General features: G+C 34.4%; 8 protein-coding genes and 1 non-coding gene across 14 annotated transcripts; 3 read left to right on the plus strand and 6 right to left on the minus strand.

The window, feature by feature from the left end:
* The first annotated feature begins 7,070 nt into the window (after positions 1–7,070).
* LOC108822824 (protein PHR1-LIKE 3) lies at positions 7,071–8,707 on the plus strand. 2 transcript variants are annotated; one of them, XM_018596004.2, is made up of 6 exons: positions 7,071–7,377; positions 7,454–7,530; positions 7,623–7,677; positions 7,762–7,840; positions 7,924–7,993; positions 8,196–8,707. In XM_018596004.2, exons 1-6 carry the CDS (start codon positions 7,191–7,193, stop codon positions 8,586–8,588), a joined length of 861 nt encoding a protein of 286 aa, XP_018451506.1. In that variant the 5' UTR covers positions 7,071–7,190; the 3' UTR covers positions 8,589–8,707. The 2 variants fall into 2 exon arrangements, with proteins under 2 accessions (XP_018451506.1, XP_018451505.1); XM_018596003.2 differs by having other exon boundaries at positions 7,073–7,377; positions 8,187–8,707.
* Positions 8,708–15,474: 6,767 nt separating this feature from the next.
* LOC108822826 (uncharacterized) lies at positions 15,475–16,392 on the minus strand. Its single transcript, XM_056992623.1, has 3 exons — positions 16,214–16,392; positions 15,864–15,966; positions 15,475–15,769 (listed from the first exon to the last, which is right to left on the minus strand). Exons 1-3 carry the CDS (start codon positions 16,218–16,220, stop codon positions 15,673–15,675), a joined length of 207 nt encoding a protein of 68 aa, XP_056848603.1. The 5' UTR covers positions 16,221–16,392; the 3' UTR covers positions 15,475–15,672.
* Positions 16,393–17,241: 849 nt separating this feature from the next.
* LOC130494680 (receptor-like cytoplasmic kinase 1) lies at positions 17,242–21,011 on the minus strand. Of its 5 annotated transcripts, XM_056992150.1 has the most exons (7): positions 20,584–21,006; positions 19,690–19,742; positions 19,462–19,521; positions 18,620–19,380; positions 18,305–18,540; positions 18,078–18,204; positions 17,246–17,991 (listed from the first exon to the last, which is right to left on the minus strand). In XM_056992150.1, exons 4-7 carry the CDS (start codon positions 18,702–18,704, stop codon positions 17,645–17,647), a joined length of 795 nt encoding a protein of 264 aa, XP_056848130.1. In that variant the 5' UTR covers positions 18,705–19,380; positions 19,462–19,521; positions 19,690–19,742; positions 20,584–21,006; the 3' UTR covers positions 17,246–17,644. The 5 variants fall into 5 exon arrangements, with proteins under 5 accessions (XP_056848127.1, XP_056848129.1, XP_056848126.1 ...); XM_056992147.1 differs by having other exon boundaries at positions 17,242–17,991; positions 18,305–19,380; positions 20,588–21,011; XM_056992149.1 differs by having other exon boundaries at positions 17,242–17,991; positions 18,305–19,139; positions 20,584–21,011.
* A 9,081-nt stretch (positions 21,012–30,092) lies between these two features.
* On the plus strand, positions 30,093–30,199 carry LOC130499332 (small nucleolar RNA R71). Its single transcript, XR_008938210.1, has one exon. It is a non-coding gene; the product is annotated as a small nucleolar RNA R71 (small nucleolar RNA).
* Positions 30,200–33,927: 3,728 nt separating this feature from the next.
* LOC108837810 (aspartic proteinase Asp1-like) lies at positions 33,928–36,116 on the minus strand. Its single transcript, XM_056992191.1, has 9 exons — positions 35,848–36,116; positions 35,593–35,710; positions 35,286–35,512; positions 34,956–35,192; positions 34,741–34,879; positions 34,455–34,652; positions 34,301–34,373; positions 34,137–34,224; positions 33,928–34,048 (listed from the first exon to the last, which is right to left on the minus strand). Exons 1-9 carry the CDS (start codon positions 36,045–36,047, stop codon positions 33,928–33,930), a joined length of 1,401 nt encoding a protein of 466 aa, XP_056848171.1. The 5' UTR covers positions 36,048–36,116.
* A 4,395-nt stretch (positions 36,117–40,511) lies between these two features.
* Positions 40,512–42,739, plus strand: LOC130499057 (uncharacterized). Its single transcript, XM_056992956.1, has 2 exons — positions 40,512–42,180; positions 42,255–42,739. Exons 1-2 carry the CDS (start codon positions 40,512–40,514, stop codon positions 42,737–42,739), a joined length of 2,154 nt encoding a protein of 717 aa, XP_056848936.1.
* A 428-nt stretch (positions 42,740–43,167) lies between these two features.
* On the minus strand, positions 43,168–43,705 carry LOC108825602 (uncharacterized protein At4g04775-like). Its single transcript, XM_018598927.2, has 2 exons — positions 43,550–43,705; positions 43,168–43,470 (listed from the first exon to the last, which is right to left on the minus strand). Exons 1-2 carry the CDS (start codon positions 43,703–43,705, stop codon positions 43,168–43,170), a joined length of 459 nt encoding a protein of 152 aa, XP_018454429.2.
* A 2,423-nt stretch (positions 43,706–46,128) lies between these two features.
* LOC130499058 (uncharacterized) lies at positions 46,129–47,536 on the minus strand. The gene is made up of 3 exons (XM_056992957.1): positions 46,841–47,536; positions 46,297–46,757; positions 46,129–46,156 (listed from the first exon to the last, which is right to left on the minus strand). The coding sequence occupies exons 1-3, from the start codon at positions 47,534–47,536 to the stop codon at positions 46,129–46,131; spliced, it is 1,185 nt and encodes a 394-aa protein (XP_056848937.1).
* Positions 47,537–52,624: 5,088 nt separating this feature from the next.
* LOC108822722 (purple acid phosphatase 23) lies at positions 52,625–55,476 on the minus strand. Its single transcript, XM_056991638.1, has 8 exons — positions 55,002–55,476; positions 54,477–54,668; positions 54,062–54,398; positions 53,784–54,001; positions 53,515–53,705; positions 53,146–53,427; positions 52,956–53,083; positions 52,625–52,867 (listed from the first exon to the last, which is right to left on the minus strand). The coding sequence occupies exons 1-8, from the start codon at positions 55,285–55,287 to the stop codon at positions 52,765–52,767; spliced, it is 1,737 nt and encodes a 578-aa protein (XP_056847618.1). The 5' UTR covers positions 55,288–55,476; the 3' UTR covers positions 52,625–52,764.
* Between the last annotated feature and the right edge of the window lie 15,272 nt (positions 55,477–70,748).

A 70,748-nucleotide genomic window follows, 5' to 3' on the forward strand; every position in this document is an offset into this window, starting at 1 on the left:
GGCCATTCATCCGGATGGTCAGGCCGTTTGATCCATGTGTGGATGGTTGTATCTATTACTCTTTTCCTGTCAATATATCTCTTCTCTATCATATTCTGAAGTGATCTATGGGTTCAAACTCATGGACACGCCACCAACCCTTGGTTAGATCAGAGTAATCTCTCCATGGCCTTGGTTGGGCATGTGTGGTCCGATCTCACAGTTCCTAAGGGAGTTATTGGGATTTGGCGTCTAATATCTCTTAATGGGGATTTATAATGAATTATCAAAGTGAAAGAATGGATTTATAACATTGATTTAGAGGTGGTCCCTTATGGCCGGTTTGGCTGTTCATGGCCGCAATCTATATGATTGAGGCCGGTTCTGGGAAATCCAATTGGACCATTCTCTTAGTCATGAATTATCATGAATTATCATGAATTTTATTTAGTTTTTGGACAAGTATCAGAAAGGGTAACTTTTGGCCAGATTAGACTAAGTGTCCAAACCATGCTTAGGTTGTGATTGCTAGGATATCGGATTGTGATTCTTATGCATATGTGTTGTGGGTTTTGATTTCAGGTCCTGACAGGGATCGTGGTAAGGCTAAGGAGTCATGAAAACTTTGGCTGTGTGGGATGTGTGATGTAGTGACTTGTTGGATACATTGGATTTATAATAGCCTATTGTGCAACTGATTGATTTGAATACATTGTATGGATCACATTTGACATATATATAAAATATGATGTTTGCCTTAAGCTTCCGCATTGTTTTTATTATTGCATGAACCTCACTTGCTTGAAAACTGACTAAGTAAAGATTAGACCTTATCCGGCTGAATTACACTTAGACTCTTAGGTAAGGCCGCAAACTAGTTGGATCAAGGGATCCAGGTTTGGGTCTTACAGTTGTGAATATAAAAGAAAATAATTAGATTTAGAATTTTAGGCAATCAAGATTATAATGATATATGAGTTAATGTGTATGAATAACAATTCTAGAACTCTTCTAATGTAAAGATATCCAGCTTCTGTTGTGAGTCTACTAAGTTATCCGAGTCAATTGTTCCAGCTCTCGCTCGTGAACATGGATCGAGTCTCGATAGATACTATTTTCTAAGTATCGATCGATACTACCTCATACTGGTTTATAGTCCTATCAATAAGTTCACCATATTCCTACTCAGCAGGATTAGTTCAAGACGTGATCCTACTCTCGTAGTTTTCAACAATCATAAATTCAGAGTTCTAGTTAGCTACTCTATAACACAATCAGTAAGTACAATTATGATGAAGAATATCTATATATTCATCCTACCAGTTCTATAGTTTTGACTAATCCATCAAAACCCTAATAAACCCTAACACTACAAGAAAACACGAATGTAACGACGACCGTTTTCCTCGGTAATTCGTCGTAAAAGAGTGCTTACGACGGATTACCGAGGAAACCCGTTTCGTCGTTAACCATTCATCGTAACGCATATTTTGTCGCCAATTCGTCGTAAGATTACGAGGGACCCATTTTGTCGTAAATGTTCGTCGTAAAGAAGACGTAGATTTTCACGTAAAGTAGACGCTATTTTTCCACGTAAAGAACACGTTATATTCCTCCTAAAATACACGTAAATATTCCTCGTAAAAAACACGTAAATTTCCTTGTAAACTCGACGTATATATTCCCCGTAAACTCGACTATTCCTCGTAAACTCGACGTAAATATTCGTCGTAAATTACACGTAAAGGACCCCACGTAAATTCGACGTAAACATTTTCTCGTAAATACATCGTACAATTTCCACGTTAAAATGTCGTGAATTAGCTACGAATTTGCTTCATTTTGTATAACCGAAATTATTTTTAAATTTATTTCAAAAATATTAATTTAAATAATTAATTAATGCGAAAGTATTTTATATAAATAATAAAAGTTTGGAATTTATATTATAAAAAAAAAACTAAAATCGTCTCCCAGTAAAGGTCTTCGCTCCTCCTCTGTACTGTTTCCTCTTCTTCCTGTGTACGGGAAGGCTCGGGAATAGGATCAATATTATAAAATAAAAATATTGACATTGTTTACCAAAAATATTTTAAAACTTAAGAAACTGTAAGATTTAGAGGTGGGCATTTGGACATTCATTCGGGTCCGGTTCGGGTCTATTCGAGTTTCTGGTTTTTGGGGTTAAAAATTGCAATCCCACTCGGATATTTATAAATTTCGATTCAAATTTCGATTCAAATCTTGGCAGGTTCAGTTCAGGTTTGAAAAACCCGTTTAAATTATTTTTATAATTTATATATATTTTCAATTTTTCAAAATCTAAAAATAAAGTAATATATGACATATATATTTGAATAATGAATGCCAAAATTCATAAACTTAACATATAGATTGGTATAACAAAAATCACTTTTAACTGTCTAATTTATGGAAATCATCTAAAATCTCGTTAAAAATCAAATCACCTTAAACTATAAATTGAACACATCCCCATAAACTGATTTGGTATGAATATTTGGATATAAAGTTAATAAATATTTCAAGTATTTTGGTGTTTTGAGTATTGTTAAGCTATTTTAGATATTTACTTTTGGAAAATTTCAAAATATCTTTTATATTCCGGATACTTTTTTATATACTAAATCTAAAAATAATTAATACATTTGAGTATATAAATCTATTTTGGATACATTCGGATATGCAAATTTTTTTTGGTCGAGTTTGGTTTCGGTTCTCAAAATACCAAAATTTTGAATCTAATTGGATATTTAAATAATTTGTTTCGGGTTTGATAATACTTTTTGGATCAGATTTAATTTGATTCTTTAGATTAGTGTTTTTTGCGCAACCCTAGTAATATTCATAAAATAGTATAAATTTAAATTTAAATATTTTTTTTATCTTTAATCTAATAAAATTAATATGTAAAAATATGTCTTTATGTGCGTGCAAAACACTAGTTAGTTGATTAACTTTGCGTGAATTTCTGTAGATTAAACATAGTTTCCAAGTTGTTCAAAAAAGAAAAAAATTAGTCTCCAAATAAGGTTACGGAAAGCAATTACTCTTAAAAGAAACAGAAAAGGAAATAATGATTGTTTTCTTTAAATCTACAAAAAAAAGAATATATCGGAATCCACACAGTAATAACGCTAGGTTATCTCCAGCAGTTGACACATCAGATTTTAAAATGCATATGAGACTGCCATGTCATTAAATGAAAAAAGTTGAAAAACCAATCAAAACATTTCGATTCTCCACGTCGTTTGTGTTGTGCTTTACCTTTTCACCTTCATTTATTTCACCATCACGAAGTAGAGAGAGATATCAACGAAGGAACTCGACATCGGAGGTTTGATCAAAAAAAAAAACTCGACATCGGAGCAAGTAGTTGTGTTGGCGGCGGATTCAAACACTATCACAGGTTAGACGAGTCGACTAGACCGATGAATCGATGAATCAATGATCAACCCATTCTTATTCGAAGCTCCAACCGTAGCTTAGATTCTTCTTCGTCTATCTTTTCGGGAGGTTTTGGTAATGAATCTGCGACAAGGCCGAGTCCGGAAATGTTTGAGCAGACGGATGTGATATATGGCGGCAGCTGTGGATGGTGTTGATTTGATGGAGGTATCAAGTCATGATCCGCGAGAGAGTGCGGATATGCTCCGGTCATCGACGCAGATTCCTATTAAAACCAAACGTAGCCGGAGGTGCATTGATTATATGCATGAAGAAAGGGATACAAGTAATTATTGACTCTCTTCCTCACACACTCTTGATGATGCAACAAAACTGAAATTAAAACTCTTCGAATCTTCCATCTTTCATCGGAAATGCATAAACGCCAAGATATAAGATTTGTTGATTTTGAAAGAATTTGTGCAGAGATAGATGATACAAAGGAGGGAGATATGACTACAGCTCGGTAATCTCATATGGTTTCAAGAAGATATATAGCTACTCAGATGTGTCCGAAATAGGTGAGTCCTAATAATAATCACGTTAACTATTTATTTCAAACATTGCTTATTTCGGTGATTGAGCCTCTCTGCAGAAAATCTTGGTAGATGATAGGTGAGAGAAGTAAAAATGGAAAAGGAGCAACGATGATCAAGTGTCCAAAGAAACGTGTCATGTCTTTTAAAGTTATCAAGATAGTGCTAGCTGAGGTTGAAGATAACTTTGGTATGTTCTACTTCTTTTTTCTTGGGATATCTCAGAACAGCCTTGAATTTTTCATTTTTTTTCTTTGTGTGAATGTTTGTATATGGTAAAGAGACAAAGAAGAAGAAGAAGAAAGAAAATGTTGACCCTAACAAACCCAAGCTAACGTGACTCATGTGTATTATAAGCTTTCAGTTTATAGAAGTTTCACAGCAAAGATACAAAGAAAGCTTTGACAGAGGAACGTCCTCGGACGAGCAACTTGGCAATCACTGTTCTAATCTCAGTGAACTGGAAGGTCTGTACAATTTTATATAATCATCTGCTTTTAATAACTGCTACTGCTTGAATTCTTCTTGATTATGAAAATGTGGGAATTAAAGCTGATCATGAAGTTGTTTACTTTTCTTTTTTTTGTAGGGACATAAGATTAAGGCATCTATTTTTATATGCTTTACATCTTCTGGTAGATCAGGAAGGTTCATAACTTTCTTTTCTTTAGAAATGTTTTTCATGTTTGTGCTATTTATAGCTGTCTAATTAATTCTGTTTATTGATCTCCCTGCAGGTTGATTGGAGGGACTTGTTATATCAAAATTCTAAGGAGGATTTTTTTTTTGTAAAGTTAGTGACATGTTTGATGAAAAAGAACTGGTGTGTAAAGTTAGTGATGCATATGTGGTCAAGATCATTTAGCTAAAGGATTTGATAAAATGAGAGGTATACTCTTTTTCCTTTATCAATCCAATGTCGAATGAGTGTATTATTTTGTTCTCACAGATATGTCGTTATGGACAAGTTCATGTATTGTTAAAATTACATTTTACATTGTTAAGATTATATGGTATCCCCACATATTTTCATGCTCATACATGTCACAGATGAATATTTTTATGAACAAACTCTGCTAAAAAAAACTCTAATATCATGCATTAAAGAAAAAATAATAATAATATATATATATATATATATATATACTAGGTAAAGAACCCGTGCGATATCGTACGGGAACTCATTTTATATAAAAAAATAAGCCAGATTTTATAAAAGAAGTTTTTTTATAAAATTTGTTTACAATTGCTATCAAGAAAATATATGTATTACAAAAGTATCCTGCTTATAATTTTAATTTTTATTGATATTACTAAAAATATATATTTTGTTATACAGATTTGGTTGTAACAGAATTACATGTCCATACTAAATAACATATATGTATTATTATCTGTTTTGTTAAATTATTTTGAGATTTTGAATACAACAGGGTATTTGAAATTAATTAAAAACACACATTTTAATCTAATCAGTTATTAAATTAGTAAGGTAACTTATACAACAAGTTAGATATTCATGATTTTTTTGAAACCACGTAAGATGTATGTAGTCGAAAACATAATTATATTTTAGTTTTAGGAGATCTTATTTGTTAACATATTCTTTTTTTGCATATCATAAACATATATTTCTTTTTTTTTCATTATTTGTACATTTTATAGAAAAAATCTTTCCAAAAAATTACATGCTTACAAATTAAGAAGCAAGTAATGGTATAATATATACAAATTGTAAGAATATTCAATTGTTTGCCTCTCCCAAATATCATCACGGAAGCATCATGGACTTGAAATGTCAATGATAGTATAATGATTTTATATGGTTAATATTCATAGGATTCAATTACTTTAAAAGAAATAAGAATAAAATCCTTCAAAAATTTATATGCTTCAGCTTTAATTTCTCCATCGTATAATGAGTAATAAAAATTATATTTATCTATGAATTCATTTTCCCAATAAAATCCTCAAATTTGAATATAATTTAATTTTAAAAGTTTATGCTCCAACTCCAATTTCTCCAGATTCATAATTTTTTTTCATTTTTATTATTTTTCTCTTTGTAGCAAGATTTATGTCTTATTCAGATGGCATCAAATTGTACAAGATATATTAGAATAGATATATTATATACTATTTAGTTAGGAACAAACAATGTGTTGAATAAGAATGACCTTCTTCCATTGATCTTTTCATTTTTTCCATCATTTTTTATCTATCCCAAAACATATTAAAATAAATAAATAAGATTTTCTATTTTTACTCACAAACAACCATCATTGTATCTACCGACCGAATTAGTGACCATCGAGTTTGATTGTTTCAAACATACAGGAAATGTATATCAGTTGATTTACTATATACGAAAGTAAATATAATCGTATAGCATATTAGCAAGAAAACGTTTTTAACGATTGGGACAGACATATTGGGACAGACATAAGCAACATACACAACTTTTCATATCAATTTTCATAACTATTAGAAGCACCTTTTGGTGTTGAATATTTAATATCTAACTGTTGCATCTTTTCACAATTCAGTTAAGTCAGTTACACTTTAACTGTTTTAATTATTTTTTAAATATATATAGTCACCTTTTTCAAATTTTAGATAGTTATTTTAAAAAAATACATTTACAATATAATTTGAATAGATACAACCTTTCAGTTTAAATGTAACTCACACCTTTTGGAATTATTCAGGATTAGTTATTTTTAAAAAGATACATTTATAATATAGTTTGAATAGACATAACCTTTCAACTTAAATGAAATTCACACCTTTTGGAATTAATTAGGATTCCTATTATTAGTAGATTACAAAAAATACTCCTTACACAAAACAACAAATTTACAAGTATATAAAGATTCTTAAGATATAAAATAAATAAAAATTACTAAAAGTTTGAAATACAAAACAAACTCTATTGAAATCTACTCATCACAATTTTCACAGAAAAATGTTAATAACAATGAATTTAAACAAATGATAGTTATCAAACTAAAACATTTTAATAAAAATTAACATAAAAAAAAACCCGCAGCGTAGCGCGGGTATTGACCTAGTGTAAGTCCAAAGCAATTAGCTCGTCTCATCGCTGTCTCGGAACCAGCCTGACCCGTATAGAAACCGAATACCCACCCATCTCGGCACACTGCTAGAAATCAGCATCACATTCCCCGGGGAAAACAAAAGAAAATAAAAATGTACTCTGCGATTCGGTCGTCGCTTCCGCTAGATGGCAGCATGGGAATAGAGTATTCCGACGGAACTAACCTTCCCGTCGACGCCTGCTTGGTCCTAACTACTGACCCCAAACCCCGCCTTCGCTGGACTTCAGAGCTCCATGAGCGATTCGTCGACGCCGTCACCCAGCTCGGCGGTCCCGACAGTGAGTATCCCATCGCTATTTTGTTCTTTGCTTTTAAGATTTGATTGCAAGATCTGTTTCATTCTTTTGGTTACAGAAGCAACGCCCAAAACGATAATGAGGACGATGGGGGTGAAGGGTCTCACTCTCTACCACCTCAAATCTCATCTTCAGGTTTTAATAAATATATCTCTATTATTATTATTATTTGTTTTATTTCTTGTAACAAACAAAAGCTCAGTTCTTTAACTGTTTTGGTCGGATAGAAATTCCGCCAGGGAAGGCAGTCATGCAAAGAATCAACTGAAAACTCTAAGGATGGTATTCATCTTATCCTCCCATTTAGATCCTACCCTTCTTAATATTATGGAAAATGGTTAGTCATCAGTTCACTTGTCTATGCAGTTTCTTGTGTTGCGGAGAGTCAGGACACGGGTTCATCTTCAACGTCATCCTTAAGATTGGCTGCCCAGGAACAGAACGAGTACGATTACATGTGATCCTCTCTTAGTCCCCAAAGTGGCTGTGTATGAACATTCCTTGTTATTTTTTTGCTTGGTGAGGCAGGAGCTATCAGGTTACTGAAGCTTTGCGTGCCCAGATGGAAGTTCAAAGAAGACTACACGAGCAGCTAGAGGTTAGCTTTCTTATTCCAATTCACTATAAAAAAAAATCAAATAGATTTTCATTAATGAGAGTCTCTCTCTACTTCCAACCAAACCCTAGAGACACCCCTATGACCTATCAGAACGATACTACTACTTAGGAAATCTTTTGATAGACAGTTCAACATTGAACCATGGCTCCGCGTTTGATTGGGGGTTCATTAGTATGCGCAGGTGCAACGGCGACTACAGCTCAGGATCGAGGCACAGGGGAAGTATCTGCAATCAATTCTAGAGAAAGCTTGCAAGGCTATAGAGGATCAAGCTGTTGCGTTCGCTGGGCTAGACGCAGCTAGAGAAGAGCTTTCAGAGCTAGCCATAAAGGTCTCCAGTGGGTGCCAAGGCACATTCGACACCACCAAAATGACGGTTCCATCCTTATCTGAGCTTGCTGTAGCGATAGAGCACAAGAACAACTGTTCAGCAGAGAGTTCAAGCACTGTGGGAAGCCCGGTTTCAGCTTCTTTGATGAAGAAGAGGTATAGGGGTGTGCTTGGAAACGGAGAAAGACTTGTTATGGGCCATGAAGCTGGGTGGGTTATGCCTAGTAGTAGTAGCCTTGGGTGAAGGTAGAGAGGAGGCCAGATTTTAGATAATTTGCTTTGTTCTTGTAATTTAAACTTGAAAAACTGTCAGCTAATGTATAAATTTGTTGAAGCTCTAGTGTCTCCTTTAGTTTTGCTGCATTATTTTGCTTCATCTTTCTGTTTATCTTATATAATAATTTAGACTATGGCATTTAGTTAGGGAGTTCATCTGATACGTACGACGCCGTACACCCACCTATCTTGTATCAGTACAGGAGAAGGGCCCGGAAGGAATGAGAGCAGAAGTCTTACAGGCCCACGAGGAGTGTACGCTGTGGGTCTTTCGTAGGAGAATAATGAATAACGGTCTTGCTGACTCACCGACAGGCCATGTGCATCCGTTAGTCACAGAGGTTACATGACGGCGTCAGCAACAACCTTGGAGGAGAATAAAGGAGAGTGAGGGAAGCGTAGCATCTTTTTATCAAGTATTTTGTCCAGTAGTTCTTAAAGGAGAGGAGAGACTCCAAAGAAAAAACTCATTGTATTTGCAACTTTATCTATAAAACTTGGGATTTATCTTGAATCGAGTCTTTTTTACAAGTTTGCTACATCTAAAGTGTATCAAATTGGTATCAGAGCCCTCGATCTTCGGAAAATGCCACCAAAGAAAGCTGATATGGAGGTCACCTTGGAGCAGTTTCAACACCAGACGGATCGGATCTCGCAGATGGAGAAAGATCTGACTCGTATGGCACCGTTGGAACAATCCGTCGCGGTGATCCAAAAGCAACTAGCCGCCATGTACGCTAGTTGGGAGTTGGAGCAACAGGAGAAGAGCGAAGCCAAACTCAGAGCAAGGGAGCTTGAGAAAGGCAAAGCTCATCAAACCGAAGGCTCTGCTTCCGTTTCGATGACTGGAGGAAAAGCCGACTTTGACGAGAGGCGAGGATCGTTGACGATGACACCGTCACCGTTCCACGTTTACGATGATGGCTTTTACGGTCACGGCTCTCCAGGCCATGGACCCGTTCCGTACGAAGAGCAGCGCCTTTGGAGGCACCCACAGCTGACTCGCCGTTTGGAGCTACCGACGTTCGATGGTACGGAGGCCGAGAACTGGGTGTTACGTGTGGAGGAGTACTTTGATTTGGGAGAGCTGACGGAGGTGGACAAGCTCCGCGCGGTTCGTGTGTGTTTCACCGGTGAGGCGTTGATGTGGTACCGGTGGGAACGCGGACGCAACCCATTTCGAAACTGGGGTCACCTGAAGTATCGCGTACTTCAACAGTATGCGATGGTGAACGACCGATCACCGGGGGAGCGTTTGTTGCGACTCCAACAAGGAGGAACGGTTCAAGAGTTTAATCGGGATTTTGTGGGGTTGGCGTCTAACGTCGCGGATATACCGAATCACGTCTTGGAGATGGCGTATTCTAGCGGGTTACGTTCAAAACTCCGTGCGGGTATGATGATGTTCGATCCTCAAAACCTTGATCAGATGATGAGAATGGCGAGAAAGGTTGAGATCTGGCACGAGGAAGACGACGAGTTGGAGGCTCGGCCCACTAAAGCCCATTCCGGGTCAAGCCCAAACACGTCGAAGGCTCCTAACAAGACTCAGATTCAGGCCCATACCCAGAACCGGCCCAAAAACCAAACAAACCCAACGGTGACGACTCCTACTGGACAGGGGAATCGAGCCACAAACAACCACGGCCGATTGAAACCTCCATTCCGGAGACTTACACCGGCGGAGGTGGAGCGGTGGAAGGCTGAAGGGCTTTGCTTCAAGTGTGATGAGAAATTCCATCCCAATCACCCTTGTGCACAAGCTCAAGTAACGGTGTTGGTGCTTTACCCTAATGGAGTCGAGGAGGAGTTGCTGGATGAACCATGTGAGATAGCGGAAGCTGACGGCGGGGCTGAAGCTATAGTAGCGGAGGTCTCAATCAATTCCGTCGTCGGAATTGCATCACATAGAACCATCAAACTCAAGGGGAAGATCGATACGAAGGAGGTGGTGGTGCTCATTGACAGCGGCGCAACACACAATTTCTTGTCGGAGCGCTTGATACAGGAGATGGGGTTACAAGCGAGCTCCACCGAGAGATTTGGGGTGCTGGTCGCCGGGGGAGTAAAAGTAAGTGGACAAGGAGTACATCGTGAAGTGGTGTTACAACTACCAACTTGCACTATTCAGTCGAGCTTCTTGCCGTTGGAACTGGGTATCGCCGACGTGATTCTCGGGGTTCAGTGGCTCGATACGTTGGGGGAGACGCTAGTGAACTGGAAAACGCAAACGATGAAGTTTTGCGTGGGCAAAGAGTGGGTGACGATTCAGGGTGACTTGAGTTTACACTCTACACAAGTCTCTCTGAAGTCGTTATGGAAGACGATGAGCAACGAGGATGAGGGAATGCTTGTGGAGTTTGGTAACTTCCAACATGATGGAGTGGCCTTGCCGGTCACTACTCCAGGAGGATGGGACGAGGTTCTGACTCAGTACTCGTCGGTGTTCGAGGAACCCACTGGCTTACCTCCGTCTCGCGGGAAGGAACACAGTATCACATTGGAGGACGGAGCAAAACCAGTGAGCGTGCGGCCTTTCCGATACCCGCAGATTCAAAAGGAGGAGATTGAGAAACAGATTTCTACCATGTTAGCAACGGGTATTATTCAAGACAGCAACAGCCCATTCTCTAGTCCGGTGCTGCTCGTTAAGAAGAAAGATGGAAGCTGGAGATTCTGTGTCGACTACAGGGCTCTGAATCGCGTGACTGTGGCTGACAAGTACCCCATTCCCATGATCGATCAGCTCCTCGATGAGTTACACGGTGCAAAGGTCTTCTCTAAACTTGACTTGCGTTCCGGTTATCATCAGATTTTGGTCAAGCCAGAGGATGTTCCCAAGACTGCATTTCGCACCCATGACGGTCACTACGAGTTCCTCGTCATGCCGTTTGGGCTGTCCAACGCACCCGCTACCTTCCAATCCCTAATGAACCAGGTGTTTCGTCCATACCTACGCCGCTTTGTCTTGGTTTTCTTTGACGATATCCTTGTGTACAGTCGGACCCCCGAGGAGCACAAGGAGCATCTGTCACTGGTGTTGGGAATTTTGCACGAGAACCAGCTCTTTGCAAACCGAAAGAAGTGTCAGTTTGGTAGTGGCAGGGTGGAGTATTTGGGCCACATTATTTCGGGAGAAGGAGTGGCTGTCGATGGTGAGAAGATTAAAGCAATGCTGCAATGGCCAGTACCTAAGAACGTCAAGGAACTACGGGGATTCTTGGGTCTCACTGGGTACTACCGCAGGTACGTACGGGATTATGGCAGTATTGCACGACCACTGACAGTTCAGTTGCGAAAGGATCAGTTTGATTGGGGTGAAGAAGCAACAGCAGCTTTTCAGAAGCTACAGAAGGCGATGACCACAGTGCCCGTTCTTGCAATGCCAAATTTTGAGCTGACATTTGTGGTCGAAGCAGACGCTTCTGGAATTGGATTGGGGGCTGTCTTAATGCAAAATCAACAACCTCTTGCATTTTTCAGTCAAGCCCTCACGGAGAGACAGAAGCTGAAGTCTGTTTATGAGAGGGAGTTGATGGCTATCGTTTTTGCGATCCAGAAGTGGCGCCACTACTTGTTGGGTAGGAAATTTGTAGTCCGTACCGATCAGAAGAGTTTGAAGTATCTGATGGAGCAAAGGGAGGTCAATTTTGAATACCAAAAGTGGCTCACTAAACTTTTGGGGTTTAATTTTGACATTGTGTACAAACCAGGACTGGAGAATCGTGCTGCAGACGCATTGTCCCGAGTTTGTGGGGTGGCGGAGTTGTTTGCAGTCTCTACTACTACGGTCCTGCAGTTGGAGGATCTCGCGAGTGAAGTAGACAAAGATACCGAGCTCCAGAGAATCATGTCTGAGTGGAAGGAGGACCCTACTAAACATCCTGATTTCTCGGTGGTTCAAGGACGTCTTTTGAGGAAGGGAAAGTTGGTGATTCCTAAAACTTCAGCCTTAATTGGTGTCATTATGACGGAGTATCATTCGGGGAAAATGGGAGGACACGGAGGAGTGGTGAAGACTCAGAAACGAATTGGGGAGCTGTTCTTTTGGGAAGGGATGATGACCGATATCAGACGCTTTGTGGCTTCGTGTTCGATCTGTCAACGCCAGAAGTACTCTACTTTGGCTCCTGGTGGGCTGCTTCAACCGCTACCAGTGCCAGAACAAGTGTGGGAGGACATCTCCATGGATTTTGTGGAGGGACTTCCTCGCTCTCAAGGGAAGAATTCAGTGATGGTGGTCGTTGATAGACTGACAAAGTTCAGTCACTTTGTGGCTTTAAGTCACCCCTTCTCTGCAACTGATGTCGCCATGGTTTTCATACACGAGGTGGTACGTTTACATGGGTTTCCTCGTACCATTGTATCTGATAGGGACAAGGTCTTTACGAGTTCCTTTTGGAAGGAGTTGTTTCGACTGTCAGGTACGCGCCTCTGCTTCAGCACCGCTTATCACCCCCAATCCGACGGTCAGACTGAAGTGACAAACCGAGGAATGGAAACTTACCTGCGCTGTTTTGCTAGTGATAAACCAAAGACGTGGCTCCAGTACCTGTCGTGGGCTGAGTTCAGCTATAATTCGGCGTTCCACTCTTCTCTGCAAATGTCACCGTTCAGAGCTCTCTATGGTCGTGATCCGCCTACTTGGGTGAAGTTCGAGAATGGCTCTACGACTAACGCTGAGCTGGAAGTGCAGCTGCGTGAACGTGATGCAGCGTTGCACTTGCTCAAGGAGCACCTCCATAGAGCCCAACAGCTCATGAAGGAGAAGGCAGATAAGCATCGTCGTGAGGTGGAGTTTGCGGTGGGAGATTGGGTGTATGTTAAGCTCCGACCTTATCGACAGAGGACCCTGGCAAGGAGATTGAATGAGAAGTTGGCAGCAAGGTTCTATGGCCCGTTTGAGATTGAAGCTCGAGTTGGGAACGTGGCGTATAAGCTGAAGCTACCAGAGTACTCTAAAATTCACCCTACGTTCCACATTTCCCAACTCAAGAAGGCCATTGGAGAAACTACTGAGACGTTGCCATTACCAACACAGCTAAGTCAGGAAGGTGAGTTGCTGGTAGAACCCGAGGAAGTACGAGCTGTGAGGGTTAACAGTGTCTCGGGTCAGAAGGAAGTGTTGATTAAGTGGGAAGGACTACCAAGCCATGAGTGTACGTGGGAGTGGTCATCTGCTATGGCTAAGCGGTTCCCTAACTTTGACCTTGAGGACAAGGTCAATCTTCAAGGGGAAGGTATTGATACGTACGACGCCGTACACCCACCTATCTTGTATCAGTACAGGAGAAGGGTCCGGAAGGAATGAGAGCAGAAGTCTTACAGGCCCACGAGGAGTGTACGCTGTGGGTCTTTCGTAGGAGAATAATGAATAACGGTCTTGCTGACTCACCGACAGGCCATGTGCATCCGTTAGTCACAGAGGTTACATGACGGCGTCAGCAACAACCTTGGAGGAGAATAAAGGAGAGTGAGGGAAGCGTAGCATCTTTTTATCAAGTATTTTGTCCAGTAGTTCTTAAAGGAGAGGAGAGACTCCAAAGAAAAACTCATTGTATTTGCAACTTTATCTATAAAACTTGGGATTTATCTTGAATCGAGTCTTTTTTACAAGTTTGCTACATCTAAAGTGTATCATCATCTTTGGTTTGGATGATGCAGAACAAGTAAGAGAAAGCAATTTTGACCAAGTAGATGATAAATACAGTATGTCCTATGTTAAGTTCTTGAACCAAATACTATTACTCTAGCCTACCTTTTTCCCAGTTACTCGGGCTTGATGCCATATTTGTTTAGTATTGAAAGTTTTGCTTGACATCCACGGCTTCTACTCTGCTCTCTTATTGTATAAATGCAAAACCTGCTCAATATGGTTCAGAGTGACATTCTATGATGCTTAAGAATTGCATCCACTGCAGTCTTTTTGTTGTGTGTGACAAAATGGCATCCACGTCTATCCACAGTACCATTTTTCTGTAGGTAGAGCTATCTATGCATCTCCCACATGTTTGCAAGGGTTAGGTATGAAACTCTGCAACTTGTAAGTTTTTAGTTTCGGTAGATACAGTAATGAAGAAAACGAAAACCTTAAAGAATGATTGAATACCAGCTTGGGAAGAGGTTTTGGAGTTTCCATTACAAGTTCCAAAGCTTACTCTTCGGGAAATAGAGGTACTTGACTATATGACATTTCAGAGAATGACGATTTTGGAATATCTTGGACTCGTGAGGCTTGTGCGTTTTGTAAGTATGTTTTTCAGTTTTGAGCACTTGTTCCCGATATATCTAAGTAACCATGTTCTGGCCTAATCAAACATGGTGACACTTGAGATAAGATATGAATCTCCGAATTGTGGATCTATAAGAAACTTAGCTACATGAGAGACGAGAAGAGAAAAGGGAGTTGGAGAGGATGAGAGAAGACTGTGTGAAAAGAACACATAGAAACGACACAACACTGTATTTATCGTTGTCTGATTGCTCCAAAAGCAACAGAGTTCAAATGAAGATTTTCAAAATCCTAAAAACAAGAGATGGCAAGTGAAATATGTACCTATCTAAGTTAAGGTAGAGCAATTGAGCAAACACACATCGATTTCTCCAGTAAACAAAAAGTACACCACAAGCATCACACTGCAATTCTGACAGGATGAGTAAAACCTAAACAAGTGCTACTATGTCCCCGGAAGAGACAGTATAACTGCAAGAATATACTTCTTAACAGATCAAAGAAAGACCAGATAAGATTTCACCACAAAACTGCAGATACAATTCAGTGACACCATATTGCGATTCAGATAAAAGACAAGCTCAGGTCTAACAAGAAGTACAATGTCCCAAAAAGATATATGTTAAATTTGTAATTATACTTTATAACCAATCATATAAAGATCAAATAAGGTACCACAGTTGCAATTTTCAACACGAAAGACAGTATAGTTCGGATTCAGACGAGAGCAAAGCTCAAGTCTAAGTTAACCCACATTTTGAGAGAAATAAAGAAAAATGTAATAAGTCTACAAATAAGCCCAAAGGAGAAACGAAAAGGATCATTTCTTAGCAGTTCCTTTGCTTCCACCAGAAGCTGCAGCGGCTGCAGCTTGAGCAGCCTTCTTTGCTGCCTTCTCTTGCAATGCTTTTCCATCTCTAAATCATTAAAAAAAAAAAACAGATCAAATCATATAAACATTCGAGCAAACCAAAAAAAAAACTAATTAAATCAAAAACGACGTGTTCGTACCTTTCACGGCGTTGCTCAGGCGTCAACCCGTCGTCAGCATTCTTTCCCTTTCCTCCAGCACGAGCTGCAGCTCTTTCACGGTCACGCTCTCTCTGACTTCCACGTGCTGTTTCGCATCAAAGCTTGAATCAAAGAAAACAAAAAAAAAAGAGTTTTGGATTTATAATTATCAGAATCGTGTGAGATCTAACTAAGCAAGATTCGATAAGCAATTCACAGGATCTAATCAAAAGGATAATTTTGACAAGGAATCCGTGTACAAAAAAAAACCCTAAATTCATAGATCGAACACACAGGACCTATAAACACGACAATTAAAAAGCGAATCAAGGAAGAGAATCAAAGGATATGAGTCATTGTTGTGAATTCGCGTAAGGACGAGGCGATCCGACGGTCAATGCAGAAGAAACGCAACGAATGGGTTAAAAACGCTTTCACGAAAGAATTTGGAATTTATTAAGAGGGGAGGGAGTCTCTTTTGTGTCAGGTTGACTTCCTCGTGCGCCTCCCCTTTTCCATATTCTCTAATTTTTCGATTTTTTAGTTAACTTGAATTTTTTTTAACTGAGGCTTTCGTTACTTCGTAAATTAAGAAATAAAAAAAACCATAGAATAACACAAATTTGTTTTTGTCATAAATATATCAAAATAACAAAAATGTTTCATTATAAATATATATTTATATTTTTAGGATTAACTAATTTAAACTTATGATTTATAGGAGTTGAAGATTTGGGATTAATGTTTAAAATTTTATAAAACTAAAAATTAAAAATTAAATTATTTTAAATAAAAAATTGAAAAAATATTTTCAAGAAGTATTTTCGATTTACAAAAAGAAAATTTGGAAAAAGTAAAAAAAAAAATTGAAAAACAATTTCAAAAGGAAAAATTATAAAGCTTTTGAATTTGAAAACATATAATCTTAAACTATAATAAAGTTTTTTTTTTACTTTTTTATTTTTATTTTTATTTTTATATCTATGATATTAGCATTTTAGTTAGGGGTGGGCAAAAAACTCAAACCGAACCGAACTGAACCAACCAAACCGAAGTTAAACTGAACCAAACCAAACCGTGCTCTTTATGTAACCCAGTTGGTTCATGTTTTACTTAACCCGAACGGTTTAGTTTGGTTTGAGTTTAAACCGAACCAAACCGAACTAAACCGATAATCCAATATATATATAGTAAAAATATATATGATATTTATATATATATATGTATTAACATATTGTAAATTTTAGTTAAAGTTTCATTTTTCATTTTTTCATAACTTTCATATCTTTAAAAAATTATAAATACGATTCAAATAATACTATTATATATAAAATCATGTAGCATAAGTTTTTATATTCTCACTCTATCGTTTATGAGTTGATTATTTTTTTAATAAAAGTATAAAACTAATGCCTTCATGTTTTATAACCAACCCGAACTACATCAAACCAAACTAGACCATAATAATGTAAACCGAACTAAATCTAACCAAACCGAACTGAACCGAACCGAATTAAACCCAAACCGAACCCAAACCAAAGCTACTTTGGTTTTAATTGGTTTGAGTTTTATAAAACCCAAATTATCCAAACCAAACCGAACCCGAAACTAAACCGAAATGTCCACCCCTAATTTTAGTCATTTTCTTCCTTAGGATTTTTTTTTTAACCATTCTTTTTTAGGATTTTTTTTGTGACAAAAACTTGAAAATAATATACAGTATTTAGGAGAATTGCACATTAAAAAGAAGAAAAACTAAAAGTTTAAAACCCTATGTGGCTTTAGTTACAAGGATCTAGTATACCATCATGTCCTACCGTCTGAGTTGAGTTAGTCAAAGAACGAGTGTTGTTGGACTGATTGACGAGCCAGACATGTCGTCTGGTCTGGATAGTATTAGTTAGATTAGCCATGTCAGGCGCTTGATTAGAGAGATCGAAATCACCAATCTTGGCAACATCATCATCAAAGAGAAGCACGTTGCTGGATTTGATGTCTCGGTGGTTAACCTGAGGGTTGACCTTCTCGTGCAAGTACTTGAGTCCTCTGGCTGCACCAACAGCGATTTTGACTCTCTGTTGCCACGTCATAACAGGACCTCGCAGCGCTCCTTTCACACCTTTTCGGCCTGCACCACCAAAAAAGGTACCATAGTTTCAATATCTTCAACTCTCTCCAGTGAGACTAATCCATCATATAACGTGAATCACTCACCATGAAGGACATCATGAAGAGATCCGTTAGGAGCATACTCATAAGCAAGAACACGAAAAGGGCCATCAACAATATAACCCACAAGTGCAATACCATTCTCGTGTCGCAATCTCGAAACCATTGATATCTGTATTAAAAAAAAAGAACTTCTACCTCATTACCAAAACAAAAGTAGACAGAACACTCTCAAAGGACAAACCATAATGTGCTTTGTAGTACTAGTATACCTGGGAAAGAAATTCTTGGTCAGGCTGCTTGCTAGAATCAAGTTTATTGATAGCAGATGTTACACCGTGAAACACCCTTCCATAAGAGCCCTCACCGATCAAGGCCTTGGAACCGTAGTTATCGGTTACATCACTCAGCTCATCAGCAGGAATGGCTGGTACAGAAATAGGCTCCATATGAACAACAGGCTGATTCATGGGTGGATCAGATCTTAGATAGTGGCTTCCACTGTCACCTTTAGGAAAATCAAAAATAATACACACATGAAGCCAAAAAGGAGTGGGGAGTAATGATATTAGGAAGTGGAGAGATACCAGCAGGGACGTGAGTTGGCATTGGTCTAGTATCATCAGCATTACGGAAACCATCACCATACCCACACCAACCGAAACAGCTCATGATTACAACTGCTCTTCTATTATATCAAAAGGAATTTAATTGGAAGGATGCATACTAATATCAGAGACGCCACTTCCAGTCAGTCAACCGACGAAAGATTGCACTGTCCACATGCTCTACCCACAGACACTGTTTCACAGTAAAACACTACTTCACATCGTCAGTGTGACTTTTTTTATCTAAGCAGTCAACTCATCATATGGCGTCATCGTTACAGCTGTTTTCCTTATTTCCTTCATTGTTGCACTGTATCCAACTCCATAGCTTATAAGGTCTTCACTCCTACCGTCTATATAAACAAACGTTACAGGTCCAGTGTCTTATTAAACACCAGATCAGAACTCATCAGCAATGGTTCACACTCTTATCTCCTTCTCATCTTAGATGTTGCTTGCTTCGTCTCTCTTATATCATTGGCGCTTTCACAAACTTTCTCTATACAAAACGTACGCTCCACCAAAAGAACTCTGTTCCAGACTTGCATGGAACTACCCGAACTTTAGTCCTACCACCACAACACTCGAATCGCGACCAACTCATCTTAATTAGTTGCTATCCGACAGCTGGTGCTTGTGTAAGCTCTGATGCATCACCAAACTCTTCTTTATACATCTGTATGATCATTGGTTCCGTAGCCGGAACTCTCGCATTTATAAACCGATACACAACCTAAAGTCTGTCAAGAACAGAGAACCACTAAAATCAAAGGAAGACCAAAGTTAGAGCCAACAACAAAAGTATCATCTAGCCATTTTACCTTGTTTACGATATTCATGTCTGCTATGCAAGAATGATTTCCTCTGATTCCTTTGAATATCTGCAAAAAGCTTAAATTCAGGAAAGGCTGAAAGAAGCAAACACGGAGTATAAAGACAGTTTTTTTCATGTAAGCCTCTTTGTGGTCTAACCATTCCAAGCAAAACTTTCTGATCCAGGAACGGGGTTAAAGACAAAACCAATATGACAGACAGAAAATTATGTGTACCTGAGCACTTGTAACATGGTGGTCAATCAAGAACAGTTTGTCATTCCTAAGATCTGCAACGCATTTGATGAACAAAAAGCAGTTAGAAAGAAGCCCAATAATAAAATTTAAAAAATGGTCAAAAGCCAATTCAGACATATATGTTCTTCGTAAGAAACAGAGTTCGGTTACACCAATGTTCACAGAAGATAGTGTAACAGTGTAACAGAATCACGAGAAAAATGTCATTGAAACAGAAAGGAGAAAGATCAAAGAGAGATGCAAAGGATGATTTATGAAAGGACCAAATATAAACAGAACCAACGAATTTAAGGCAATGTCCACTTAAGCAATGACATGAGCAGTGAATTTAATAAATGTTATAATGAAGCCAAGAAGACTAAGAAACTCCGAATGGGTTTAACAAAAGCAGAGTAAGAAAAGAAGACAAGACAAGACAAGTAAAAAAACAAGACTTTTCATATAGAAACAAAGACCCATTAGCCAACAAACAGTTCTACACGATGATCATCCACTTCAAGAAGAAGTAGGCAACAAACAATTCTATACAATGATCACAGGAATACAGAACAAAACAAAAAACAAAAAGATTCTCAGGATACTAGACTCTAAACGACTTCAGCTTTCTCCAAATCATCATCAACACTCGTTAAGACCAAACCAAACTCTGTTTCTATGCAAAAGATTATATCTTTTTAACTAGTCACGATACGATACTCTTCTACTAGAGGACTCTAAAATATTTGACCTTCCTCAAGATCATCAAGAACATCATCATCGACATTGGGTTTTAAAACCAACCCAAACTGTTTAAGCAAAGATCGATCTCTTGCCCGACGGGAACCGCCAATGAGATTTAACAGTTCTTTTTCGACAGACAGAGGATTTTCATACCTACAATCGGATCTTGCTTCTTCTTCTTCAACCTTCAGCACCGCAAGCCTTGCCTCTTGTCTGATTTTCATTCTTGCTTTTTCTTCTTGAAGCTGCTTCTCTCTTCTGATCTTCAGCATTGCCTCAGACTTGTTACTACTCGACTTAACAATGATATCCGCAAACCTAATCCTTATCGCTGCCGCGCGAACAGATTTTGATGAGGAGGAGGAAGAAGACACGAACAGCGGATCACGACCCTGACTTGTAGCTGTCGCCATTGCTTAAACCCTAGTTTTTCGGATTCGAAATCAAAGAATGGGAGAGAAACGAATCGACAGAGAAGTAACGAAGAAATCAAATTTTTGAGGAAAAGAAACCCTAAAACTCGGATTTGTTTTTGTGTTTTCTTGAGAGAGCCAAGTGTAAAAGTTTATTTCCGTCGGCTCAAGGTGTGTTTATATAGGAAAGGCTGGAAAGCTGATGTTGTCAAGTGGGACCTTTTTTTTTTTTTTTCTGATCAACAAGTGGGACCCGCTCTATTGCCTTTTCCGGTTCTTTTTAAAATTCGATTATTTGTATTGCAATGGGGTATATATATTTCACCGAAGTCACTTTAGAAGTTAGAACACCATTAACCGTGAAAAATGGTGGAGAGCCCTAAAAGAAAATAATATATTAATATTCTAATCATATAATTATATATTTATTTTTCAGTAATTTTTTAAAAAAATTAACAAAGTGACATATGTTACTTTAATTTCTTAAGAGGTCCTAAAAATTTATATTTTAGAACTTTTACCAATTGTCTCTCTTATTTTTCTGATTTTATAGTTTTTAAGTATTATAACTCCTTTCTAAAACTATAGCCGGAGCTGCTTTTACAATGGCCCTAATTAGGGTGAGTTTCCCAGATCAAATATTATCATATTTTTGATATTTGTGATTTTTTTATTATTTCATGGATATCTTTATGAATATTTAACTTTTTGATTTGTTTTATTTCGAAAAATATGGATATCCCTTTTTGGATATCTGAAAATTAATGGATATTTGCGTATATTTACACATCTATTTTGTTCAAAACAAAACAATTTACATAATATAAATGATAACTAGATTTTGATCCGCGCTTTAAAAGCGCAGATATTTTTTTTTTAATAAATTTAATAAAATTTAGTTGAATTTGTAATTTTGATTAGAGAACATATAATTTAAAGTTTTCTATTTGTGTTTCATAAAAATTGTTCTATTATAAGAATTGTTTTTCAAGCGGTGTTTTCATATCCAACCCAGACCTATGATTGAACCGATAAATCCAGTGATATGTGTATAATTCAGTTCAATTTAATAAACAAAATTGTAATTATAATCTTAGAAAACCTGGTAAAAACTAAAAACCCACTATTAACCTAAGATCCGATATGAGATGACCCGCTGAAAACCAAAAAATAAATAATATTTTTGAAATGTTTATTAAATAATTCATACTTCTTAATATTATATAAAAATTTAAAAAGTAAATATTTAGACTTTAATGAGATTTGTATTATGTCATTTGAAGAAAATGAAACAATGGTAATAGGAAACTTTATTATTGATATGAAAATATTATTTTCTTTTTTTTGGTTACTATGATAAGTTTGTATTTTATTTATGTTTAGGTAAAAACTTAATTTTAAGATAAGTTTTTAAAAAAATTGAACACTCAAAATTGACATATCATTAGTATGTCATAATAACATTTTTTTAATTTGCATGTACATATATATTCATATCCGATCTTTAAATAATATTATAGTTGAAAAATGACATTCAAATTAAATGGAAAGTATATACTGCATAAAAATTACAATTATTATCATTCAAAAAGATGGAAAATGTTAATTATCATAGTTATAAGAGAATATTATATTTTTAGTTTCCAATGGAAAGACTTGTAAATATATTAAAATACAGGGGCAGAATCTTAAAATTTTAAAATAGGATCCTGCTTTAATAGTATAGATCTTAAAGTTATTGACTTGCACTTTTTTTAATAAACAAGTGGGACTCTCTCTATTGCTTTTACCTTCTTTTAAAATTCGATTATTTGTTTTGCAATGGATATATTTCAATGAAGTCACTTATCATGGCCCTAACTAAGGGTGAGATGCCCAAATCAAATATTATCATATTTTCAGTATTGTATTTTTTCCTATGGATATCTAATTTTCCTATTTATTTTACATCAAACTCTACTCTTGCATACTATTACAAACGAAATTGTTACATATAGATGTGTAAGCAAACTCTTGCAAGTATCACAAACAAAATTGTCAATGAATATTTATCTCTCACATCTCTGTTATTAAAAGAGAAGTACACTTAGGAAATGCCCCTGAATTTTCAATGTTAATTACACTTCTATGCCACTGAACCTATTAATTAACATTCCTATAAAAAATCTTATCTTTTCAGATTATTAAATGCATGTTTTCTCACTCTGATTTTCCTTAAAAATCGGAAACAACATCTTCACATAGAAGGAAGTTATTTATACCAATAGATGATTATTAAATTTTTTCTTTAGCCAAAATAAATTCAATATCTAAACATAATATCTTTGCTGGCAATAAGTTCTAACCTAATAATCACTCTCAAATAATTAATATACCTATAAAACACAGAAACTTATCCTATAATTACGCTAACTTCTAAAATTTGGTGAATAATAAATTATCTTTACATTTTTTCCATATCTAAGTAATAAATAAATTGTTGTTTTAAAATGTTATATTAACAATAATGTAATACATATAATTTACAAATATATATATATATATATATATATATTATCAGTAGTACAAAGAAAAAATTTAGTGAAAAAATATTTATACGGCCACGGGTCAAGTTATAGAAATAAACAACAACAGTGCAAGATTATATTTTATTCATTTATATTTTTTAAGGAATGTTAAGATTTTAGAATTGGAAAAAATTTATGACCAACCTCTATATTATTTTAATTAGAAAATTTAAAATTTATATCAAAATATTTTGTTAAACATTTAATCTTAATTTTTATTATAACTATAAATATTAATTTACAATCTAAATTTATGTCTAAATATTACAAATATATCATTTTGTATAAATAAAAAACATAAATAATACCCGCCCAGTCGGGCGGGTCAAGGTCTAGTAGTCTATAAAACAGCAATCAAGCCACATTTAGATCAGTGAATATCTTATAGATATACGTAGAATACCAGTGGAAAAAATAGAACTGCACAAATCGATTTAAAGGCCAACTGAAAGCCAGAAATAAATCACATCACACTCAATCACAACCCCACTCGATTATAAAGTCAACTTAAAAAGAATCGAGCTATACTCAGTCGATGTAGGCTTTAACATCGAGTGAATGTGATGATGCATTTGTTGAATAGGTTACGAAGATTCGACAAATCAGTTTGGAAGACATGTAGAAAGATACAGAGAGCATTACCTGAAAGTCTAAGACCAATGATCTCATTAACTTAAATAGGACATTTTGAAATGCTTTGCATCAACTATGAGATTCATAGGATATTTCATAATACGATTAATGAGAAAAATGGTTTGGATGATAAAGAACATTCAATTTCTTGTAAATAGAGATTCTAATAGTTAAATCAAAGATGATTCATGGTTTTGATGAATTGAAAGAAAACGATGCGGGATAAAGGGAAATCGGAAAATTCATTCATCAACAGAGGTAACGGTCCCGATCAGTACATAAACATGTATCATGTGGTAAAACATACATCAACACATAATATACTCAAATTTCATATATAAATATAGATATTTAGGTTTATCCATACATTGTCCGTATCTCCGTTAGTCAAATGGTAACTGATGTTGACGTGGCTTTTACGGATGTTGACATGGCTTTTATATATTAATTAATTAATAAAAAATTAATACAAAATAATGTTTAATCGGTAGTTGAGGGGTGTCTAACCTGGGTGTGGCCCATATTCAACCTTATAATCAACCATTATGTCTTATTCATATCTAAAATATTTTGTTCATATATTTTGATAACAGGACTTTTCGGGTCCCTATCAAATGCAGTAGTATATGAGATATCGAACCAATCCTATGTGATTTCAATACACTGAGAATACAAATCTATGCTTAATCTAAGTGCAAACAGGTTTTGAATGATGATGCTAACTAGAACTATGCTAAAATGCAATAAAGGAACAAGCTTTCAATCAATCTAGGACGATAGGACTCATGGGGCTAGGCATTTGACTTTAAGTGATTAAGATCCAATCTAAGGATGGCAAACTTTCAATCAATAACTTCCTTAAGTCTAGAACACTGAAATAAGCAATCTCTATGGTCAAGAAGAATGCTCATTTGCTTTAATCAACTAGACATCAAAGGTCTTTGAGCCTAAAAGATCTAAGCAATCATTAGGGATGAGTCTATTAACTATCTAAACTCCCTTAACACAATGGTCTTTGTGTAAGGTAAGTTTAGAGCAAGCTCTACTTGGTTCAGACATTTCATCAAACACCTTGTGGGTGGGAAATGTCTAGAGCTCTAGAATAAAGAGGCCAACTTTAATCTAGCATTAAGAGAAGTAGACAAGCAAGGAAACAAAAAATCTAACACTAAACACCCTAGATCTTCACTTAATCACCCTAATCACCCTAGCCCATGAATCCAAAAGGTAACTACTCACTAATAGACATGAATAACCCAAAACCCATGGATGATTGAAGGTTAATCATGCTTAGTGGTCAAGATTGATCAATAAACACAAGAGATAGAGATGAAAAGAAGCTAAAGATGAATCTTTCACCAAAATAGCAATGTGTTTAGAGAGAAAACAAGATAACCCTCAAAATTAGGTCTAAAGGGTATTTATAGAAGTCTAAAAACGAGCTGGGTCAACCAAACAATCCTGGGTCAACCCAATAAAAAAGCAGTCTTTTTCGCCTGTAGCGACCTTGCTTCCCGCTACAGAGGTCGCTACAGAACTCTTCAACTCTTCAGGATCTGTAGAGACTTTGCAAGTCGCTATGGTGGTCGCTACGCTCACTCGGGTGGCCTCCTAGCGGCGTGATCATGTCGCTACGCAGAGGTCGCTACGGACACTTAGTCATTTCTTAGGTTCTGGCTTCTCCCATCATAGCGACTTGGTAAGTCGCTACGCATGTCGCTATGATGGCTCGGGTTGCGTCTTAGCGACCAGGCGAGGTCGCTATGCTGATGTCGCTACAGGGTTGATATGCTTCCAGTAGATTGATCATAACTCTTTCAATACAGATCCAAATGACTTGAAACCACCTCCATTAGAAAGCTAACTCAATTTACTTTGTCTTCCCAAAATCTGAGCTTCAAAAGATATATTTAAGGCCTTCATCCATGTTCATCTTTCACTCTTTTGACTCAAAACCCTTCAAATGTCTCCAAAGTCACCAACAAGCATCTCCAATATCTGATAGAGACAAATGTAATGCAATGCAACCTAAATGCACTCTAAATGCATGCAAAGGAATAATATAAGGACTAGAATGAAGCTTAAAAACATGTAAATACACAAGATATCAACTCCCCCACACTAGTCCTTTACTTGTTCACAAGTAAACTTTCAAAAAACTAATGTAGAGAGGTTTGAAGGTGGGAGCACATAAGCAAAAGAAACACTTAGAGCACTCAACTTAACATCCTAAAGAAACATAGCAAATAGCATGAGCACTCTCTTATTATACTCTACCTTCTCTAGGCCTATCAATATTCTTATACCTTTACACAAGATGCAATACTCATCAACCAACAAGTCTTCTTAACCAGCCCTCACATTGATTCACACACACACAAAGTGAATTTTCACAAATGGGCACATGATCTCAATCATTTGGCTAAGTGATCAAATGGTCTAATATGGATGAAAAGGAGGGTTCAATGCATCATTTTAAGGTGGTAATCACTCAAGAATCAAGGAGCTTGATCATTATGCAAAATTTATCTAAGACTAGGAGCAATTCATGCATACATGGATTCATCCTCATCATTCTACCCATTCCTAAGTAATTACAAATTCTACACCCCTTTCATTCATCCCATACCCCAAAATAACAAACACTCACATCACTCACCCAATAAACAACTCTCTTTTTCTTATGATTTAATCACTAAGGACCTTTTATTCACTTTTCTAAGCTCTAAAATCTTTTTATTCTCCCTTCCCCGCTATCTTTTTGAATCTTCTTCTTTTTTCTTTTCTTTTTTTTTTTCTTTTTTTTTGTTTTTTCTTTTTTTAATATAGGGGAAGGTCTCAAACAATACAAACAAGAGCTTTCTTATCTTTCTATTCTAGGTCCTTAGGGCTTTTTTTTTCTCATAACACACTATTGCTCATCTTTCTCACACTCCAAACCCAAGACATTAAACCTTTAAGAAACATACACCCACTCACCATCCTAGAAGCTAGCTCAAATGATGACCCTATGCTAGCAAGAGATGAGAACAAATCCATGTCGCTCCCAATACTCTCAAGATTTTGCACATGACAAACTATCAAAAGAGACCTCACTCATGCAAATCAATGTAGGCTTCAAAGAATGGTAAGGGTTTTAGGGTAAGGGAGTGCCATTTGGGTTAACAAAGAGTGGTTCAATGGAAAAGATAACCCAAATGTGTATGAAATCCATGATCAAGTATGCAAATGCCCATATGCAAGAGAGATTAAGTTCATTTAACTCAAGATTCAGGTTGGAGCTGGTTTCGAGAACAATGCCAATATCAAGCAAGCAAACATGTTTCAAGAAGAGTTTTCAAGGCACGAAGCATGCAAGGCTTTCAAGAGATGCTTAAGCTACTTGATATGTTTAGCTAGGGTGTCAAATTCAGTGCAAACAAGTGTTCTTTACAAGGCATTATCAACAGCTGCTCCATATGCAAGTGAATGCAACATATATGATCTAGACTCAATCCTAAGAATGCAAGTGATGCAACTACATGATTCTATATGCACTTTTCAAAAAAATTATTTTTTATGGTTTTTCTATGCATTTTGAATGTACAATGCAATGCATGAGACTCACAATCAACAAAGCAAACATGATCAAATACTTGGTACCTCCCCCACACTTAAATCACACAGTCTCTGTGTGAGTAAGAGAGAAGGAGATACCGAAAATATGATAAAGGCAATGATATGTACAAAGAAGGGTTGGAGTGATACCTCAAGTGGAGAGTGAGGTGCGGTAATGGGTGTCTAGAGCTGGAACTTGGACCTGGCCTGAAACTTCTACCACACTTATTGAAAACATAAAGAAATGAAAATTGCAAATTTATATACAAGGATAACCATGGGAATTCCTCCCAAGTGAGCTTGTTTTGAGTCACTAGCTTGACTACCTTTTCTCTTGTACTAGTGAGAAGGAGGATCCTTCCCACCTTCCAGAGAGATGGTGAGGACTTGAGAGAGAAGCTCTTGAAGCTTGATTGGATCATCTTGGAACTGTGGAGTAATGATGGCCCTTGCACTTGAGAATGGCTTAGACCTTCCCTTGCACTTGCTCTTATACTCAATAGCTCCATCCTTGAGTTTCATTGGGTGGAGAGTGAGGGTGTGAAGAGTCTTCTCAAGAGGTGGAGGGTGAGATTCCTTCACAATCTTCTTCTTGCCATGGGAAGCCTTTGTGGCTTCACTCACCTCCTCCTTTGGAGCACTTTCCAAGTGCTCATCACACTTCTCCTTAGGGGACTCTTCACCAAGAACCTCATTCTCAATACCACTCAGCTCAGCCTTTGTCTTCTCAATGGAGGATGCTCCACAAGTTATTGTGCCACAATACTCAGGTTTCAACTTAGGTGATTGAAGAGGGTAGGAGACAGCTTTGTTCACATTTAGGAGTGTGACTTTGTTGTTGGCAAAGTCTATGCAAGCTCCCACTGTTGTGAGGAATGGAGTGCCAGGGATCAATGGGACTATCTTCCCAGTTTCCATCTTCAAAACAGTGAGGTCTATAGGGATGGTGCATGCTCCAAGCTTCAAAGGGAAATCCTTGATGATACCAATTGGGGTTGTAGATGAGGAATCCCCAAATTGGAGCGTAGATGTGTCTTGTAGCATGTGCTCAATCCCTAGACTCTTCATCACCTCAAGTGAGATCACATTCACACTTGCACCAGAATCCACTAGAGCATAATCAAAGTTAAGCTTTCCAAGGGAACAAGGCAAAGTGAACATCCCTTGGTGTCCTAGTTTAGGGAGGGACTTGGGTGGGATTGGTGGATCAAGCTTGAGTGTAGAGATGTCCAGGAGCTCTGCTACTTCAGCTTGGTGGTCTAGAATGTCTTTGATGAGCATCATTTGGACATGAGCAGCTTGCAAGTTGTGAATCTCTGGAAGCCTTACTCCAATATCACTCAAGTCTTTTCTGAATTTGGAGACCACCTTCTTTTGAGCTTTGGTGAGGAATCTCTCTGGAAAAGGGAGCTTGTCATAGGGGGATAGCTCAACCTCAGTGTCTTCCTGCTTCACTACATTCAGCCTCTGATCAGATCTTCTCTCAACTGGTTTCTCAGCCTTGTGGTGTCTGCTCTGCTCAACCTTTGCTGCAACTATCCTGTCAGCTTCTTGCACAATCTTGGACTCAGCTGTTGCAACAACCACATGCTGAACCTGTTCAATTTCAGTTCCAAACACCAATCTTTCAATCTCATCTACCTCTCTCTTGTAGTTGGCGACCTGAGAAGTGTCACTAGAGAGGAGAACATTGCAATGTTCTCTTAGGTTTGACTCTGCTTTCCCTGGGAGAGTTCCCATAGGCTGCTTGGAGGATGAAGGCAAAGAAGCAACCTGGCTCTCTAAAGCTTTGACGTGAGAGGCAAGTTGCATGTACTTGTTGTTGAGGTCAGAATAAGTTCCATCAATCTTGGCATGAACAGCCTTGAACTCATCTCCAATGTCTTTAGCAAATTTCCCTTGAGCTTCTAGGATTTGTTTGAACATAGATTCTGTGGTTGAACTTGGAACTTGAGCTTGAGAAGAGCTTCCTCTAGCTTGAGTAGGCTGGTTGCTTTGATAACCACCTTGTTGGTTGTTGTAGAGGGGCTTTTGCTGGTAGTTGTTTTGGTATTGAAAGTTGGGCTCTTTCCTATACCAAGTTCCATTGTTGTTGATAAAGCACACCTCTTCATGTCCTTCCAAGCCATCAATCTTCTTGATCTCAGCAACCTGCTTTTGTTGCTGTTCCCCAACTGATTTCATCTGATCCAGCTTAGCTTTGTTGGCAAGAAGTAGGTCCAGCTTCTCTTCCAAAGACTTGAGCTCTTTCTTGGTCTGCTGATCATCACTTCTGTTGACTCTATCATGATCCTCACTGTATACTGAGTCACTCTTGGCCATGTTCTCTATCAGCTCCTCTGCATCCACCTCGTTTCTGCCTAAGAAGAATTCATTGCTGGCTGTATCAAGTCTGTTTCTGCACTGTGGTATAGCTCCCCTGTAGAAGGTACTCAACAAGCTCTCTTTGGAGAAACCATGGTGTGGGCAATGAGCTTGGTAGCCTTTGAACCTCTCCCATGCTTCACTGAAACTTTCTAAGTTCCTCTGCTGAAATCCAGAGATCTCATTCCTGATCTTAGCTGTCCTGGAGATGGAGAAGAACTTGTCTAGAAAGGCTTCCTTGCACTCATCCCAAGTAGTGATAGAGTTACTTGGGAGAGACTTCTCCCACTGTCTTGCCTTGTCTCCTAGAGAGAAAGGGAAGAGCCTGAGCTTCAAAGCATCTTCTGACACTCTATTGGTCTTGGACAAACCACAGTAGCTATCAAACTTGTCCAAGTGGTCAAAAGAATCTTCAGTAGCAAGACCATGATACTTGTTGTTCTCAATGATGTTGAGCAGTCCTGACTTGATCTCAAAGTTGTTGTTCTCCACAGCAGGCGCTTTTATTCCCAACCTATGACCATTGATGTGAGGTTGATCATAGGCCCCAATGGCTCTAGCTTGGCGTTGTGGGTGTTGTGGTCGAAGGTTGGCAGCTCCTTGACCATTTCCCTCTTGGGCAGCTCCCAAAGGGATCTCTCCATCTTGATTCTGGTTCTGATGGTGAGCCATATCAAAACCCAATCTGTTGAAATGAGCCTGTTGCTCCTCTTCTCTCCTTCTTCTTGTATTCTCTCTTTCCAAAGCCCGGATGTCTGGTACTAGAGGAGTGAGGTTTGTAGTCCCTCTACTTCTCAAGTTCATACACCTGAAATGAAAAAGAAAGAGGAAAAAGCAGAGCCAATATCACAATAACAATAAAAATGACTTAGTCTCAAGCAAATGACTAAATTCCAATGTCAAAATCACAATAGAACTTGGCAACGGCGCCAATTTGATAACAGGACTTTTCGGGTCCTTATCAAATGCAGTAGTATATGAGATATCGAACCAATCCTATGTGATTTCAATGCACTGAGAATACAAATCTATGCTTAATCTAAGTGCAAACAGGTTTTAAATGATGATGCTAACTAGAACTATGCTAAAATGCAATAAAGAAACAAGCTTTCAATCAATCTAGGACGATAGGACTCATGGGGCTAGGCATTTGACTTTAAGTGATTAAGATCCAATCTAAGGATGGCAAACTTTCAATCAATAACTTTCTTAAGTCTAGAACACTGAAATAAGCAAGCTCTATGGTCAAGAAGAATGCTCATTTGCTTTAATCAACTAGACATCAAAGGTCTTTGAGCCTAAAAGATCTAAGCAATCATTAGGGATGAGTCTATTAACTATCTAAACTCCCTTAACACAATGGTCTTTGTGTAAGGTAAGTTTAGAGCAAGCTCTACTTGGTTCAGACATTTCATCAAACACCTTGTGGGTGGGAAATGTCTAGAGCTCTAGAATAAAGAGGCCAACTTTAATCTAGCATTAAGAGAAGTAGACAAGCAAGGAAACAAAAAATCTAACACTAAACACCATAGATCTTCACTTAATCACCCTAGCCCATGAATCCAAAAGGTAACTACTCACTAATAGACATGAATAACCCAAAACCCATGGATGATTGAAGGTTAATCATGCTTAGTGGTCAAGATTGATCAATAAACACAAGAGATAGAGATGAAAAGAAGCTAAAGATGAATCTTTCACCAAAATAGCAATGTGTTTAGAGAGAAAACAAGATAACCCTCAAAATTAGGTCTAAAGGGTATTTATAGAAGTCTAAAAACGAGCTGGGTCAACCCAACAATCCTGGGTCAACCCAATAAAAAAGCAGTCTTTTTCGCCTGTAGCGACCTTGCTTCCCGCTACAGAGGTCGCTACAGAACTCTTCAACTCTTCAGGATCTGTAGAGACTTTGCAAGTCGCTATGGTGGTCGCTATGCTCACTCGGGTGGCCTCCTAGCGACGTGATCATGTCGCTACGCAGAGGTCGCTACGGACACTTAGTCATTTCTTAGGTTCTGGCTTCTCCCATCATAGCGACTTGGTAAGTTGCTACGCATGTCGCTATGATGGCTCGGGTTGCGTCTTAGCGACCAGGCGAGGTCGCTATGCTGATGTCGCTACAGGATTGATATGCTTCCAGTAGATTGATCATAACTCTTTCAATACAGATCCAAATGACTTGAAACCACCTCCATTAGAAAGCTAACTCAATTTACTTTGTCTTCCCAAAATCTGAGCTTCAAAAGATGAATTTAAGGCCTTCATCCATGTTCATCTTTCACTCTTTTGACTCAAAACCCTTCAAATGTCTCCAAAGTCACCAACAAGCATCTCCAATATCTGATAGAGACAAATGTAATGCAATGCAACCTAAATGCACTCTAAATGCATGCAAAGGAATAATATAAGGACTAGAATGAAGCTTAAAAACATGTAAATACACAAGATATCATATTTTCTAATTATCTAGAATTAGTTCCATAGAATATATCAATTCTAAGTAATTGGTTTAATTACCTTTATTATTGTTATTGTGTTTTAAAATTTTCAAAATGTGAAAGAAAACATGAAAGAAAAATGAAAACAATTTCCATAAGTTATTGCAAAAAGTTTTAATTTGAAAACATATAGTTCAAAACTATTAAAAATATTTTATTTTATTTTTATCATTTATTATTTATTTAAATAATTATTTATATTTATTTATCTTTATATCAATTTATTGTTTTTGTCTCATATCTTTCTCACTAATTTATCTTGTTTTGCAGGTTTTTCATCACATAGTTCTCATCTTCCACTAATTTAAAGGTATATTTATTAATTTTAGATATGTATTTTTGTATTTTTTATAAAGGTAAATTTATCTGATCTTCCACCAAACTTTATATGAATTTTCCGGTTTTGTCTCATATTTTTCTCAATAATCTATCTTTTTGCAGATTTTTAATCAGATGGTTCTCATATTCCATTTGGATATGTACGTTGTGTGTTTTATAAAAGTATATATATCTAATTTTCTACTAATTTTATGTGTGTTTTAAGTTATTTGAATATTTTTTGATATGCAGGTTTTTTAGATTTGGGGTTGATATGCAGGTTTTTCAGATCTTGGCGTGATGACATTTTCGTGAATAATCCGAATTTGTGGGGTGGATAGGACAAAAAAATTCAGAAAAAAAAAATAGTTTTGTGTTTGACTTTAAGCTGTGAGTTAATTTTGCAAAAAAACTCTTATAATTATACGTAACTCTTTCAGTCATTGTTCGTGGAAAATTGTTAGTAGTATTGACCAATAATATAGTCTTTCATTTAAAATGCAAACATATACTTTCGCATGTTTAGATTGATCAAATATTATTAATTCCATTCCAATTATTTGAAATAAATTTATTTAAAACCAATCTTTGTTCAATATAATTCCAAAAAGTAATGGTTAATTATTAATGCTTTAGTACTTTTAACTCAAGTCTTGACTATGTATAAAAATATAACTGATTTGTTTTTCTAATATAAAGAGTATTTGATTTTTGTTTCGCAATGTGCATAAAATAAATATTGGTTTGGAGTCTCTCACTCAGACTTCCCTTTCACTATTTTTCACTTTTTGGTTTTTATAGTGGTAGTTTGGTTAATTCAGGCTGTTTTTCTTTATCTTATTATATATTCACACTGGTAGAAAACTACTCAATTTTTTTTTCTGGAATTCTAATGCATTTTTTTTTGAACAAAACTCTAATGCATTTTTGCACTCTCAGGATTTGAGTTCCTTTCTAAATTACATCTGATGATGACTTTGAGTTCCTTTCTATATTACATCTGATGATGACTTACACGAGAGATATATATTCACAATAAATGTCCTTTGTTGTTTCAATGAAACAGAATAACCAAAAACATCTTTTATGTCACCACTAAAAAACACCTCAAAGCTCTCCATCTTTCTTGTTGTTAGAAGAATCAGTTCCCGAGAAAAGCCATCTTATCAAACTAAAGCCTCTTTGATACTCCTCTATCGACAAAACTCCTCCACGGTCGTGATTCACACTGTATAAAGAAAAAGGATAAACTTGATGAAGTTGGAGAAAGACTGCAACAGGAAAGAAAAGTGGACAAAAATAAAAGGGTTCAAAACTTGGGAAGCTTGTCACAGTCTGAAGGAATCCATCCAATCCTCTGCCTCTCATTGTCGTAGATTACCATTATCCCTTGGAAGAATATGTCTATCACACACACACATACTCATATCACACATTGTTGATGAACATAAACAAACTTTGGTTTATCTTGTCTACTTACCTCCAATGATGTTGTAGTTACCGAGCCCGGTCTCAGATCCGTTTAGAATCCCCAAACATACGCTTCCTTCTTCCTGAAAGAAAAAAAACAAACTCCCAGTCTCAAGCCATGGACCTTATGTAATATACAGATACAGGTCATATGTGAAACTCACAGTGATAATGAGATATGACTCAGGTGGAACCTGAAACAGCTGACCTTTCTTTTGACTCCCAAATCTTAAAGTAATAGTCTTGAAGTATTTCTTCACATCATATACTGATTTCAAAGGCTCTTTGTCTTTCCAACAGACCGGTAAGCTTTTATCTTCTTTTGTCTCCATCAAAGCCTTAACCTTCAAATCTTTACCTATCTACATACAAGATGTGGTTAAACACCAAAAAGGTGAGAAGCTAAGCCTTTTTATTTTTTGTTCTTTCAGAGAAGAAACTGTATCTTACATGAGAAAGAATCGCTTGGTATGCTTGGGCATTGAAGTAAGTGTACGAGCTTCCACTATCAAAAATGAAGTTAATGCCTTTGACACTTGTGGTCTTGTCGTTAAAGAGAAGCTCTGCTGGTCCAGTCATGTAGTGTTTACTAAAGAAACACAGAAGAGTGAGTTTCAGCTCTTAAGTCAACTATAAAGAAGACAAAGAAGATGATGCTCTCTCACCTAGTTGACTTAAGAGCCAAAGAAGTCCACGTAACTCCAGAAGAAGGAACAAGCTCATCTCCGATAGAGAGAAAGCCTTTACCATTATCATGACTCAAGCAATGTACAATCACATTCTTGATTATCCCCAAGTAACTAAGCTGTGATGAGATGCTTACTTTGCCTCTGCCAAGGCCAAGCATACCAGCTGTTGGAGGAGCAGGGTGTGGACCAGGGCTCTGCTGATCATACCCACATCTGAAAAAAAAAAGAGAGAAACAACTCATTTAAACAAGCAAGACCACCAACTATTCACACCTTATGAATTCAAATGGGTGAAGAAAACTAAACCCAAATGTCAAATGGGGATGCGTAGTGGATCCATTTTCAAGTCTGAGAGGGAACACATCAGTAACGAGAGCACCAAGAGAAGATGCATGATCTGAATATCCAATTTCATAGTCACACTGGTCCTGAGGGTCGAGACAAGGTCTTCTCTGGTGAAGGTCTAGGCCATAACACAACATGTGCGAACAAGGTAAAGTGTTGCATTTGGGTTTGTACTGACTATCACGTGGCTGCAAAGAGAGAGAGAGAGATATGATGAACATGGCATTAATTAAAAAGCAATGTCACTAAAAGAAAATTAAATTTATACCTTTGTGCAACCTTTGCAGGGTGCATCACATTGAACCCAAGTGAGATCACTGCCAGTGTCAATGTCCAAGTCAAAGACCTTGGGTGGGTTTCCTATGTTAAGCAACACATAATAGTACCTGAAATAAAAACCATAATCTTAAAAGATTAACTGTCAACAGAGTCAAGAATTCACATTAAAATTAATCTAGTAATTACCAAGAAAACGAGGGAATCAAACGAAAGAGATGAAATTTAGCAGAGAGGTTTAAGTTACCCAAGAGGATAAACGTTCCCGGAGACAGGAAAGACGACGGAGGAGGCAAGGAGATGATTCTGTAACTTCACATGTCCCTTGGGCGAGTCTTTGGTAGCAGCTTCCGAAGGTTGAACGCGAGCAGAGACGAGGAGGAAAACGTAGAAGAAAAAGAAGTAAACCCATGGAAACAGCTTTCTTGACTCCTTTTTGAGATTCATCGTTTCTTTTACCCCAGGAAAGCCCAAGAAATGAAACAGCAGGCAACAAAATGAGGATTTGCTGCTTCAGGATTTTATTTACAGTGGAAAAGGTTAACTCCGTTGCTTGCAGTTTTTGCCTATAAAGTTCAGTGCGCAACGTTCACGAAGCTTGTTGGACACGCGGGAACTACGATTGATTAAAAGGCCGAGAGATGTACAATATACAAGCCCAATATGGTCGGCCCATCATTCTTCTTTAGTAAGCAACTTTTCTTCTTGGTCCTCTAAATTTTGAATAGATCAAGGCACTGTTGACCAAGGAATGATGAAAAATAATGCAGTTTTTAGTGTTCCTAATAAATTTTATCATTCATAAGAAACAGTTATTACTTTTCATTCTTTTTCATTACTTTTATTGTAGATAATTAAAAAATAAATTTGTTCCTCACTAAATTTGGTATGGAATAATCATTTTTCATTATTCCCATAATTTTATGGGTAATTTTCTCAAATAGCACTTTTAAAATTTTGTCATAAAAATAGCATTCAAAAATAAAAATATCAAAATAACATCTTTTTGTTTTTAAAATTTTAATATTTATGTTTTTATTTTTATAAATTTGAACATATTGCTAAAACTCCACCCCTTAATTCTAAACCCTAAGTTTTAGATTAATTAACCTAAGGATAATAAATACATATTTACCCTTCAATAAAACTTATTTTGGTCATTTTCCTCTTTGTGATGCTATTTTGTGGTAAAAATTTGGTGTGGTGCTATCTTCGACTTTTTCTCTAATTTTATTCTCATTCATTTTTTTCCTATTTGTTCTTAGTATTCTCGAGATGGTTACCAGTTAGACACTAAAAATATAACATGAATGAATTCAGAATCAATATTTTTAAAACATAATCACTGTTAATATTTGATCCTACTTCTACTTGACATATTACTTTCTACTTTTAAACGTATTTATCGTATTATATAACAGTAATTATTTTCTACGCTGAATTCTTATTGGGTGATCTCCACTATAATTCTTATTAATACTTACTTCTCTCAATAAGAACTGTCTAACTGATTTTAATTGCATAGCTTGCGCTTTTCATATAATTAATAGTAGTTGTCTCAATTACAATGATAATAATTTTACCAAAAAAATCAGACCAACTTTGAAAAAGAAACATAACTGATAAAGATGAGAAGAAGAGAGAGTCGCCAAAAGAACTGAGAGAAGAAAGAGGAGAACTAGAATCCATCAATTATAGGGAAAATTGTCTTTTAAATCACGAACTTTCAAATTTGGTTGAATAAAAGCCTGAACTTTCCCTTGGACCATTTAAAGCACCAATTTAATTTGACTAGCCATTTTAAACATTAATTTAGTTTGACTAAACCAAATTAAGCACGACGTTAACTCGGATAACAGAATGATTAAACAGAGTTAAATGCCGTCTCTAATCTCCGTTAAGTTCAAAACGACGTCGTTTAGAAATCTTTTAAAAAATCGCATCTGGGTGGATCGAACCTGTTACCAAAGACACACACATGTAACGCGCAAACCACTAGACTACTTGCACTTTTTGAACTTTATTGACTAATAATACCTATTATTGTGAAACCTCCAAATCATCTTCTTCCACTCTAAATCCCTAAATGATTTTATAAATATTAAAACTTGTAAATAGCTTATTAGTTATTTGAAATTTTGTGAGTATAAATAACTAAATGATTTTTAATTATATTTTTTAACTAATAATAATACAAAATGATTTTAAATTATGATTTTTAAAAATATAATCTTTTAGTATTATTAAAAATTATAATAAACAATTATAGTTAATAATAACTTGTCTGATTTATAATAATAATTAATTATAATTTTTAATTAATAGTATACCAAATGATTGTTAATTATAATTTTAATTACTAGATGATTTTTAATTACTAATAAAACAAAATGATTTTTATTATAAGTAGTATTTTTAATAATACTTGTAAATAAAACTTAATATTATAGTTAAGTTAATAATTATTATAAGTTTAATATTTTTAGTAATGTTCACAAATTTTTGAATAGTTAATAATTTATTTACAATTTTTAATATTTATAAAATTAATTAGGGATTTAGGGTTGAATAAGATGATTTGGAGGTTTCACAATACTAACTATTACTAGTCAATCATGTTAAAAAATATTTAAGTGGTCTAGTGGTTTGAGCCTTACATGTGTGTGTCTATTGTCACGGGTTCGATTCCACTCAAATGCATATTTTTAAAAGATTTTTAAACGACGTCGTTTTGGACTTAACGGAGATTAGAGACGACATTTAACTCTGTTTAATCATTCTGTTATCCGAGTTAACGTCGTGCTTAATTTGGTTTAGTCAAACTAAATTGATGTTTAAAATGGCTAGTCAAATTAAATTGATGCTTTAAATGGTCCAAGAGAAAGTTCAGGCTTTTTTTCAACCAAATTTGAAAGTTCGTGATTTAAAAGACAATTTTCCCATCAATTATAATATGGTTTGTTTTAGACTTTTAGTTGGCAAACTTAAAAGAAATATGGGATGAAAGTTAAAGAAAGTGTCAAAGTAGTAGAAAGTGAGCAGAAAGTTATTAAGAAGTATATAAATGCGATCTTCTATATAATTATTTCAGAGTAATTTACATAAATAGATAATTTCTAACTTTTTATATCACAATAAGTCACTTTCTACTCCTTAAACATTTTTTCTTAACTTATTTCTTTTTTTCTTAACTAAAACATAAATAAATACAACTAGTAGAACCAACCATCTATTATATTTATTTCACCATTATTTTGTAACTAAAACAAAGCTTTGCGATGGAAGCAATGACTAAGAAACAACAGAAAAAGAAGCAGCAGCATTATGGATTGCAGGAGAAATGGCGGCGTCGTCGAAATTCCAACGCATTGATTTCATTTCCTTCACCATTAATTTATACCCTAAAATCTGAATAACACCTCATTTCCACCGCAATAACATCATGGCCGTCACTCCCAAGTATATGCCTTCATCATTAGCCATGAAAGTATCACCACCAAGCTTCTTCCTTTACAACAACTCTGCCGTTTCTCCTCCTTTTGATTCCCAGCCACATTGAAGCTCAAGCTGCTACCATAAAGCTTCTTCATCAACACAAATGCACCCCAGATTAACTGTGGTAGCCGTCAGGAGTCGTCAACGCTTCAGTCTTGACGTCACAGAGGAAAGCTCGAGCAACAATGGTGATATGTCTTCGTTTTCCGCATTTGGTCCTTCAATTCTTTAGTTGTTCTTAGTTTGGTCTCAGGATTTCAAAGTTGCATATAAATCCTCGTGAATTAACCTCAAACTTCTAAAAATGCATTTCAGGCTTTTCTTATATTGCAAGATTGGTCCCTCACAAAATTGCCAAAACTCATAAAATTACCATAAAATTACCATAACAATAGGTCCACTTTGGTTCAAAACTCATAAAATTGCTGAAAATTAACCAATTACGAAATTATTTAAACAAAAATATTAACTCATCTATATTGTAAAATCACTAAAGACATAATTAATCAATACAACATATGTATTACTCAAAAATATATGTATTACTCCATTCCAACTAAATTATTAAAAATAAGACAAAAGTCAATGCAAAACTGGTTAGGTAAACATATTATTTTATGAAAAAATTGCCAAAAGAGAACATAAAAACAACTACATTGTCCCTTTGCCATAAATCACTTTTTGGTCTGTTTTGGACGTAGATACCCCTGAATAACTTTAGAAAATCATATCAATTATTTTAACAGTCAGAAAAATATGGAAAAATAATCAAACTGTATATAAACAAGTAACTATCATATGAAAAATAATTTTATAGACTAAATATTATTATATCAAAATATCATACTTTGATCTACGGACAGAAGAAAACTTAATCTACCAACTACGGGCCGTAGATAGTATATTCATTAAATAACTTTGTTATCTACATCTGGTAGAACAATTATATCTACCAATGTACACTTCTCTACTATCGTAGAAACAATCAGCTGCCAGTAAATACATTTCTACCACGGTAGATTTGTTCAGCTTCCATTTCCCTTATTTCTGGATTTCGGTTGATTTCATTAACTATGTTTTCTGATATATCTACTAATGTTTGATTGGCATTTTCTACCAAAGTACTATATTCTACCGTGGGCGGGTTATGCAGCCTACTGTTTTATCTACTGTCTACGGCCGTAGAAGGTATATTCTACCAAGTGCGAAATGTATATTTTCCTAAAATATCTCTAAAATCTGTTGAGAATATATTTTAAATAAATATTTGCCTTATTTTTCGTGTTTCCTAAGTTGGTTTTTTTTAAAAAAACGTGTTCTCTTCTTCATCCTCATCGATCTCTTTTTTTCTTTGGAAACCATCAAATTTTTTTGAATTTCTTGGTGAAGAAGATGCATATTTATTGTTCTTGTGGGATGTGGAAGTTTGATCCCCAAAAAGGGTGGGGATTTGATGTTGATATGAAAAAACGAGGCAGAGTACTAGTTTTGGAATTGACAAGTTCCTTTGAAGATCTAAGGGTTATGGTTTTCAAGGATTTTGGAATTGACGAAAACGATGTCGAGCTTGAGTTAAGCTACCTACCTATGGAGTTAATCGGCACCATCGACTGTCCCCCAGTTATCATTGAGAATGATAGCCAAGTCAAAAATTTTCTTACATATGTACGTGGAAAACCTTCGACAAGGTTGTGTGTGTCTACTTCGCTTATGCATGGGAACAACGACAGCATTGGCGTTGATAAGGAGGAATCTAACTCGCCATTCAGAGAGGTCGGTGAAGCTTCCTCGGTTTCAGATAGAGATGAGAGTGGTAGTTCATCTGATTGTAACGCGAACGGCTCAGAAGAAGATGATCATCTCGCCATACGTGGAAAAGAAGATGATAGGGGGAAAAGTGTTCGATTTTCTTTGATCGATGTTGTGAAGAAGGGTGAAACGTTTCAAAACAAGTCGATGTTGAAAGCAGCGTTGGAAATGTCAGCTACGAAGCATAACTTCGATTACAAAGTTGTTAAATCGGACAGAAAACTTTGGTACATTCGATGCATTGACAACCATTGCAACTGGAGTGTTCGTGCTGAAGGGTTATCAGGCTCCACATATTTCATCATCAAAAAATATGTGGCGGATCATACATGTGCTGCGTCGAGTATGAATAATGGTGGTCGGATACCTTCTGCAAAAACTATTGGCAGTATAATAATGCATAGATATGATGGTGTGAAAGAAGGTCCGAAGACTAATGATATCATACAGATTATGAGAATGGATCATGGATGCGAGATATCTAAGTCGTTAGCATGGGATGCTCGTGAATTTGCAATTCATGTGGTTCGAGGTATTCCGGAGCAGAGTTTTGGAAAAATTCCGAAATATTTGTACATGCTGAGGGAAGCTAATCCAGGAACACAGACGTTTTATGAAACTGATGTTGATGGTAAATTCCGATTTCTATTCCTTTCGTTTGGGCAATCAATACGAGGTTTTCACACATCCATGCGGAAAGTTCTTGTTGTTGATGGGACATTTTTGAAGAGCAAGTACAAAGGAGTATTACTTGTTGCTACAGCTTTAGATGGAAACTCTAACTTGTATCCTATTGCATTTGCGGTTGTTGACTCAGAAAATGATCGATCATGGGATTGGTTTCTGAGACATCTAAAGCTTGTTGTTGCGGACGAGCGTTCTCTAGCTTTTGTGTCAGACAGAAATGGCTCACTTTGCAAAGCAATTCAGAATGTGTATCCTCTTTCTCAACATGGAATTTGCATTCACCATTTGTTGAATAATGTGGTCACACATTACAGAGGCAAGGGACTGGTCGGATTGATTGCAAAAGCTTCCAAAGCTTATAGAGTCGTTGATTACGAGAAGCTATTCCATGCCGTGTGCAATATAAGTCCAGCTATTGGAAAATATTTAACAGATGCAGAAGTTGGAAAGTGGGCTCGCTGTCAGTTTCCAGGATACAGGTACGACATGAGGACGACAAATCCAGCTGAATCAATAAACTCTGCTTTGCGCACACCAAGAGAGTATCCAGTGATTCCTTTGTTGGATAGCATCAGAGAAATGCTGACCCGTTGGTTCTTCGAACGTCGGACTTTAAGCAGGAAGCACACTAAACCATTAACTATTGCTATCGAAAAAAGATAGATAGGCGGATTAGAAAGGGTAGAACGTTTCTTGTCCAGCCGGTTAACGAGCATCGTTTTTTGGTTCTTGGAGATACAATTGACTGCCTGGTTGATTTGGACAGAAGAACTTGCTCGTGTGGGAAATACGACCTGATAAAACTTCCATGTCGACACGCTATCAAGGCTGGTTTAACGGTTGGCCGAACCCCATCCTCACTGACGGATGACATGTACACTACTTCCACATGGAGAACAGCTTATCAAGAGACTATCAATCCAATAGGTGTTCCTGAGGATAGTTGGGTTGTTCCAGATGATGTTCAAAATGCTGCTGTGCTACCTCCTGAATCAAGAAGAGGAGCAGGAAGGAGAAGAAAACGCAGATACGAGACCGTTGAAGACAAACTCCGTTCATCGCAAGCAACACAAGGAAAAAAGAAGCGCAAATGCAGTCGATGTGGCGAAGAGAATCATAACAGGGCTACATGTGACAGAGCTATTTAGCCGGTTTCGATTACCTGATATACTGGTTTTTCTTTGTTTCACTCTGCTATGGAGTTTGTTATGGAGTTTTTTGATTTTCTTGTTTTTTCTGATGGTTTCGGTTACTTGATACACATGTTTTTCTTTGTTTCACTCTGCTATGGAGTTTGTTAAGGAGTTTTTTTTTATTTTTTTGGTTTTGAGTTCTGCAATTGTTACAGGTTTTGACAACAAAGAAATCAAAGGTAACCGAAGTTGTTTATAACCAGCTAACACTTGTAAAGAAGAAACCAAAGAGTGTATATAACTCGATCAATGGAGATGACAAACACCATAATGAAACTGTTAATAACCAGCCAATACTGCAAAGTCAAGCAATTTTGAAAACAACAAAGGTTCTTAAGAGACAACAAAGGTTTTTAAGATAAGCAACCGATCACTACAACTTCTCAGACATAAAGAGAAGTCCATATCCCTATAATTGCTACTGCAACTACCATACCCACCGTCGCAATTTTTAGCTTCTCTTTCATCTCCTTTTCAACTCTAGCAATCTCCAAATTCACCTTCTCTTTGAGCTTTTGCGACATCTCTAGTTCAAGTCTAGCAATCTCAGACTTCACATTTGTCATAACCTTTTCTTCAAAGTTTGAAAGCCCTTGAGCAACTCTCTCATGTTTCGCATCTACCCTTTGTATCTCGTCAAGCAAAGCTTCATCGATCCATTTAAATAGATGGTTCTCAGATTTTCTCTACCACAAATGAAAACAAAATTCGATGAGAATCTACTATGGTTTAATCTGCACAATTGAAATCAAAACATGGACTCACATCTTTTGCAATTTCACATCGGTAGAATCGTCGATATCGATTCTCCGCCGTCGATGAACCAAAACTTGTTATGCCCTCTCCACACCAACATCTTCTAGGCACACCATGAGTGGAGATTCGGGGAAACCGAGAAGAAGAAGTTGACGAACTAGTCATTGATATGCCGTTTCTAGATTCGCAGAGAAAGAACCCTAATCCCCTTTTCTGTCGCCTTTCGTTTCTTATATTTCCTCAAATGAACTCAAATCACGCGTTTGGGGGGGGCTGTGGATCCGGGTTACGGGTCGGATATTAAGAATTGTCGGGTGGGTCCTTGTTGATTAGAAATGGTTTTGGTTATACACTAAAAACACCTAAATCGACTTGTAAAATAGCACTCTAATACACTAAATCGAAATCATGAAAATATTTTTTTTTTCAAAATGAAATCACGAAACTATAAGAAAACACTAATTTGTATAACTGAAAGTGTAAACTAAATATTACACTAACCACTAAATTTGTCATGTGACATACAAATTAGTATAAGTGAGTGTAATACTATACTCTAAACTAACATGTATTTCGATTTGAAGAAACTATAACTTAATAAACAATAAACATAATTTCTAAAACAATATAATTGAATTGATAAATATAAAATTGTAATTAATTTGCTTTTTATTTGATTTAGGGTATATGGTTTGAACTTTATACCTTATACCCTAAATAAATATTGTTATTATGAACTCAAATAAATTGATAGGGTACAAACCTTATACCCTATACCCTAAATAAATATTGTTATTATGAACTCAAAATAAATGGACTCTAATACCCTAAAATAAATGAGACCATTTTCATAACAATACTCATGAACTCTAATATACAGTAGTGTATGAATTAAAATGATAAACCAACAAAATGATCAAAGACAACAATCATAAACTCAATCGAGGTCAACAGTTTTCCCAGGAGCACGCTTTGGAGGCTTAAATGTGGACATCCGAAACTGTAAGACTTCATCATTTGCTGCTTCCCAAAGATCGTACACTATCTTGTGTCGGGCTTCTTGGATGTTCTCATCATTCACCAAAGAGAGATCCAAGCCTAGTAGATGGCATTCTATAAACTTCAACGAGTAAGCACCACAATCATTACCACTCATGTTTACGCATCTCATCGGGACATATGAAACAGTATACTGTTTAACATTGAAATCTTTCTTCTTATCTGAAGACTGGACAGCCTTGACGATTCGTGGAATGAGGACGGCGAATGCTTCCACGGCCTTGGTGTTCTTCTTACCCCCACAATCGAAGACATCTATTGTCCGGTTCACAAGATTGACGCATATAGAGATCCAGTGGGCTTGGTTAATACAAATAGGGATGTAGAGACGATCGATATCAACGTACCATACTGATCCCCTGCTTCCATGATATGGAAGGTCGCCTCTTCCATACTCTAGAAAACTCTCGTCGAGTTTGTACCCTTTCCTGTTTCCGTCAAACTTGCCGTAGGCCGTGATGATCTGATTACTAAACAAGCAGTTCAAAAAAGCAACTCGGTCTGGCTTCCATCGACGCAATGAGGTTCTTTCCCGAAACAAATACATCATGGCGTCCATGTCCTGAAAAAGAGAAAACAATTTTTTTAAGAATGAGAAGCAACCACACAATTCATTGTACAAAATAAATGAGCTAAACTCACATGGTTCTTCAACCATTGATTAGGGCCCATTATACGCGAAACTAACTCTGCATCAAATTTAGATGGCCCAATCTGAAGTACTCTGTAAAGAGAAAGCATTAGTATAAACGGTAGATTTGAGAAAACGAAGTCAAACAATAGAAATATTACTTACGTGGGATTCATTGTCCATTCCATTAGTTTGGCCCATTTGTCTTCTCGAACAAACACCAATTCATAGTCGCTGTCTTTGCAACGGACTTCTGGATCATCAATATCACTCAAGAATGGTCGCTTCGAGATCTCTGGCCGGAAAGAAGTCATAGGCGTAGTGAAAGCACAAGGTTCTTCGAACTGCTTATCTTGAGATGGATCAAAACCATCAACATTTGACTCTTGGGTAAGGTTGCCCATCGTCTTCTGTAAATGCTCTTGGGTCCCTAAATTGGCATCTAAGGTGCCAAATAAGCTGCCAAACACATCAGACAAGTCTGTATCCTGGTTATAAAACACAAAACATGACATTAATAATTTTAAAACATATATATTACACCACAAAATACAATAATATTACACACATGATCCAAAACATCATCATTACATCAATATTGCACCCAGCAAAGACAACATCATCCTTACAAATATATTACAAACCGCAAGAACATCAACCGAGGACATGAAAAAAGAAGAGCAACCGAGCACATGAAAAAAGAGCAACCGCAGACATGATTCAAAGAAGAGTAACCGAAGACATGAAAAATCTCTACTTCTTGTTTACCTTTGTCTGAGACCTTGTCTTCGCAGCATTTGCAGGACCACCACTGCGAAAAGGAGCAGAAGCTCGACTGCCAGTAGGACCAGTAGCTCGAGTACGAGAAGGAGCATATGCTCGACTGCCAGAAGGAGCTTCACCACGAGTAGAAACCGAAGTATGAGCTTCAGTAGAAGCCGGAATAGGAGCAGGAGTATAAACCGGAGCAGTATTAGAAACCGGAACAGTAGCCGCAGCAGGAGTGTTAGCCGGAGCACCACCCTGATTCTGAGATGAAAGGAGCTTCTCCTCTAATTTGGCAAACCGGTCATCAATCATGTCGCGTACCTCGAGCCCCAAGGCAGTGAAAGAAGACTTGAACATAACCTGGATATAAGACTTCATTTCCTCTTCAAGATCTCTGTACTTCTCGGTTGATCTTTGCAAAAGCAACCTCTTCTTCCTTGACTCGGCACCAGTATCCTGATATTTCTTCTTTCTCTTCCTTGGAGCAGACACAGGGGTGATTTCTGTTTCTTCTTCTACTCCAGTCTCACTTGTTTCTCCAGCCTCCTCTTTATCTGAACCATCTTCATCAGAACTGTCCACAAATGGCTCTACAATTTCCTTGAAACCCCACTCATGCTTACTCCAATCATATTTCTTTTCGATCATCTCCATCATCAGATCGACTCTTTCATCCTTCATCTCAGAAGCTCGTTTAAACTCCTCACCTAAAACGACATTGTAATTTCCAGTGGAAGATAAATATGGAAACACATCTCCCTACAAAACATAAAAAAATTAACAAAGATTAGCACAAACAATAAGAAACTATAAATCAAATCAGATATATTTAAAGAACTTACAGTGGATCCAAAAGTAGACTCTAAGCTAGTAATATCATCATAGGAAACCTTGGCAGAGCCTTTCCAGTTCCTGCATCTCATGCTAGTCACGCCTTGTTGGAGTTTCTGACCCAAAAGCGACCCAATGTCTGGAATAGCCTCCATCAACCAAATCTGAAGTGCATAAGAGAACCCATCTAAAACATAGCTGTTCTGAGTCTTCACTTTATCCCTAGCTTCGATAATAGAAGTCACCAGCATATCAAAGGAGTGAAGACCCCATGGATATTTCCTCATCTTCTCAAAATCCATCACCAGCTTGATGTACTTGTGTGGGATGGCAACCCTCTCATCCTTCGCCATAATTATACCACAGATCACACACAAATACACCATCCTCAGCCTATCTACACGAGACCATGTATTACAATTCTTCAGATGCACCTTCCTGATTTCCTCTAAGGAAATTTTTCCTTTTCTCCTTAGCAACTTTGCCCAAAACCCTTTATCATATTTCCAATTATCAATATCCAAGTCAGGCTCGTCGTCTTCATACTTCAGACCAGTGATCGCATAGAACTCTTGCATTGAAAATCTGAGAGGCCTCCTAGCATAATGGAACCACAGCTCATGAAGCTTCGAGGTCAGAAGCTGCTTACAAACAAACGTGTGGATCACTCTCCCCGAATACTGAAGCTGGTGAACATAAATGTCCATAACCTGAGCAAATAGCGGATCAGCTAACACATCCTTGTAGTCGGCTTGAATGTACTTCTCCACCTCCTTAAGTATGGAAGTTCGACAAGTGTTGTTAATCTTCTCCACTTGTGTTTCACTTCCCTCTTTGAATAGACACTGAGGCAACGGATCCAACATCATACCTGTGAACAATGAAACAAATACAATCACCACAGGCTCAATTCATGCTAGAATAATTCATCACTCTGACATCTTAGTCAAAACAAAACAAAGATAAGTGTTCAAAAACGAGACCAAATACCATTCATATATCATTCTCACTAAACAAAACAACACGATTGTATAGCATTGAGATAACAACTCAACTCGGTAACCACAAAAACCACTCAAATCAAATAGAAAAACAAAGGCAAAACATCTTTATAAGCCTTACACCAAACATGAAACAGAAACTAAATAGTTTACAAGCTTTTCAGATGTTAAACCGAAGCAAAATGCCCTCTCCATTTACATCAATGTCACAAAAAGACACAACATAAACTGTATATAAGTCATGAGACCAACTCGTTGACCACAAAAAAATCAAAGTAAGCTACTTTCATATCCTAGATAGCTAAATCATTCGTACAAACTAAATAACGAAACCTATTACACTCAAATCGTGATTAAGAACACTGAAGTGAAAGAGAGAAAGACATGCAACGAATCCCAAGTCCTAGACCAAACCCGAAAATCGCTTATAATAAGACATGAGTGAGAAATCAAAATCAAGAGGAAGAAGCTAGAGAGTTCCGACGAGTTACCTGAGAGCAAGACCGCGAAGTGGGTTTGGTGTAGGAGAGCGTTGGTTTATGAAGAAAACCACGGCGGAGTCGAAGAGGGGAGAACGAACACCGGAGCCGGCGAAGAGAAGCAGCGTCGAGATGTATAGCTCCTAATTTGTCTCCGATTTGCTCTCTAGAGTAGAACGAAGGAGAGGGATTTTTTAGGGTTCTAAGGAACTCAATTTGGGGAAAAATAGAGTCGATCCCGTGAAACACCTTCTCTTATCTTTTTTTTTTTTTAATCAATTAATTAATCAATTACGAAAAATATTAAAAATATATAATTATGTTTATAATAGGGGGTTAATGGGGTTTATACAAAAAATTATGGCATTGGGACAACTTTATGTTCAATATATGGTATAAGGACAATGTAGTAGATTATTTGTTCCATATTTCCAATTTTCCCTTATTTTATTTAGATTATTATATATGTTATATTTATAAGAAATAAAATTAATTTTTTGAATATTAAATATTTTATTCAAATTTTATATACAATAAAAATTATATGAGAAGCTTAAATTTTTCAAAATTATTTATCAGAGTTTTTTGGGTCGGGTCACAGATTAATGTCACATTTTTGGGTTTTATATAGATTCTAATTAACAGTTATTTTTATTAAATATTAATATGATTATATACGGGTCCACAGGTTTATCGGTTCGACTGTGGGTCTAGGTCGAATATGAAAACAATGCTTATATCTTAATTCGTTTATGAACCACATATGTAAAGGAGTTAGATCATTTATACAAATAGAATATTTTTTCACCATTTAAATGTAGATACTCTATTACTCAACATTCAGGTTTGGTTCAAGTATTTTATTTTTTGGCTTTTTGAATTTAGAAATTTAGGAGCCGTTCCGATATTTACAAAGTTTGATTTGTTTTTGGTTCAGTTATTTTGTTTTTTTCAGTTCATTTCAGGTAGAAAAATTGAGAACCAGATAATAAAAAAAAACAGATTTAGTTTGGTCTCGGTTTAATTTTATAGGTAATTTTATCATATAAGTAAAAAAAATAAATAATTCGGGATTTCAGTTTAAATATCATGTAATTCGGATTGTTTGACCTAAAGTATTAGATAATTCGGATAAAATATTTGGGTAATGTAGTTTTTCATGTAATTTGGTTTATAAATAGTCTTTTAGGATATTTTGTTATTTAAAACTTAAATATAATTAATATTAATAGGTATATAATTTGTATTTTATAAGTTACAATTTGTATTAATAGGTATATAATTTTTGTATAAACTTGGGTACCAATTCGATTAGCGATTTTGTCATGTCCCCGTTCCTGGAAATGATCGTTAGGATCGGCCATTGTGTGAGGAGACGCACCAGTCAGGTCATGTGACCTAAACAAAAGGGTATCATGGCCTGGAAGTAAGGTTAAAGGCATCAGGAAACTAAGATTCAGCTAAACCAAGAAAGAGACAAGTATAAAGGAGCTGTACAAAGTGTATGGCAGCTGGGCGATGCGGTGAACAAGCTCGACCAGTTAAGAGAAGTGCAGTGCAGCTCAGTGTAGCTCACTGAATAGTGTGCCAGCTCCCTGAGCTGGATGGACTAGCTCACTCAGCTGGGTCATCTGGGGATCAGCTCAACTCAGCTTGACTGAGTGTTCAAGTCTTGGGCAGTTGGGTCAGGTCCGGACAGTGGTCGGACCATGTGGACCACCCGGGTGTGCCGGTGAGCCGGTGGACACTTCTGGTTGAACCAGGGGCTTGGAAAACCAGCCTAGGCTTGTGTGTGATGTGTCTAGGAGCAGTTAGGGCTGTCAAGGACGTCTGGTAACTGCCCTAGGCGAACATGTGTGATCTGGACCATTGATTAAATCAATGGCCAGAAATGATACCGAAAAGGTGCAACCTCTGGAAATGTGACCATTCCTTTTATATAAATACAAGAGAAAGTCCGCCAGGGCTTCATTCTTCCTCCTGAAACACAAAGAAAAACAGAGAAAAATAGAGAGATGGTCGGATTACACAATCCAAGACCAAGAGAGACTTGAAGGCAGCAAAGAGACAGTTTTGATGGCAATCAAGAGGGGAGTTGAGAACGACCCTCTGGTGTGTTTTGATTATGGTTTGCCACGCCATAGGCTTCCTCTACATACTTAATACACATCCAAATGGCCAGGGAAGAAGAGAGATGACCGGATTCACTCTCAAAGTCCAAGAGCAGCCTTAAGGGCAGTGGTGTGTAGAAAGGCAGTTTCATGGGCACTAAAGTGAGAAGTGATGGACGACCCTTGGGTGGTGTTTGATCATGGATGAACACACCCTAGGCTTCCTCTGTGTCTTAGGGACACACGAAAATGGTCAGAAGAGAATGGAGAAGGCCGAACTTCACTCCTAATGGCATGAACAGCCTTGAAGGCAGATGCAGTGCAGAAACTGTTTTCATGGAAGTTCCATAGAAGTGATGATGGATGTGAACCATGAATGGATCTTATCAATACTGAAGGTATGTGATAAGACCTGATTAAGAAAAGTGCAAGAGGCACAAGGCCGGACCTGATCAGGGAAGCACAAGATCTAGTAAGATCAAGTATGAGGTAACATGTGTTGATTACTTATGTTTATGTTTATGTCTATGTTGTGTCTCTTGGGGTGAGATCAAGGCCAAGCATGGCACGCCCCTTGAGGAATGTATATTGTGATGTGTCTTTGGAATCCAAGACCCTGGAGAAAGGGGCGGATCATAAGAGCAACACTAATCAGGTTCAGTGGGACATAGTTCCATGGCCGGTTAGGTAAGTGTGAAGACTCATCAGTTCTGAGTCATGTGGAGTGGTTGGTTGATTGACTCAGGAACTAGTGGGCATTATTAATCATGTTCTATGTTGTTCAGACATGGAGGTATTGAACCATGGAGTGGCCGGTTCAGAGAAATCTCTCCATGGCTTTGGTTGGACTGGTAAGTGGAGATCTGATAGTTTTTGAAGGAATTGTTAGGATCCGACTTCAAATATCTCTTAATGGGTATTTATCATGAATTATCATGGTGAAAATTAGTTTTATCTCATTGGTTTAGAGGTGGTCAGTTATGGCCATATGGGCTGTTCATGGGCGAGATCAGTATGATCGAGGCCAGTTCTGAGAAATCTGACTTGACTATTCTCTTAGTTATGAATTATCATGAATTATCATGAATTTTAATTAGTTTTTGGAGCATTTTTGCTTGAGGTTGTTTTTGTAGCTGAAGACTTCCCAAAGATATTTGGTCTGTGAGGATGGTTGGCTGAATGACTAAGTATCTAAGAGGAGAGTTTATACAGGTATAAGAGAGTTGGATGAGTGGACGGGGAGATAGGCAGAGCTACCTCACAGCTCGATCAGCTGGAAGAGAGTAGGGAACCTCAAGTGAAGTGGTTCAGCTCAGCTAGCTGGATGAGCTAGCTAAACAGCTAAGTCAGCTGATATAATGAGCTATTAAGCTCCGTGGATGTGGCAAAGGTATGATCTAGCAATGTTGTATAGATCTAGATAGAATGAATTAGGGGAATGGAACCTCGGTTATTATATGACTTGGATTAGGTTCAGGATCAACCTTGGAGCTGGTAGTAGTTGTGTATACTGACCATGACTAAGGTGATTCGACCTGACAAATGTTAGATTGGTTTTAGACCAATGGTTGATAGATAATATTTCGCTGCATGTGCATAAGTTGAAAGGATCTAAGCTAGGGAATGACTAAGGTAGTCTTAAGCTAAGGTCTAAGATAGACTGCGCCCTTAGGCGAAAGTATAGATAAAGATCGAAAAATTGAGTGGTTCGGTCAGTATGTGGATCGAGCGACGTGAGACGTTGACCGTGGCCTAGTCGGCCGGGTTCGAGTCTTACAGATTTGATTCCCAAATCCAGTTTGGTTTTAGTTTTTATGTTCAGAAAATATAAAATTCACTCGGGTATGTATAAATTCAGTTAGGTTTTGTTTTCGGTTCTTCAATTTGGATTAATGTTTGCAAACATTTACACTATTTATATAGGAATTCATATTTTTAACAAAAAATTAATTATTTTCAAAAATAAATCTGCGTTTTGAAATAGCAGATCCAAATTTTGTTTCAGATGAATACAAAACTATGGAAATGTAAAAGAGTGGAAGCTCCCTGAAGGTTCATTAATAATCTTTTTATATTTCAAGTTTCATAAAGAATGATGTACTCATATTATACAGATCAATGAAAGAAAACTTTACATGAAATGAACAACATAAAATAGTAGTTAATAATATTCTTAAGCGATTCAATATGGTGTGCGTAAAAAGTAAAAAAAAAAACTTATTTCATTTCATCTGTGTTTACCAGGATCTGATACCCAAAACGTATCACAAACCTGAATTAATCACAAAGTAAACCATGAATGTGGTACCGACGCTTTATACAAAAATGCCCAAACACGATGGAACTATAAAATGCCAAAAACGAGAAATATCCAAATGAAAATTGGAAATGAGGGAGAGGAAAATCTATTTTCGCGGCCTGATGTCTCTCTTCTTCCGCCTGCTTCCCTTTCAATCAAAGCCAAAAATATGTTAACATGTCAAACGGTACAATATGATTAACCTGTACCTATACAGATCACAGAGATACTAGTACCTCCATGTTGCAGGGGAAATGCAGAGATTTGGTTGACGAACAATATATATCTGATCACCATAGCTGTCGTCTTTATAGACATCCTGATTCCTATGCCATGTCCACAAGGCGTGCGTTGAATTCATGACCTGTATCAACAGACTAGTGCTAAGCACATCGAAGAGAAAATATATAAAGCTTATGAATATACCTCTAGGATTCCATGGCCGAAGCTGCTCTCTCTGAAGGCACTCCAATCAGGCTGTCTGTCCCAGCAAAACTTGTCTTTGGCAGGGCCAGAAGTAAAGTTTAGAGGGCACGATCCTCCAATCTCGGGTACGTTGTCTCCAGGGGAAGGACACTTCCCAGGGTCATCTGCAAAGTCCACGTCAACTTTCTCTATGTTTCCACCATCTCCGATTGTTATGTAAACAGCCCCACATGGGTCTAGCGTGTAGTTGTATATTCGGTTCATCCTCTCGTATGCATGTACCTTCATTTAGTAACAGCAAACGCCACTTTTAGTCAAAAGCATTATGAAATGAAATCTCTGTTTCAGGGAGAGAATTTGGGAACTAACATGTCCTGCAAAAATAATGTCGACACGGTGTTGGTAAAGAAGCTCTTCCATTTCCTGCCTCATGCATTCAAACTCCTGGTAGTGTGAGGAGTAGCTATTGTACCAAGGTGGATGCATTGTTGCAACCAGCCAAGGTGTTACTGAGCGATCAACTTTAGACAAGTCTTCTTTCAGCCATGCGTATTGTGCTCCTAAGATATAATCATTCACTGAAATAAGATTTGATGGAAGTAGGGGAATAAAGGATACATGTGTTTTTATGGATTTACCAGTCTGATTATAATCAACATATGCACCCAACATAACAAAATGCACTCCTCCAGCATCAAAAGAATAGTAGAAGTTGCTGTTGGAGCCACTCTCAGTAGCAGGAACGGCAAACCTTTCAGAGTATGACTTAAAGGTGACCCCGGAACCTTGAGGCTCAATCTCATGGTTGCCTTCGATGACCATCGTTGGGACCTTGGAGGTCAGTGGCTTCATGAACCTGCAGAGAGTTGTTTAGAGTCCAACTTGTTAACCCACGTATCGTAAGGTTATTATATACCTTCCCCAGGCATCCCAACGAGGTTGATACGTCTCCCTAATAGGTGCATCTGGAAAAGAACATGAGAAGCATGAAGCTCCTTTGCCGCCAGTTGTACGGTACTGGTTTGCATATGTTAAGTCTCCAACAATAACAACCAGTGAAGGGTCGTTATCCATCAAATGGTCAATGGTGGTGGTCGTGTTGCTAGTAAGACCTAAGTCCCCAACAAAGGCAATTCGATGAGGATAAGAGTCTTTGCTTGGAAGTGGCAAAGTCACAAAAGATATCTCCTCGCTCATTGCAGGAATAGAGCTGTCTCCGCACCTGTAGTAGTACTTGGTTTCTGGCTCAAGACCTACGAAAAAATACTATAAATCAACCAAAACATTGTAAACTCTTAGAAAGGCCAAAGTTATTTTATCCCTGGTATTACCGTCGATGAGGACATGGTGTATGATGCCTGATGTGTAATTAAGGAGGCCATCAAAGGGATACAACTGACTGTAAACTGTTGCATTTCCTTTCTTCTTTAGCGGATATTTGCCTTTCTCCTTCCCATACCAAACCTCGCTTGAAACCAATGTAGGATCTAGCGGTTTCACATCTTTACCAACCACAGCATCACCTGAAGAATAAGGATATGAACAAACTGAGGAGACACACATAGGAGTCAAGAGACAAATTCAAAGCCTATATGTTTTAGATACTCATGTGATTCCCAAAACAAAGTAACATTCAGCCAAAAGTTTCATACTTTTATCATAACCATCACCGTTCAAATATGGTACTAGACACAAAATCAAAAGCCTAGATGCTTTAGATAATTAACAATTGAATAAAAAAATATATATATATATATACACACATATAACACTTGTATGATTCCCTGAACAAGTAATATTGGAAAAAAAAATTGGTAATAGACTGAATATGAATAGTAACAGAATCAGAAAACTACCAGTGACCCAAGAAACCCACATGGAGGAGGGAGTAGAAAGAGCTAGAGCAATCTGTTCTGGGAGATCTGAGCTGACGTTTCTCTTCCTCAGCCTCGGATGATCGATGGGCAAGTCGTCACTACCTCGGCGAAGAGACGGGTCGAATCGGCGAGTAGATGGCTTGGACGGACCGTCTAAAGTAGTCGGGATCGAGTCGCCGGCGGCGAGCAACAGCTGCATCGTGGTCAGAGCGATCAGCATTAGGAAAGATGTGGGGATGAGGAATGATGTTGCCGGAGGAGGCATGATAAGATAGTCCACGGGGTTGTCTCTTTGGTTCCAGTTCGGTCTACATACGTGTGTAGAGAGTTTTTGACGACTCCGGTGAATTTTTGAATTCTTTAAAGATTCTTTTCTTTCCTAGAGCGAATATGCCATTGATGTTCCACGCTTTTAAGTCGTACTGTACATGTCACCGTGAGTAGTCTCCATTTTTAAACAATGTTTTCTTTTTTGGACATAATTTACTAGATATAGTGTTTTTCTAAACGCAATAATCATCTCATAGTTTAGGTTTTGACGGTCGGAGGCGATAGGAATGACGATTGTTAATCTATTCGATGATGTCCTTTGAGACCTTCAGGCTTCAGATCACGATGATTTACTTCCTTTAGGCTGTAGATCGTTGTTCTTCTGCTTGTCACCACTGTTGTTATCTTTTGTCTCTCATCTCGGATTTGTCGATTTTGCTAACCGAAATTCACCTTTTTGATAAATAAATGAATATGAGTGCTTGATAAATGAACAGGAGATCAAGAATTAGGATTAGAAATAACTAATTTTTTAACTTAATGAATAAAAATCTTTTTTTTTTATTTGGAGATTAATTGTGATTGTCCATGCCCATTGATGAAAGAGTTTTAATCATTTGTATCGTTTTCCGTGATTAAATAAAATATTAAGTTTTAATTTAACAGATCATCAGAAAAGAAGATTTTATTTACGAAAGGTTAAAGCCATTAAAATTTTAATAGTTGAGGGTTTAAAATTATAAAATTTTAATTAGGGGTTTTCCATCCGAGTTGAAAATATTTGGAAGTTTAAATCACTAAAATATAAATTGATTTTGAGCATTTTTTGTCGTCTATGTGATTATATGAAACGCTGCATTTCAATTTAATGGATCTCCGTTAGAAAAAAACTGCTTTGTTAACGGAAATTTAACAGCATTAACAATTTAATATTTAAGGATTTAAAACATAAAAATTTAGTTTGGAGTTTTCTATCCGATCTAAAAACAGTTGGAGGTTTAAATCACTAAAACTCCTTATATTAATAATAATCACCATTGAAAGGTATTATAAAAGCGTGTATATACTATTAGTTTATTGAGACAAAATTATTTATATATTTTAAAATAGTATATGAAGATTTCATGAATGAGGTATATCTCTTTTTAATTAAAAGTTAGAGTGGTTAATATCGTTTATATTTTCAATAAATAAGTTACATAAATTAGACAAAATAAAAAACGAATTTAAAATGTATTTTATTAGATAAGAGATTAAAATTAATAATAATAATAATAAATTATCCAAAAGCTAAAATATATATTTTTCAAAAAATGGTAATTCTTATATATATTATGTTGTTTATCCGAAAAATATTTTTTAATAAAAAGTTAAAAACTCAAAGACAGAAAACACATTGAAAGATTAGAATTTTTAAACATAAAAATAATCAAAAATAATAAAACAAATAAAATTTATAAGAAAGACATTATAAAAAATTATCAGATTACATTACTTAATTCTACTTGATTAAGTATCTTTATATAATTGGATTTAGAAATATTATTTAATGTGATTTGTCAGAAAACACATATACTATATAATTTTAGATATAAATAATTTATTTTAAAAAATATATAAAATAAATTTTATAATTGAAAAGTTCAATAAAATTTTAATAAAGGAAATTATTGAATAAGTTTGATTTTAACAAGGTTACATTTGAAATTGATTATTGTGAAATTTAATATAAACGCGACATGTAGGAAATTGGTTTAACCCTTGAATTAAGTAATCTAGACTTAAGGTTTATATTAAACTAGATATGAGTCCGTGCGTTGCAGCGGATTTTGTTTGATGTTCTAGTTTAATAAAGAATATAAAATAATATTTTTATTATAGTTTATTATTGTTTTTTGTATATATTTTGTGAGATTATTTAATAATTAAAAACTCATTTTCATGTATAAATTCAAGTTAATATTTGCATTTTATAATTATGATGCATAGATAAATTGTTATCAACTCTGTACCTAGAGGTAGAGAAAACACTATACTTAAAAGTTTAAGTTGAATCTAACCCGAAATAAGAGTTAGAATGAAATAAAAATAGAAAGTTAAATCACGCCACTCAAGTCAATAACAAAATTAACACTTTCTTATGTATTAAGTTAATGTTTTATTAAATAAGTTTTAAAATTTTTCTTTTTGCTAGTATTTTTTTCTAAAAAGGAAAACACTCTATTTTATAAATATTTTTTACTTATTTAAAAATAAAAATGCTATTAATACTCTTTTACATTTTTGCTTAGGATTTTAGAAAAAAGAAAATTATGTCATATAACCTTTTACAATATCTTCTCTCGAAAAATTTAAGTATCAAGTAATTATTTCTAGTTACTAATAAAAATAATTAAAATTACTATTATTACAATTTGTATCAATACTCTTTTAATACTTTTTTTAATTAAATAATTTTTAGTATCATGTTCATCATCAAATTCTCTCTTAAAAATATTATCAAATATTTTTTGACAATGTTCATCATCAATTTGTATCAATACTCCTATAATTATATTTTGTCTAGGATTTAGAAAAATAAAATTATTATCAAATAATTATTTCCTGATAATATTAAATATTTTTCAGAGTTGTTATATTCAAAACTCATTTTTTCAATATCACTAATATGTTTACAGTTTTTCTTGTTAATTAAATAAATTTTTAAAAAGATTATTTAAATAACTTTTAGTATCATGTTTACCACTAAATATTTTAAGTAAAAATTATTATTAAATTTTCTCTGGTCAAGATTTAAAAAGAAAAAGAGATCTTATGTCTAAGATTAAAAAGGAAAAATATTTTACAATTTTTTTATTTAGATATTTAGTAAAAAAGAAGTTATTTTCACATAATATCAGGTTTTTATTGACACATTCACAACCTATTTTTTAATTAACACATGTAAGTTATTTTTTGTTTATATTTTTGTTACACAAAATTATCTATTAAAAATAAAGTTAGTTAATTATAAGATCAATAAGATTACTTTAACAGTTTTATTTTATTTAGACTTTTAAAAAGGAAAATACTTATTTCATAATTATTTTTTCTTTAAGATTTTTATACAAGTAACTTATTCTTAATAAAAAAATCTGTTTAATTAATTATATGTTTTGTCATATACATACAAACACATATTCATCATATTCACACATACTCATGTACGACAATATAATAATTAAAAAAAATATGCTAGCATCATAAAATGTATTAAAGATAATATAAATTGAGTTGTATCAAGAAACTAAAAGAAAATACTCAGGTATTATTTTCCATGTCAACACTATTGTGTTTTGTAAAAATAATATGTGGAAGCTTAAACCTAAATGTAGATGTGAAATTTTTTTTTTCATTTTTTTAATCCTAAAGAAATTTAAAAGAATATTTGATGGTAGTTTTATTTTAAAAAAAAATCCTAAACAAAAAAAAGAATTTTATCATATGTTTTAAGTCCACAGCAGAAGAGAATTGTAAATGTTATTTGATAATATTTTTTAAAAGGAATGTGCTGATGAACATGATATTAAAATTTTTTTATTATAAATGAATTATAAGAATCGTAGTGATAAAAATTGTAAAATATTAATTTTAAAACGATTTGATAGTAATTTATTTTTCTGAAATTATACACATAAGATAATTGTTAAAGATTCTATGATGTAAACACTATATGATAGTATTTTTCTTTTCCTTTTCAAATTATAAATAAATCTAATTTATAGAATATAATTTCTTATGTTTTTAAAATCTTAACAAAATGACAATTTTAAAAATTTATTTTATATTAATCTTTTAAATATAATTGATAACAAATTGAAACCAAAACTATTTAATGAACAAAAATAAAATTAGAATGTTGTCATGATTAGTCTTTATATATTTGATCAAATGAAAATTAAAACACATGTTTGATATATATTTCGTGTTTGCTAAAAAAATATTATTATTATTATTGTCACTGTAAGTGATATTTATATGTGATTGGTCAATACCAATTTAGACTTCATCGTCATATTATTACATTTTTATTTTAATATGTTTTATTTTTCTAATTTATTTTTGGTTAAATTTTTATTATCAAAATATATATATTAAAATAATCAGTTTAGAAAATTATTTAATATAAGACAATTTTCTTGTAGATGTGAAATATTTGCAGTTTTTTTGTTATAATTTTGTAACATACAATTATCTATTGAAAATGAAAGTTAGTTATTTATAAAAAAATAATAAAAGTATCTTTGCAATTTTATTTTGTTTGACCTTTTCAAAAGGAATATATTATTTATTTTATAGTTTTTAGTGTTTTAACAAATTAAATTTTTTACATTGTTTCTTTGTTATGTAAATAATATTTAGTATCATGTTTATCATTAAAGTTTTAAAGGTAAAAATGACTATTAAATAAAATTTTCAATTTTTTATCAGGATTTAAAATGAAAAATAAAAAAAGAAGTATTCTTTGGTTAAATTTTAAGGAAAATATATTTTACATGTCTCTTTTATTTAAGATTTTAGGATAAAAAAATTGTTTTTGCATAATGGTAGATTTTTTGACACATTCACAATCTATTTTTATTGACACATGGTCACAATTATGTCGGATGAAATATTTAAAGTTATTTTTGGTTTATAATTTTTTAAAACAAAATTTATTTATTAAAAAGGAAATTCTTTATTTATAAGAAAAATAATATTTCTTTTACTATTTTATTTTATTAGACTTATAAAAGGAAAGTTACCTATTTTATACTTAGTCTTTCTATAATATTTTTCATTAAACAATTTTTTGTATTTGTAGGATACTATAATTCATTTTAGTTTGTGATTTTTAACAATACATAATTATAAAATATTACGTAATGAGAATTTTTCTTTTTTAAAATCTCTTTTAAAATTTTAATTAAAATATAATTGTATTATATTTTGACACATATCACAATCTTAAAAATTGAATGACACATGTCGTAATCATGTTAATTAGTAACTTTTAAAAACCAAGCTTTATATAATAAGATGATGAGATTTTGAAGGGTGTGATTTATGATTTTAATAAATATATAAATAAAGTCTTAAATTAAAAATAATATTTTTAAATTGTTTCAAAAATCATTTTCTAACTTTAAAAATAAAATAAAAATAGTTTCAAATTTTAATAAAAAAAATTGGAAAAAATTGAATAATTGAAAAGAAAAAAATTTATAAAAAGTTAGAATTTGAGAACATATAATTCGAAATATATAAATATATATATATATATATATATATATATATATATATATATATATATATATATATATATATATATATATATATATATATATATATATATATAAGTAAGGATCGATGTATACTTAAATAATTATTTATATTTGTATATCTATAAAATAATTATAATAAAGTCTTTTGCCTTTTTTAGTGAAGAAGATATTGGTGAAAATGTCTTTTTAATAAAAGTAAACATGAATTATGGTACAACAAATGGAAAATTATCTAAAGTACCACATTCCTAATATCATCTCTCATGTTTACATCAACCACATTTACTCTTTGTTTTAAAAGGTAAATATACACTTATAACCAGAGAGTTAAGTAATATAGAGTTAGGTTTAGATTTGAGGAGGTGGGGTTTATGAGCTGAAAAAAAAACAGAGGTGAGGTTTGTGATTTCAATAAACATATCAATAAATACTTTTTAAAAAATATTTTCAAAATGAATTTTTGAATTTCAAAAGAAAATTTGAAAAAGATAAAATAATCAAAAATCAGAAAAAGAAATCTTTAAAAAGTTCGATTTAGAAGAGTAAAACAAATTATTTTTTCATTTTTATTATTTATATAAATAATTAGTTATATTTATATATTCATAAAGTAAAGGTAGATAAATCTTTTGCCTTTTTAATGAAGAAGTTATTTGCAAAAATGTTATGTTAATGAAGATAAACATGACTTGTGGTGTAGAACATAAGGTAAACTAAAAAAAAAAGCATAGGGTGATTTAAAATTCTCCCAGATATATATATATTGGTTTCACACCTTCATGCATGGATCAAAATGATAATACACAACGTAGTTTTTACGTTTGGCGGAAACACACCATGCCTGATGTGGCCGGTCAACAAGTTACCGTAATGTGCGCCTCAGAAACAAAAGTTAGGAAACATGAAAGGAGAAAAATGATTAGTTAATTAAGTTGGGAAAATATTTTCCTTAAATCTGGAATAAAACCACTGCTTTCGTACGGAACACACTGTCTTTTGATGGCGTGGCTCTTTCAGGCTCTTTGATTCGTTAGTTCCGTTAATTAATTTCGTTAATCCCATAAACTAAGCACAAACATCTGGTAACCTTTTTCGGTAAACACATCTGCTACTCTTCATGTAGTATATATGTATTTATTGGGATATATCCCCTTTGTTTTAATATGTAGGTAATTTTAGTTAAAATATCAATATCAAAAAAGTTATTATTTTTGAAAAATAACATTTAATATATAATTTTAATTAATAATAAAAAAAATCTTGTATTATTGGATTGGTCACACAATATTTAACTAATGCAAAAATTGTTTTAGATTATATAAATACCTTACATTGTGAAACAATTTTTTTGCCTAAAACTACCTACATATTGAAACAAAGAGAATGGCTACTCAACATTGTTGGAGCAGAGGTCATCAGAAAATTATCATTGAAAATGACAACAAGAAGGTGATAAATTTACTCAATGGAATGGGTTTGCACTTTACAGCTTACAATTGGATTCAAGATATACGATGGTGGATGCAGAAGTTTGAGGAGACTACTTTTCAATGGACAAGAAGAACAGCAAATAGAGTGGCTGACAAGTTAGCTAAGAATAGATTACCACCGCGTATCTTATTTATATATCATTGTCATGTTCCAAGGTTTATAACAAATATTCTCCATGAAGACTATGTAACATCTCGTTACTGATTCAATGAAATGAAGATGTTATAAAAAAAACAAAGAGAATACTCCCTCCGTTTTATTTTATTTGTCGTTCTAGGTTTATGCACAGATATTAAAAAAACATATGATTTTGTATATTTCAAAAATAAAAACACAATTACCTATACACCTAACCATATTTCAACCAATAGAAAAATAAAATAGTTCAGAATCTTATTAATAAAATTTGCATTGAAACTCTAAAACGATACTTATTTTGAAACAAAAAAAATTTCCTACAAACGACAATTAAATCTAAACGGAGGGAGTACTATTTAGGGAAATTGGCATAGTATATCTTATTGAAAGATTAATCGCTTTAAAGATGATTTATGGATCTGTTTTTTATGAATATTTGACTCTCTATTTTATATTTTTACCAGAATTATCTTGATTTTTTATTTGTTAAGATGCATTTGTATTTAATTTTGACAAAGATATGAATATTTATACAAAATTTCTATATTAAGTTTACGCAGTGTTAGACTTAAGGATATCAAATAGGCAATCAGAACTAAAATCATTAATCGATGCTAAGGGTTTTATGTAGAGAAATCTTATAACTCTAATGCAATAGTATGTTACCAAACTCTCACTGCAATGAACTACTAAATGTCAAGATCTAATTAAAAACCAACTCTTGTATTCAATGATTAAGACAAGCATTATGTTCCGATTCGATATGTTCACTAAATTTGTAGACCATCTCTCGCTGCGAATTGATATTTAGCTCAATATGATTCAGTTTAGGTAGTCGATTACACTCTCATGTCTCACAACTATCCTAAGATTAGATTTTTAGTTAGAAACTCCAGAAAAATGCACAATTGGCAATTCTGATGAAGGATACAATAAGATCACCCTAGCAGAAATCAATTAACAGTTTTTCATAAACCCTAGAAAATCTTTAAATATAACATATAGTTTACTTATACATGATCAAGAAAAACATAATTGCTAAATAAACTGCATAGATATAAAAGTAAGAAATACTGGAGTTCTTATCATTCTCTGAAGGAGTTTCATGATCTTCTCTCCAAATCTATCTGAGTGTAAAAGAAAGCGAAGACTAACCACTCCTTGAAAAATATTAAATATGTGCTAAAACGATCAAAGACCTATTTGTAGATACTGGAAATTTCTGACTCAAATTGATTTTCCTGAATCGGCTTTCTCGATCAGCATGCGTTTCGTCCGACACCAAGGAGGTGTCAAAATTTCGTCTTCACTTCTCTTTATGCTATGAATGACTCCATATTCTTTAGAATGCTGCAAATCATACATGAACCTGTAAAACTTTAAAATAGACTCAAAACACATATAATAGACTCTAAAACTCGACTTATACCATGATTAAAATCCCAAAAAACCAAGGTTATATCAACTCTTCCAGACTTATCATTGGTTTGCTCTTAAGCAAAACATGTATCCTTAATGTAATGATCATAGTGCAGACAGTTGTCACCTTTAGATCTATTTAACAGATAACTAGAACTACAATAACTATAAAAAAAATTCTAGGTCACTCAAATCATTGTTAATTTCAATTTTTTCTTTTTATATCAAAATATATAGAATAACAATTTTTATTACTATCCCGAGATATTTCAAAGATAAAAAATCCTTGAACAACCCTATGAGCGCCGGAAAATTATTAACAAAGACTTTTAAATTTTTTTGTATTTTTCCATAAAATAAAAATCGCTCAAAAAGACGTTATAAGATGTCGATCGTAAATGAGAAGACTGCTTGCGTAGAAAAAAGAAAGATCGATTCATATTCATATACATTAGAATTATATAAGAACAATAGAAATCTTGGATCCAAAATTGATTTTTTTACTATCAAAATTCATCTATTATTTCTATTTCTATATATCCTAAGAATATTTTTATTCTGTTTAGAAAAAAAAATTAAAAAACAAATATAATAAGAAAGAAATTCTGAATGGTTTAAGATTTAGTATTAAACATATATAGATATTGTTATATATATACTTAACTTAAATATACTTCTATTTTTTATAATTTCTCCTGAAGTAGAAAACATCCCAGTTGCTTTTTAATACCTTCTTTCAAGAAGCTTTCTGCTTCAGCGGTTAATGTCATCTCTCCTAATCGAAAAGGGATACTTATTAGGTTGCATTAGACAAATAACGGCTTAAAAAACTTTCTCCACTTTATTCTTAAAAAACTTTTTTTAGATTATTCTTTATAATAATTTAATCTCATTCTTTATAATAATTTAATTATATACATATTTTCATTTTCTATATTTTATTATATATATTATAATTTCTTTTTATTATAATTTCTTTTTATTCTAGTATTTCTATATTTTCTATACAATAAAATTTTGTATTTCTATAAAATTTAGAATTTCTATAGATCCAAAATTATTCTAATAAATTTGTTTTTCAAATTTAGAGCATATATTAACCCATCTATCTTTTTAGGTCTTTTCAATTGTACTACTAATTTATTTTTTTAACTTTATTAGTTAATTTAGATGAAATCATAGGATTTTTTTATTCATCAGATAAAGGAATCGTAATTACATTTTTTGGTATAACAAGATTATTATTCACGCGTTAGATTTATTCATAACATTTTCCATTAAGAAATTTATATGAATCATTAATTTTCTTTTCATAGGCTTTTGCAATTATTCATATAGTTTCCTATTTTAATAAAAAATCAATTAAACGCAATAACTGCGCCAAGTGCTATTTTTATTCAGGGTTTTGCTATTTCAGGTCTTTTAAACAATATGCCTCAGTCTGCAATATTAGTACCTGCTCTCCAGTCCCAGTGGTTAATGATGCACGTTCATAAATAATTGATAAATGATTGGAATACGTGAGCATGAGAGCCAAATGAATTGAAAAGAGCAACAATTTACTTAAAAGTCGAAAAAATTAGAAACTGGATTACAAAACACTTGTTTTTCTAAAAGAAAAAAAAAACTTTCAAAACGAAATAGAATTCCATTAGTTGGCGCGAGAGAAATATATGAATTAAATGAAACTAAAAAAGATTCAATAATGAGTATCTATTTAAAAAAAAAATCCATAGAATGGCCAAATTCTGATGAACCTGTGGAAGAGGTTTAAAAACGCAGGGACTCACCTTTCTTTAAACACCACTATCACCTCCACAATATTGCAAGCCACACCAAATAATACAAACTTTAGAAAGTATGTTCATGTACTTAACCTCTGCTTAGCAATCTGACCATCCAGCCAATAGCTCACCAAATACCATATGACATACCCCTCTACTGACGTCAATTCTGAGATATATATGCAAGCTCATCTTGGACGTATCGATTAAATGACACATGAACTCACCCAAACAGGTTTTTGAATAAACATGTAGTATTATGTGGTTCCTTTCCTCTCGCTTTTCTCACTTCTCTTAATATTTTTTAGCATTTTTTTTATATTCTCTGCAAAGTGTAAGTGAATGCTATTTTTGCAGTGAATAATATGGTCATAGAAAAAATTTCTACCCTTCACTTCCACTTTGTGTGATCATTCTATTGTAGTGACATAATGAGGTCCTTGGAAATTTTCATATCTCTTTACTACGCAGAAAATCATATCAATCTTTTTTTTATGATGAAGAGAAGAGATAGGAAAAACAAGCTCAACAATTTTTTTCTTTTCAGACGTGAACGAAGAATACGATCTAGTGCATACCAAGTCCTAAGAGAAGGAATTGAGTAGATTATGTTGGAGGCCATCTTTGGTTTTTCAAGACACTCATAGCAAGCGTGGATGTTACTGACAGGTCAATCCATTTGGTGTTTCCAACTGTTTCTTTCATTTTATATAGTTATAATTTGAAAATCAAGCTTTGGGTTCCAAATTGATATGTTCACTAAATTTCTAGACCAGCTCTCACTGTGAATGGATACTTAGCACAACATGATTCAATTCAGGTAGTCGATTACACTCTCGTGTCTCACAACTATCTTAGGATCGTGATTCTAGTTAGTTACTCTGGAAACATGCATAATTACTGATCCTGGTGAAGGATATAATAAGATTACCTTAGCAAATCTATCAGTTAGCAGGTCTTCATAAACCCTAGAAAATCCCTAAATCTAACATGTAGTTTACTCAGACATGATCATACAAAATATAATAACAATCTGAATAAACTGCATATATAAATAAAAAGTAAGAGATACTGGAATTCCAATCGATTTCTGAAGAAGTTCTCTGATATTTTCTCTAAATCTATTTAAGTGTAAAATAAAGTGTAGCCTAAACAGTGGGTGGAAATACTAAATATACGTTAAAACACGATCAGGGGCCTCTTTGCAAATATTAAAAACTTATGGACCAAAGTTCAATCTTTGAGACTACAGTCGGCTTGTTCGATCAACATGGGTGTCGACCGCCACCAAGGATGTGACGACCGATACCAAGGGTGTGTCGATCGACACCCCCTCCAAATAATCTCCCGACTATTACTTTTCGCTTTAGTTTTCTCTATGCTCCAAATGGTTCCATGATCTTCAAAATGCTTCAAAATGTACATGTACTTGTAAAAATCCTAAAACAGACTCGAAATACATGTAACAAAATTTAAAACTAGACTTATACCATGGTTAAAATCCCTAAAACCAAGAAATATCAATAGTGTAGATGATTTACATATGTTGTATGTACCCAATTGTTTTTGGCTTTGATTGGTGACATGAGTTAGAGTTGATTAAGTTTGACTTAAGAGTATAACTCAAAAATGTTACCAATCATGAGTTAGTTTTTATTTTTTTAGTTAACGTTTGACTTAGAATGTGTTATTATTGAGTTATAATTTTGAATTACTCCTTTGAAAAAAATTGATAATTCAACTCTTAACTCAACATCAAACAAAATTCAATGTATTAGAAGTTGAGTTAAAAAAAATTGTGTTATATTAGTTATCCTACATTTATTTTAGTTATTAACAATTTAATTTTTTTAATACACCCACTATCTCACATTTAGTCTTTGGAATTCATAAAAAATTTCAATAAACTTAAATAATACCTACTTACTCATTAGTCAAAGATGCTTATAAAAAAATATTTCCATTTGAATTACTAAACCAAAAATGGTCTTATTATTTTAATTTCTAATTCTGTCTAATAGCTAAAAGATTTACAAAAATAAAATATTATATATAAATATATAGATATTTTTTAGAATATATACAAAGTATATTTTCTTAATATTAATTTCATTATTTAATATAATATATTTGTTTTTGTAAATTATTTTATTAAATGTATAATAAATTTTTTATTATTTTATTCATTATTTTAAAAATTATACATACACCAATATCTACATTAAAAATGTTACCAGTCAATATTTTAAAAAGTTTAGTAACTCATATTTTTACAGTGAACTTACTACATTAATTTACATCACATAGTTTTTACTGCGAGTTACATCAGATTGTAACTTTTATTATTTCATTTTTTTGGTAAGAATGTTAAGATATTATTACCAATTTTTGTTTTTGACAGAAATACAGAGGATAACACGAAACAGAAAAGAATAAAAAAAAACTAAACACAAACTCGATCAAGAGACGAAAGCAAGATAGACACAACAACCACAATCGCAGTCCCGATGCTCGACTAAAGCCGCATCAACAGCTTGCCACAAAAAGATGAACCAAGTTCAATAGAGAGTTGGAACCCGGTAGTTTTGGCCTCCCCGATGAATCCTCTCTTAAAGATAAATACCCACCTGAGAACAGCTCACCGAGAGCATCAAAGCACCTGCCCACGCAAACATACAGCAATAGCAGCGACCTAGCACGCCATAAATCAACCAAACCAAGCATTTATTAGGCCTGGAACGACATGTACACGATGCCTAACCGAGCAAACAGGCCGCAACCTCTGTACTCCATAACCTGAGCCCATCCTGCACACAATTGCCTCGCACACCACCACAAGAAGCCCAAGCAAACTCATGTTTTGCTTATTATCTCATTTTAAAAACTCTGTTTTGCTTATTTTTAGAAAAAGCTTTATCACTAAGATTGTACATGTCATAATAATTAGTAAAAAATGATATGTCATAATCAAAAATGCTACTCCATTTGTTCTATATTGTAAATAGTCTGAGATAAAAGCACTAATATTAAAAAATATTGTTTTTCTAAATATCATTTAATCAATAAATTTAACCTATTATAAAAGAAGAGCTAACGTTATTTAATTGGGTTATACAATATCCAAAAAAGAAAATGTGCATTGAAATATGAAAACTTAGTTATATTGTAAAATAAACATTTTTTGCTAAAACTATTGACAATATAAAATAGAAAGAGTATCTTATTATATAAAGCTTGGTTATTCAAAGTTACTAATTAAAACGATCGCGACACATGTCAATTATAAATTTAAGATTGTGACATGTGTTAAAATACATATAAGTAAATAAAATCAATCTTATCTTTTTTAAAGATTAAACCAGAAATATTTAAAAGACTGTTTAATAATGCTAATTTTCCTTTATTCAAATCTTAATTTAAAAGGTCATAACCAAAAAAAATTGTCATTTAAAAACGATTTAGAAAAAACAATTATTTTTAAACCAAAAATGTAAAAGGCTGATTGGTGCTAATTTTTTATTCAAATCTTAGTTAAAAAGGTCATAAACCAAAAAAAACTTATTATATAAAAATAAAGATGTAAAAGACTTTTTAATGCTAATTTTCCTGTATTCAAATCCTAATTAAGAAGTTCATAACCCAAAAAAAAATTATTTACATTTAAAAACGATTTAAAAAGTAAAAGTAAATAAAAAGTAAAGATAACTATGAAAAAAAATAAAAAACAACTGTAAAGAAATATTAAATGCTAATTTTCCTTTTTAAAAAAGTGAAAGACTGATTAATGTTAATTTTACTTAATTCAAACTCTAATTAAAAAGATCATAACACTAATGACAAAAAAAAGGATCATAACCGAAGAGGAACAATGATTATTCACATCTGTATATAGAACTAATCTCTCTCATATTTGTTCACATAACCAAAAATAAGTGTTGCTTCAAGAAATATACAAGGTTAGGTTGTGATTATGGTTATTGTTGTGTTCGTCCTATTTTTGATGACTTTTAGTTGTGATTATGCTTATTTAAAACGTTTATTTATGTTGTGTTGGGTGACATAACGATTGATGTTATGCTTATTATTTCTGTGTGTTTTAACTATGCTTATTTATTATGACTATTTACCGGAAATTTTCAAGAAACAATGGTTTCAGCAAGTTATTTAACTCTAGATCAGTTGAATAAAAATACGTCCTTACCGTCGTACCGTAGTACCTCTTACTAGAAAGTGGGAGGCCAGAAATTTAAATAAGAACAATGAGCTTATGGGGATGAATTTTCTCCTACTCGATGAGAAGGTTATTTATTTTTTTATTTTTAGTCTTATATAATTTTATTATTAAAAATAATTTGTTTATTATATAGGAAAATACTATTCAAGGTTATGTGCATCATGAAAAGTTTGGAGAAGGATTACGTGAAGGAGTCGTCATTGAAATCTGCAATTTTAGTGTGCAAGATTGCAATAAAAACTATAGAGTTCCAGATCATAAACTTCAAATAAGATTGACTGAGAGAACATCAGTTGCATGTGAGGTTCAACAAATACCGCAGATACCGCCTGAAATTTTTTGATTCCGGAATTATGAAGATTTAGATCACCTGAAAGACTCAACATTCTATTAAAAAAATTTTGATTGCGACATGTGTCAATAAATTTTAAAATTGTGATATGTGTCAGAATATGATACAATTATTTTTTAAGGATTTAAAAGAGATTAAGAAAAAGGAAAATTCTCATTACAAAAATATTTTAAAGTTATATTTTAGGATTTTGTATTTTAAAAAAGGAAAGTTACAAAATTACCATTTTTAGTATTTTACATTATATATTTTTAAATATATATGATAGTAATTTTCATTTTAAAAAAAAATTATAAACAAGAAAATAATTATAAAAATCTATTTTAAAATAATTATTTCTTTGTTAATATACTTTTTAAAATTGTGATATGTGTAAAAAACGATACAATTTTATTTTCTTTATGATTTAAAGAGGTTTAGAAGAAAAAAATTCATTACAAAATAGTATTTTATGGTTCTTTTTAAGATTTTATAAAAATTACTATTATATTATTTTTTACATTTACATATTGTTAAAAAAATTGATCATAATTTCCTTTTTTGAGCTTAAACAAAAAAGAAATTGTAAAAAGCTATTTGAAAAATAAATATTTTTATTAAAAAAAATTTAATAGTTTTGTTTTTAAAGATATTAAAGAAATATAATTATAAAAGATAAATATTAACTTTCAAGAAACAAATATAAACAAAACTGAATTATAAAATCCAACAAGTACAATAAGTGATTTAATAAAA

Source organism: Raphanus sativus, chromosome 8 (genome assembly GCF_000801105.2).
Source record: "Raphanus sativus cultivar WK10039 chromosome 8, ASM80110v3, whole genome shotgun sequence".
NCBI lineage: Eukaryota > Viridiplantae > Streptophyta > Magnoliopsida > Brassicales > Brassicaceae > Raphanus > Raphanus sativus.

Excerpts from the sequence above, each read along its gene's own strand:
- LOC108822824 (XM_018596003.2), top strand. The coding sequence starts at position 7,191 with ATGTACTCTGCGATTCGGTCGTCGCTTCCGCTAGATGGCAGCATGGGA. Across the intron at positions 7,378-7,453 it reads CCAGCTCGGCGGTCCCGACA|AAGCAACGCCCAAAACGATA; the intron begins GTGAGTATCCCA and ends TTTTGGTTACAG. Across the intron at positions 7,994-8,186 it reads GACTACACGAGCAGCTAGAG|TATGCGCAGGTGCAACGGCG; the intron begins GTTAGCTTTCTT and ends GGGGTTCATTAG.
- LOC108822826 (XM_056992623.1), bottom strand. Across the intron at positions 15,770-15,863 it reads CCTGAGCAACGCCGTGAAAG|AGATGGAAAAGCATTGCAAG; the intron begins GTACGAACACGT and ends TTAATGATTTAG.
- LOC130494680 (XM_056992147.1), bottom strand. The coding sequence starts at position 18,679 with ATGGTGATGGTTTCCGTAATGCTGATGATACTAGACCAATGCCAACTC. Across the intron at positions 18,205-18,304 it reads ACCAAGAATTTCTTTCCCAG|ATATCAATGGTTTCGAGATT; the intron begins GTATACTAGTAC and ends TTTTTAATACAG. Across the intron at positions 17,992-18,077 it reads TCTTCATGATGTCCTTCATG|GCCGAAAAGGTGTGAAAGGA; the intron begins GTGAGTGATTCA and ends TTGGTGGTGCAG.
- LOC108837810 (XM_056992191.1), bottom strand. The coding sequence starts at position 36,047 with ATGAATCTCAAAAAGGAGTCAAGAAAGCTGTTTCCATGGGTTTACTTC. Across the intron at positions 35,711-35,847 it reads GGGAACGTTTATCCTCTTGG|GTACTATTATGTGTTGCTTA; the intron begins GTAACTTAAACC and ends TTTTTATTTCAG. Across the intron at positions 35,513-35,592 it reads CCTGCAAAGGTTGCACAAAG|CCACGTGATAGTCAGTACAA; the intron begins GTATAAATTTAA and ends CTCTCTTTGCAG.
- LOC130499057 (XM_056992956.1), top strand. The coding sequence starts at position 40,512 with ATGTGGAAGTTTGATCCCCAAAAAGGGTGGGGATTTGATGTTGATATG. Across the intron at positions 42,181-42,254 it reads CATCAGAGAAATGCTGACCC|ATAGGCGGATTAGAAAGGGT; the intron begins GTTGGTTCTTCG and ends GAAAAAAGATAG.
- LOC108825602 (XM_018598927.2), bottom strand. The coding sequence starts at position 43,705 with ATGACTAGTTCGTCAACTTCTTCTTCTCGGTTTCCCCGAATCTCCACT. Across the intron at positions 43,471-43,549 it reads GATGTGAAATTGCAAAAGAT|AGAAAATCTGAGAACCATCT; the intron begins GTGAGTCCATGT and ends CATTTGTGGTAG.
- LOC130499058 (XM_056992957.1), bottom strand. The coding sequence starts at position 47,536 with ATGGACATTTATGTTCACCAGCTTCAGTATTCGGGGAGAGTGATCCAC. Across the intron at positions 46,758-46,840 it reads AGTCTACTTTTGGATCCACT|GGAGATGTGTTTCCATATTT; the intron begins GTAAGTTCTTTA and ends TATGTTTTGTAG. Across the intron at positions 46,157-46,296 it reads CGCGACATGATTGATGACCG|CTCATACTTCGGTTTCTACT; the intron begins GTTTGCCAAATT and ends CTTCTACTGAAG.
- LOC108822722 (XM_056991638.1), bottom strand. The coding sequence starts at position 55,287 with ATGCCTCCTCCGGCAACATCATTCCTCATCCCCACATCTTTCCTAATG. Across the intron at positions 53,706-53,783 it reads TGTTGATTATAATCAGACTG|GAGCACAATACGCATGGCTG; the intron begins GTAAATCCATAA and ends ATTATATCTTAG. Across the intron at positions 53,084-53,145 it reads TCGGCCATGGAATCCTAGAG|GTCATGAATTCAACGCACGC; the intron begins GTATATTCATAA and ends CTGTTGATACAG.